This window comes from Mus musculus, chromosome 10 (genome assembly GCF_000001635.26).
Source record: "Mus musculus strain C57BL/6J chromosome 10, GRCm38.p6 C57BL/6J".
Lineage (NCBI taxonomy): Eukaryota > Metazoa > Chordata > Mammalia > Rodentia > Muridae > Mus > Mus musculus.
In genome coordinates, this window is record NC_000076.6 from 85951693 (window position 1) to 86018953 (window position 67261).

General features: G+C 43.7%; 3 protein-coding genes across 3 annotated transcripts in view; 1 reads left to right on the forward strand and 2 right to left on the reverse strand.

Moving 5' to 3' along the window:
* Rtcb (RNA 2',3'-cyclic phosphate and 5'-OH ligase) overlaps positions 1-6101 on the reverse strand; it is a 19157-nt gene extending 13056 nt beyond the window's left edge. The window contains exons 1-3 of the mRNA NM_145422.4: positions 5923-6101; positions 4027-4105; positions 1745-1812 (exon numbers count right to left, since the gene is read on the reverse strand). Of these exons, the coding sequence (NP_663397.1) occupies positions 1745-1812; positions 4027-4105; positions 5923-6015 (240 nt within the window). The 5' untranslated portion in view covers positions 6016-6101. The remainder of the gene's footprint in view (positions 1-1744; positions 1813-4026; positions 4106-5922) is intronic.
* On the forward strand, positions 3213-3594 carry Gm48175 (predicted gene, 48175). Its single transcript, XM_030245432.1, has one exon. The coding sequence runs from the start codon at positions 3268-3270 to the stop codon at positions 3454-3456; it is 189 nt and encodes a 62-aa protein (XP_030101292.1). The 5' UTR covers positions 3213-3267; the 3' UTR covers positions 3457-3594.
* Positions 6102-7998: 1897 nt separating the features above from the next.
* On the reverse strand, positions 7999-60168 carry Bpifc (BPI fold containing family C). The gene is made up of 16 exons (NM_177772.4): positions 60093-60168; positions 48824-48947; positions 44253-44373; positions 41636-41764; positions 39462-39617; positions 39291-39354; positions 37027-37087; positions 29554-29645; positions 27485-27661; positions 26009-26062; positions 24502-24672; positions 23680-23747; positions 13531-13573; positions 11302-11365; positions 10301-10377; positions 7999-8849 (listed from the first exon to the last, which is right to left on the reverse strand). Exons 2-16 carry the CDS (start codon positions 48945-48947, stop codon positions 8727-8729), a joined length of 1524 nt encoding a protein of 507 aa, NP_808440.2. The 5' UTR covers positions 60093-60168; the 3' UTR covers positions 7999-8726.
* Between the last annotated feature and the right edge of the window lie 7093 nt (positions 60169-67261).

Consider the following 67261-nt stretch of genomic DNA (forward strand, 5'->3'; position numbering starts at 1 on the left):
TCCTTGAGTTCTATGTTGTCTACATGCATAGCAAAATCTAGATTCACTTTGTCAGTCATGGGCAAAAAGCCCTGTAGATGATTCTGTTTTCCTCAATACTCTTTTGAGGAGTAAAACCCTTCTCTCCACCCTCTGCTTCTGTCAATCCAGAAAATGTGACCATTAATCCTGGGTATTTTGGTACATGTCTGGGGCAGTTGTGGAGAGCAGTGGGTCCTGTTTGCATAACTGTTCTGAGGAAGATGTCTGATCTACAGAGACTTAAAATGAGGAAGCTATGTCTGATCAACAGAGACTTAGAAAATAGGGAAGTTTGATCAATAGAGACTTGAAAATGGTTATTAGAAAGGTGGTATCAAGAACTGAAAGGTGCATATCAGAAGAGGTTTCTTGGTATAAAGAGCACGTCTTTATCTGCAATTAAAAAAGTATCACGACAGAGGGCTGCTATTTGATGATGGGACTTATACCCACACACGTTTAATTGTCTCTTGCCTTGCATAACTGTGTAACCGCATTTGCTACGAGCTGGGTATGTGCTCATGTCTACAGGACATGCTTGGCTAGACATTTATTTTTGGCTTGCTGTAATTGTGCTTTGTAGTGCAAAATAAGGTTGGGGGTGATTGGCCAGTGGGAGGGGAGGAGGAGGAGGAACGGAAACTATTGGAAGCCTTTTGTAATAACAGAGCTTTTATAATGCTGTTATGATTTCTTTAATAAACTAACCAATGATGTCACTGCTCAGGCAAGCAGGACTGTAATTATATAAATAAAGATGGCTTGAACTATTCAGGGCCACTTGTTTGAAAGTCAACAGGTGGTCAGTATCTTTATTTTTACTGACATCCTACCCCACCTCAGGACCTGGACCTTGCCGCTGGAGCTGATCCCCAGCAAGTCTGAGTCTCTTTTGAAGGGCCATTCATCTACAGACTCCTATTCACAAAGCTGAATACACAAGGACATCTTTTCATGAAGTCTGACTACCCACAGAAAAGGCTCTGAGTAGCACGCTATAGGAGAATCACACATTAAGTAAAGGTGCTGCTACCTACTCAAACTGTCTCAAGACACTGGCAAACTGTGGTTTTGCAAGGGCTTAGCTATAGACCACGAGGGATTTCATAAATGAAATGTATTTGATAAAATTAATACAGCATATTTCATACATCTGTGGCAGAGTGAAGGATTGGCATGCCAAACAGAAAAGAGGTGAAATAAGGTGAGGTCAACAAGCCGCATCTTTTATCAGCAGCCCCCCCCCCCCCCAGCATTTTAAGTAGCATTAAGAAGCCTCATGAAAGTCTGGCAGATGGACCCATTCTCAACTCTCTCCTCTGAGTGTGAAGTCTGAAGCTACGGTAGTAGAGGCCCATTTACAACATCTACTTCCACACTATTTACTGTCTTGTCAGTGCTCCAGCAGTGCTAGATAGCTAGGTAGGTGTCCTTTCTTTCTCTTCATCTCCTCCCCAGTTGTACAGAGTCACAGTAGAACCTAGAAAGGTGTACTGGGGAGGGACTAATGCCCACAATGGCAAGATTTAAATCTTGCCATAAAGGTTCACAAATGCTTAGATTCTAGAGACTAAGATGCCTTCCGGATTCAGTTCTTAGCTCCAAGGTTACTGCTATGGTTAAAGGTCATAGTCTAAATGACACCAGTGTCTGTCAGGTGGAGCCCTTCATTCTTTCAATAAACTTTAGACAATATAAACGATTAAGGTTGACTCTGACTCACATGAACTATTCCAGGCAGGGCTGCCACATTGCCAATCTGCTTCATGGCTGGCAGAAAGCCACCAACACCTGGGGGGAAAACCTCAGTCTTAGAAACATGACACATTTGATTTTCAACAGTAGTTGCATACATGACAAGTCAGTAGCTATGGTTACTGAGTGGGGAAGGATGGTGGAAGTGGGGAGAGACCTTCATGACAAAGCCCAGTCACAGGAAGCACAGGACACTTGGCCATGCCTGCCAGCACTCTGTGTGCCAGGAAGCTGGCTGCAAATGGAGTAGGGACAGGAAACATTAACTCTTAACCTTTATGCTGCCAGGATAAAACGTACTCTTTCAGGCTGGAGAGATGGCTCAGCGGTTAAGAGCACTGACTGCTCTTCCGAAGGTGCTGAGTTCAATCCCCAGCCACCACATGGTGGCTCATAACTATGTGTAATGAGATCTGATGCCCTCTGATGGTGTGTCTGAAGACAGCTACAGTGTACTCACATACATAAAATAAATAAATCTTTAAAAAAAAGTACTCTTTCAGTAACTCACACTAGCTATTAAGAATATTAACAGTGGAGACAGACTGCTCAATGGTTAGGTGTACCGGCTGCTTTTACAAAGGATCCAGGTTCAAGTCTCAGCATCCACATGGCAGCTCACAGCCATCTCTAGCCATCGCTAACTCCAGTCTCAGGGGATCAAGACTGTTCCAAAGCAGAACTACACCAAACCAGCAGTGGTGTTAATCTAAGTGACAAAGAAGGGCAAAGGGAAGAGCTAGGGAACCCGAGCAATGGCAGATGGAGGACGGGTCCAGCTTGCCCAACGACCTGCAGTTCCTTTTAAAAAAAATAATGGGTGTGTGCATGTCTGTAGTCTTCCCTAGGATCTACTCACTGTATGTGTGCAGGGAGGGCAGAGACAGCTTTGTGGAGCCAGCTCTATCCTCCTGTCTTTACTTGTGTTCTAGGAACTGCAGCCATGTCTTGAGGCTTTTCCTTTAAGCCCTCTCTCTAGCCGTCCACCTTATTTTTTGAGACAGGGTCTCTTACTGAATCTGGGCCTCAATTATTGATTAAATCAACTGAGCAGCAAGCTCTGGAGATCTGCCTTGTCTCCCTCCCCACCCAGGGCTGAGATCACAGAGGGATCCTTGAACCTGGCTTTTACCCAGGTGCCAGGGCTCCCACCTCAGCTCTTCATGTTTACACAGCCGGCACTTTACTCACTGGGCCACAGCCAAAGCCTTCAGCAGTGCCATTTAACACAAGTGAACTTAGTCAAGCAAGGAAGAAAGGATTTATTTTGCTAATCTAAAAAAAAAAAAAAAAAAAGAAAAGGGCTAAAAGATTCTATCCCACTGCCAGTTTAGAGTATCACTTTAGGGCATTACACCTTTATCTCTAAGCCGCCCTGCAGCCATGTGAATTAATGCTCACTAAAGCTAGTAACCAGCTAAGACTACTGGTTTTGCTTTTTGCCCAGTAGCTGTGGAACCTGGTGTGGCCTATAGCCTTGCTCTTACTGAGATGCTTCAAGGGCTTGTTAAGACTGTGTGGGTCCCCATGAAACCCTCCTGTACCCAGGTTTACCAGGAAATCTGGGTAGAAATGGGGTCAGTGACCTTCATCCCTTATTCAATCAGGAGTGCTGATAAAAGAAGTAAAGTGCTGGAAGGCTCCAGTCCTGCAGCTGCCCTGGGCCATCACTACTTCTGATTCCACTCAAGATGAACGGTGCTAACCCAGCTAAACCTAAGCAGGCTGTGTTAGATGGGAACATGGAACATTGCTGTAGACTTACCTAAGAACCCTTTACAGTGTGGCATTAATAAATGTATCTGAGAAGTGCCCCACCCCCCCAAAAAAGAAAAAAGTACTGGTTTGAATAATTAGGCACTTTGAGATTTGAATTCTGGCTCTGTCACTATGAAGCTGTGACCAAGGACAAGCTAAAAGTCACTTACACTCACTGCATTTTGGAATTCTACAAGAGACAGACAATATCTCCCTTTTTAGTTATTTCAAACATGACATGAACAATCAGTATAGAGATCTAATGACACGCAGTGAGTGCAGGATGGACAGCAGTGTGTGCTATTAGAGTGTGCAGTTATCTGAGAACAAGCCCTGAGCTCCAAACCTTTACACAGCAGTGTGCCCCAACATGTGATCACAAATATATAGGTGCTTTGATTCAAGTCTAGATCACTCCTTAAAAATGTCTCACACTGGTTGAGTTCCTCTTGATTCAGGGAACAGGGAAAGCTCTACCTCTAGTGTACTTACCACCACCTCGACAGGCGTTCCTTAATTCCTCAAACATTAGTTTTTCCAGAGCATCATTCACATAAAACACTCCTTCAACCTGATACAAAAGAAAAGCAAAATGCGTTGTCTGAACCCAAGTTTCTCAAGTACACGCCCAGTGGGCAGAACGTATACACTGCACATAGCGCTTCATTCTGCATGAACGTCTATACCACACATAGCGCTTCATTCTGCATGAACGTCTATACCACACATAGCGCTTCATTCTGCATGAACGTCTATACCACACATAGCGCTTCATTCTGCATGAACGTCTATACCACACATAGCGCTTCATTCTGCATGAACGTCTATACCACACATAGCGCTTCATTCTGCATGAACGTCTATACCACACAAAGTGCTTCATTCTGCATGAACGTCTATACCACACATAGCGCTTCATTCTGCATGAACGTCTATACCACACATAGCGCTTCATTCTGCATAAACGTCTATACCACACATAGCGCTTCATTCTGCATGAACGTCTATACCACACATAGCGCTTCATTCTGCATGAACGTCTATACCACACATAGCGCTTCATTCTGCATGAACGTCTATACCACACATAGCGCTTCATTCTGCATGAACGTCTATACCACACATAGTGCTTCATTCTGCATGAACGTCTATACCACACAAAGTGCTTCATTCTGCATGAAGCTGCCACGTTGCGTCTTTTAAGAGGAAAACTTCCAGTCACAATCTAAAAGGATCTTAGAGCATTTTAGATCTGGGTTTAAACTGGAAATGTCCAACCCGTAAAATCTAATCAACGATCTTCAAAACGGAAAAACTGCTCACAAATTTCTGAGGCGATATGTCTATCATGATTTTGCTATTATATAACTTACGCATTATAAAAAGCATCATATATATATATATATATAATATGTATGTGTGTATAATATATATGTATATAATATATGCGTATATATATTATACACACACACACACACACGGATATAATGTACAATTTTCATGTGTCACTTAATAAATTAGCAAGACTCTACCAACCAGCCTTCCCTTCTTCCACACAACAAAGGAAAATACTGTTTCACTGCTGTGGACTTTTTCTCCCTAGTATACCTTGCAAAGTGGTGCAAGGCTTCTCTGTGTAACCAGTCCTGAATGGATCTTCCATTTCCCAGCCTCCAGGGATTATAGGCCCGAGCCACCAAGCGAAGCCTATCAGAAACTTTTTACTAAGACAAAGGACTGCAAATCTTTATTGCATTCTCATGGCATTTATGAGACGGTGTCACTTAACACATGTGCCAAAACCTCACAAGTGTTTTCTTCCTCAACGTTTATCGGAACTTTCGAGTACACACGGCGGTGGCGACAGCAGGCCCAGGGTTTCAGATCCTGGTCTCTGGCTCCCAAGCCTTCAGCTGAAACACATCATTCAGGCTGAGAGAAGTGGACTCGATACGAATTCAGGGTTGTCTTCCTAGATGGGTACAGATAAGTTACCCACCAACTCGGGGGTCCTCCGCCAAGAGCATATTAAAAGCTCGAATCATGCCGATTGTCGTTACGTTAAAACCCAGTTAAGTTTGGAGAATGCCATCTGTAAACGTTAACTAAATATCAGGACTCAAGAGAAACAGAGTTCCTGGCTGGCGGTGCCAACTTGGGAAAGTCCACAGAAATCTCGGAAGACCAGGAACACCGTGTCTGATGGTGCGTGGGGAAAACACGCGTGAGCCCCCACGCTGCGTCCGTCTGTCCTCGTGTGTGTGGACCTGGCGCGTGCAGTCTGCAGAGGAGGGAGACCTGGAACCCCGCAGCCCTGCGCTGGGCGGAGGCCGCCGGTTCGCGGCGGAGTCGCGGCCTGCAGCTCCCAAGGCCGCTGCCCCAACTCACCTGCATGTTGGGCACAAAGCCCTTCTTGATCCTCCAGCAGTTTTTATTGATCTTGTCCAAGAACTGTAGCTCATCGTTGTAGTTACGACTCATGGTGGCGGCGAGGCCAGCGATAGCTCCTGGCTACGCTTAGAAAGAGAAACCACCCCGCAGTCCACCCGCTCCACGCAGCGCCGCCTCTCAGGGCGCAGGCGCGACCAGCTCCGCTCCAGGAGGGAAGATGGCAAGCGCCGAGGCTCAAAACTCTTCGCGCGAGTCCTGATCATCTCGTTACAATGAATTACAGCGCTAGTCTTCACTTGCACTTCCCCCCCCTCTTTCTTTCTCTCCCTCTTTCTTTCTTTCTCTCTCTCTCTCTTCCTTCCTTTCTTCCTTTCTTTCTTTCTTTCTTTCTTTCTTTCTTCTTTCTTCCTTCCTTCCTTTCCTTCCTTTCTTTCCTTCTTCCTTTCTTTTCCTCTTTCTTTCTTTCTTTCTTTCTTTCTTTCTTCCCCTCTTTCTTTCTTTCCCTCTTTCTTTCTTTCTTTCTTTCTTTCTTTCTGTCTGTCTGTCTGTCTGTCTTTCTTCCTTCCTTCCTTCCTTTTTTCTTTCTTTCTTTCCTTTTCTTTCTTTTCCTCTTTCTTTCTTTCCCTCTTTCTTTCTTTCTTTCTTTCTTTCTCCCCCTCTTTCTTTCTTCCCCTCTTTCTTTCTTTCCCTCTATCTTTCTTTCTTCCCCTCTTTCTTTCTTTCTTTCTTTCTTTCTTTCTTTCTCTCTCTTTTTCCTTTCTTCCCCCCTCCCCCTTTCTCTCTCCCTCCCTCCCTTCACCCCCCCCCCTTTTTTAAAGTAAGATCTCGATACTTAGCCTTGGTGAGCCTATGTATCCGGGTTGGCTTCGAACTCTCACAGATACCCTTGCCAATGTCTCCTGACTGCTGCTATTGAAGACATACTGCTTTAAGAATGTTTTTGAGCTGCTCCTGAAACCTCTTCACCCTGGATCAGGTCAACTGCTATATAGAACATACAGTTTGGAGTTCATGCCCCATGAACATTAGTGAAACAGCTGAGCAAGATAAAATACTAATGACGTTTGCAATGTATCAGAATGAGATTGAAGATGTACAACAAACACTCCATTACAAAATGAGCATCCAAAAGAAGCATATCACAACACTGTATCATTTATTTCTACAAATGCTTGTGAAGGAAATCTGCTCTGGCCAGCAATTCCCTACAAAGATGGATAAATCCCTCTTTCAGGGATCACTGTGTTCCATAGCTTTGTTTGGACTGTGTCCTGTGTCTGTACCTTTAAACTTAATTGACTCTTGCTCTTGGGATAAGAAAGCTGGCAGTGATTTGCAGGATAGTCCTACCCTGTGAAAAACACCACCATAGCAATCAGGAAGACTTGGGTTCAGGTTCCGCCTATGCCATTACCACCTTTGTGTGATACATTCCTCTGTTTTCACTTCTATGAAATGGGATCATAATTATTCATAGTGGCTCTGAAGGTCACAGACATGAAACTGGAGGAGTAACTAGACCAGGATGTTAAGTACTTATACAGCCCTCTTCTATCCCCCAGTAACCTAAGGAGTTAAGCAAAGGGTGTGGTTTCTGTTCATTTTTACATATCCACCCTGGCTGTCCCACTCTCCTGCTCCCCTGTCCAGTCTCACCCTGCTGATTAATGACACTAATGTCAACTGTGAACTGCCTAGGTTTAATAAGCTGCACTACCATTTCAGTCAATCTTTTTAAAAAAAGATTTATTTATTTTATTTATGTGAGTACACTGTAGCTGTCCTCAGACACACCAGAAGAGGGCCTCAGATCCCATTACAGATGGTTGTGAGCTACCGTGTGGTGGCTGGTTATTGAACTCAGGACCTCTGGAAGAGCAGTCAATGTTCTAAACTGCTGAGCCATCTCTCCAGCCCTCATTTCATCCAATCACTGAAAGGACACATCCACAAACATAAACAAATGACACAGGACAACCATAGGAAAGATTTAAGGGGCTCTCGGCTCCCTTTTAGTATTGGTGTTTGTAGAACTTCAGTCTTTGCCGAAGTTTTAAAAAAATTAAGTCTTTTCCATTTTTCTGTCATATTTTATTAAAATAAATTCAGGACAGGAGCTTTCACACATAGATTCTGACATCGTTAGAAAACAATTTTAATTAAGCACAGGACAGTAATAGTAAACATAAAACATAAAGTCCAATAAAAGTAGAAAGTCTCTAAAGAGCAGACATAGTCTTACACACACACACACACACAGATACACACAGACACACACACAGAGGCACACACACACACACACACATACATACACACACAGAGGCACACAGACACAGAGGCACACACACAGACACAGACACAAACACAGACACAGAGACACACACAGACACACAGACACACACACAGACACAGACACACACACACACAGATACACACCACACACAGAGGCACACACAGACACACATACACACACACACACACACCTACCAATGCAAATACAGACAAGTTCCTTACAACCTTACCACCTGGTCGGATCCACATGCCTTACTCTTTCCCACAAAGGCTAAACACAGGCACACAATGTGCTTACACATGCTCACATACACAGACCCCACTCCCACTACCTTGTTCCTGTTCATCATTTTAACTGTCGACCTTACTCTAGGTCTCTCAGGGCTCCAGAAGGAGACCTTTTCCACAAGGGCTTTAATATCCAGGATGCACGGTCTTCATCTTCCAGGTTTCTGGTTTCTGGGGGACTGAAGGCTGTTTACTTCCTGGGGTGTATTGTGAGCGGGCCATCAATGGGTTGGCTGTTCTCTCCATGGTCTATGTACTAGGTTCAGATCCCCCCAGCTGTTCAGATTTGGCTGTGGCTTTGAGGATGTGTCATATGCCAGGTCACTAGAAACCAGAAGGTAACCCTGAGAGGAAGGCAGAATAAAGACAATTTTAAATTAAGGCCATATCTGGGTTTGCATGAGAGAGGAAAGTTTCTTTGCCAGGCCTGAAAGCATCAAACTTTTCTCAATCCCTATGTGAGGGCCACTGATGCAAGAAGTGGCCATTCTGGATTACTGTCCCTAGATATGACATTGGTAGTGGGGAGTGAAAAAGAGGGAGTCTGGGAGCTATGAGGAAGTGTCCACTAGTGTGCAGGTGGGAGATGCTTTCTGAAAGTAGAAATATATTTCTACTTTCCCAAACTACAAAAAAACAAAACACAGAGAAGAGGCAGCAGTGCTATGTAGTTAGTTAGAATCTCCCAGAAAGTAGCCTTCAATCGGTCGCATCCTAAGGATTGTCTTCAGGGGAACGCCCTGAAGTTCCTTTGGCTGAAAGTATCAAAGAACCAATAAAGTACTTAGCTCTCATGGTTTCAATGCAAAATATTCCTCAGCCTCATGTGTTTAGAAACTTGGCCACCAGCACGTGACACTACTTTGGAAAGTTGTGGAGCCTAGGAGATGAAATCTTGCTGAAGGAAGTGGGTCAGTGGGGCATGTCTTCAGGTTTTATGGCTTGGTCTATTTCCTGTACACTGCTCCCTGACTTCTAGGAAATGGAACCAGGTATCTGATGTTTCTCTTGCCACACTTTTCCCTGCTGTGGTGGACTGTATCCTTTTGAGCTATAAGCCAAAAGCAAAACCACAAAAACAAAACAAAACAAAACAAAACAAAAAACCAACACAAACAACAACAAACCTAAAACTCCAACAAAACCAAAAAAAAAAAAAAAAAAAAAAACCTTTCTCTCCTATTCTACGTTGTATTTTGTCCGGCATTTAGTCACTGCAACAAGAGAAATGACTAATATATCACCCATTTTCCTTTCTACACAAGACACTACACTTACTTGGGTCTACTTTCTTCACTCATAAAATGAGATTCATATCTGGTGAAATAAAGCATTTTAAAACTTGCTTTCCTTATACTGAGGGGTGATTAAATGTAACCCTCAGAGTGAAGCTAGACTTAGCCTGACTCTTACATTTTTCATTGTTATTTATAAATTTTAACAGCTGGGTGTTTTGTTTATGAAATTCCATGGCTGGTAAAACTCCATGGTAAGCAGAATAAAGCACAATGAGGGAAAGGAGAAGACTTCGTGGTAAGAGAACTCACTGTCCTTACAGAGGACCTGGGTGTGGTTTCCAGCACCTACATTGTGTGCCTCATGATTGCCTGTAACTTCCGTTCCAGGAGATCTGATGTGGAACCAGTATAAGTGTGGCATAAATCCATAGACTCATGTACACACATATCCATATGAAATAAGATAAAGAAATCTTTTTAAAAAATAGGTAATAAACAAAACAGGAAGCTTTCTCTACTGTGAAAATAAATAGTGAAGAAGAGATTCCGAGTCTTACCTCAAGAACTTCAATATCCGAATTGATGAATGAGATATTGTAGGGGTTGGGAAGAGGAAATCCTTGCTGCAGTTTTGCTACAATGTAGAAAAAAAGATGTAAGGTAATTAATTTTTAAAAGTATCCGTAATTATATATATTTGGATACTGGAACAAAACAAAACACTTTCTGTTTTCTCTCATTTAAGTACTAGCCTTGCCTGACTATGTCTTTCATTTTCTACATATTCATAAAAGATATATATATATATACACATATACATATATACATACAAACGTATACATATACATATGTGTGTATATATATGTATGTGTGTGTGTGTATGTATATAATATGTGTGGAGGCCAGAGGATAACTTCAATGTCATTTTTTACTTCCATCCCTGTTGTGGTTTGAATATGCTTGGCCCAGGAAGTGGCACTATTAAGAGGTGTGGCCTTGTTGGAGGAAGTGTGTCACTGTGGGGGTGGGCTTTGAGACCATCCTCCTGGCTGCCTATGAGACAATCTCTCCTGGCTACAGCCTTATCAAGATGGAGAACTCTCAAGTCCTCCAGCACCATGCCTGCCTGGATGCTACCATGCTTCCTGCCATGATGATAAATGACTGAATCTCTGAACTTGTAAGCCAGTCCCAATAAAGTATTGTCATTTATAAGAGTTGCCTTGGTCATGGTGTCTCTTCACAATAAAGAAAACCATAACTAAGACAGAGAATAATATCTTTTCTAGTTGACCTGGAGGAGACAGAAATTTTATCTCTTTAACTCAAGCCAAGTTAATCTTTCTTGCTGGATTTGTAGATCTTGCTGCTAACAAGCATAAACTGGGAAACTTGTTCCTTCAGCTCTTAATGCTGTACACTGTAAAGTTCTGTCTCTGACCCAAATTCACAATGGCACTCTAAACATGCAGGCATCAGGGTAAACATTCCAAACAAAACCCAAAGCGTCGCCAATACCAGAGTCTCATAATTTTTTTTTTTTTAAAGTAACCCTTACTGTTGGCCAGTGGGAGGACGCCGAAGTGAAGAATGGAAGACAGGATATTCTCAAATCTCACAACCTGGAATGCAAAGAGGGACTGGATCAGTGCCAAGTTCAGGATCCCTGGGAACAGCAGGCCTCAGCTGGGGCGAGTCCCTGGAATTCAGCTGGATAGAAAGCCATGACCAGAGCTTCCCTGGAGGAACACGATGCTTTCTGGAAAGCAGTGCCACCAGGTTCCTTCCTCCCAGTAGGGACGACACTTCTGGTTCCTTCTACACTGGTGATAGCGAACAGAGAGCCAGGATAGTAGCGCATGGAGTAGTTTAGGTACAGACCAGGTAAAACTGTGGAGAGCTAAGAGGCTCCTCAGGTATTAGCCTTCCCTGTGTTTAACCAGGAGTCCCAGCCACAGGCCTCCCTTTGCACTGCATCATACCCTGAACCTAACACAGAACTAAAACACCCCCTTTATCTTCAATAAAGCCTAGTATTTGGGTATTCTAGGCAGTGTTGCTTTCTGGAAAGATCCAGGTATTAAATGTAAATTAAAGTTGAAGAGGTATCTCAGTGGTTAAGAGCACATACTGCTCTTGCAGGGAACAGGTATCCAGTTCTTACCACCCATGTCAGGTAGCTCATAGGTGTCTCTATTTCCAGCTCCGGGGGTTCTGATACTCTCTTCTGGATTTTATGGGCACAACACGCAAACATACAAAATTAAATCTTGACGAAGTCAATGGATCTAGAACAGCAACTTACTTAGTGAATACTTCTTGATTTGTTTGCTGGGATAGGGTCTCACTATAACTTAGACTTACTTGGGAGTCCTTGTATAGTTTAGGTTGGCTCCTGAACTCATGCTTAGTAGATTTAGCTAAATCAATAGATTTAGCCTTTTCCAATGCTGGGACTACAGGTGTTTGCTACCACAGCTGGATCAATAAAAAGTTTTTGGCCACCCTGAAGACAGTCTGTCTAGGCTTATCCTTTTTGTTTTATTTCTCCCCAGTTATTTTGTGATATTAGAAGCATTATTCAATCTCCTGGCGTCTCAATTCCATCAACTCTAAGATGAAGATGATAATTGTAGGATATCATGGTCATGATCATCATGATCACCACCACCATCATCATCATCACCACCACCACCACCGTTATCAGCAGCAGCATCTTACAGGGTGGTTGTCAGAACTAGACAAATTAATATCATGTAAGTGCTAACCACAAATCATTGCCATTTTTTTTCTGAAATGCCATGGTCAGCACATTGTCTTATCAACATTAAGCATTTTGCTGGGATTACAGGTGTGCATCACCACACTTGACTTTGATACTGCTTTTTCAGACTTCAGAAGCTTGCCTGATAGGTATGTCTTACGTTCCAGCTTACGGACTATACTGCCACTGATACCTAATCTCGGGACCCTCCCTTGTAGCCTTTCCTCCCCCAGCCTCAATGGTTCCACTGTTTACACCTGGATGGAGCTTGCCGCTCAATCAAGACCATGTGTCTTGAACTTGGCTAAAGTCGCTGACTTGACTAACATCCCCGGGCCTGGTCCTGTGTTACCACCACCACCTTTCTCTTGGATGTGGTGACAATTCATTCAGTCCCCTGCACTACCTCATGAGAAGCTAGCCCGTGTAAGAGCACACAGCCAGTAAGTGCTAGGCAGACTTCACTCTTGCAGCTTGGCCTCAGACTTAATCTATGAAGCTGTTGTGCTTATGATCCTTTGACGGAGACACACAATCAGTTATGATAAATGGAGAAACAATGGCCATCTCTACTTACTCCCTACCGCTTACCATGCTGCCAATGCGCTGAGTGAATCTGGCTTCAGCAGATCCTCTCTGCAATCCTGAGTGATCCCTACCTCCACCCCGGCCCCAAATGCCTATTCAGTTGTTTTTCTCTATTATTTTCACTCATGCACTATATATTGGTTCACTATTTGCAGCCCCAACTCATTGCAAAAGCATACACATACTCCAATATATTCTAAAACGAGTAAAAGTATATTGCTAAGCTCAGGGGATTAAATTATAAATAGATGAGTAACATAAAGGCCCCAGGTTCAATCCCCTGTGCTGTAAAATCAACCAAATAAATGAATAAATTCCAAAGCTAAAACTTAGAACCGTGGAGAAACCATGGACAGCAACATGCACAGGCTACAGTACAGAGGAATTCTGGTTCTCATGCCTTTCTCGGGGTACTCTGAGAGCTTGCATTCCTACCTTAGCATCTCGTTGGCTGTTCTCTGGCAAAGACAGGCGGAATCTGAAAGGAAACAGGAGGAGGTTAAAGGAAGGTAGATTCATGGGGGTGGATAGATGGTTCAGCAGTTAAGAGTTAAGAACTGTTGTTGCTCTTGCAGAGGACCAGGGTTCGATTCCCCATCACCCACATGGTGAGTCAAAGCCATTTGTAACTTTAGTTCCAGGGGATCCAAAGAAGCCGGGCGTGGTGGTGCACGCCTTTAATCCCAGCACTTGGGAGGCAGAGACAGGTGGATTTCTGAGTTCGAGGCCAGCCTGGTCTCCAGAGTGAGTTCCAGGACAGTCAAAGGCTACACAGAGAAACCCTGTCTTGAAAAAAAAAAGGTGACGCACACATTTAATCCCAGCACTTGGGAGGCAGAGGCAGGCGGATCTTTAAATTCAAGGTCAGCCTGGTCTACAGAGTGAGTTCCAGGACAGCCAGGGCTACACAGAGAAACCCTGCCTCAAAAAAGAAAAACACAAAACAAAACAACAATAACAACAAAATAAGAAGAAGCAATACAACAAAAGTAGATTTATTTTAATTTTCAAAGTTAATTTTTTTAAAGATTAAAAACAAATCACTACTGAAAACTGTGCACGTAGCCAGGCATGACAGTGAACACTTCTAAACCCAGCACTCAGGAGCCCGAAGCAGGATTAGGAATTCTGTGTCAACCTGGGCTACCTAGCAAGCTAATACTACAAAAACAAACAAAAGATCCACAGTCGGGCTTGGAAGGTCATAGAGTCTACGGTGCTTCTTTCCCCCTTGTGATGTGCTCCTTAGGAAGCAGACTAGGACCAAGCGGGAGGCTTGGATCTGTCTTGTGGGTGACACTATCCCCGCCCCCCACTGTGCTCTGCCTATGTGTGAACCGTAACACTTGACAGTCTGGAAGGCAAAGCGTCATTGCACACTCTGCAGATCTGATGGCTTTCTCTAGGTCTCTGTTTTCTGAACCAAGAAATAGGTGTGTGTGTGTGTGTGTGTGTGTGTGTGTGTGTGTGTGTGAACTGACCGAGATAACGCACGTAAAAGGTGCGGCCTGGGTACCTACTGTATTCTACTGTACTGCGCAAGTGGGACTCATTGCCACGGTGAGCAGAAATGTCAAAGGCCAGCACATAACTTCCTTGCTATTCCCTGTCAAATAGCAAGATGGCAGAGGGTCTCTCTTCCAGTTCTCCTAAAGGCTCTTCCTAAGGTACAGGCCTCACATTTTTATCCACTAGTGAGGGTCATAGGAAGATCTTGCAATTAGTGGGGGGGGGGGGAGCCCTTCATTGTGCAGGCTAGAAAACTGCAGTCAAAAATGAACAAATGGTAAATGTAGGATAAGAACTCAGGACCTACCTCTCCACCTCGAGTCAAGGCTGGCTCTGAACTCCTCAGCCTCCTGAGTGCTGGGACTGCAGCCCTGTGCAGTACACCTGCCTAGAGCCCAGTTCTCCTGATGTCCAGACATTTCCCTGTTCCTTAGCTTTCGCTGGCTCACAACTGCTCAGGTCTGAGCCTCATTTCTATTTCCACTTTCTCCTGAATCTGCCCATCTCTACCTTGATCTTCTGCAGTCCATCTTCTGTGTCACACCCAGGGTAAACTGTGGTATGGATGTGTCTGATGAAGACACTCCCCTGACCAAAACTTTTTAATGCCTGCAGTAAAGTCTAAGCCACTTGCCTGGCACCAGAGACTTCCTTCTACCTTGGCACCCATTTGCCTCCTCCATATCAACTATAGATTTTTTTGCATCTTGAATTTTATATTCATTCGCCTGGAACTATGAAATGTGATGTTGTTTTATGCACCAAACCTCATTGAACTAAGGTTTAAAAAGGTATTGGCACCAAATACATATAAAAAATGCACACAGAAAAAAACAATACATATCCACCTAAAATAGCATTATAGCCCCTGGTCACTGCAGTTTAACCCTGTCCATGGTCAGAGGCATTTTCTGTTGGTTGCATTTGGATACATGTGATGTACTTTAGGCTGGAGTTCCCAAACGTCACCTGAGAGAGAGTTCCTTCCCTGACACATTTCATGATGTTTTGGATTCTCTGCTTCACTCAGGATGTTTTCTATTTTAGGACTGGGCCCCCTTTCTTTCCTTTTGATTGGCTAACCTTTACTTTTTACAATTCATCATAATTATTATTGTTCGTATTTATTATTAATGTGTGTGTGAGTGTGAGTGTGTGTGTGAGTGTGAGTGAGTGTGAGTGTGTGTGAGTGAGTGTGTGAGTGTGTGTGTGTGTGTGTGTGTGTTTGGAGGTTGGAAGTCAGCTTTTAGGAACTGGTTCTCTCCTTCCACCATGAGTCCCAGGGATTAAACTCACGTTGTCAGGCTCTCACCGAAAGCGCCTTTACCGGCTAAACCATATTGCCAGCCTGGTCAGTTCTTTTGAATATCTTCTCTGCTACCTCTTCTGAGAATCTTTCTGTGACTGCAGTTAAAACACAGATCTTCAGGGAGGCATCGAGTGATTATCAAGTACTATCGTGCTAGTAGAAATTAGGTTTGAGATAGTTTCCACCTCACAAGAAATACTGCAAACCTTAAGTGTGGCACAGAGCAGAGATGACGTCCCTGGCACTGATCTTGGAGGATCCTCGGGGCATTTAAAAAGGCTCTGTTGAGTACGTAGGAGGGAGGTGCCTCCCCTGAGCATGCAGTCTACTCTCCTGTGGAAATCATGTTGGAACACTGTTGTAAGGCTCCTTTCTTTCTCGACCTGTCTGCGTCTGCGTGTGCGGCCGCCTTGGGAGCACCTGCTATGAGAGCGCAGGCGTGGGAAGCACATGAACTATACTCTGCCTTTTTCCTAGGGCCACCTTAACCTCCTCTGGCATGCTCACAGCTTCCTTTCCTAGGGGATTCTTGTCTCTAGCTGCAGAGACACTGTGGTAGGACAAAACTACTGCCCTGGTTCTGAAAAAGACAATCCCAACTCAGACCACTAGGTGGCGCCCGACTCCAGTCTTCGAACTATCTTCTATTTGGCCATCAGCTGCTACTTGGAGCAAACTCCAACTGCTGGGGGACATAAAGTGACTGAGAAGGAATCGAGATCAAAGGGCCCTTCCGTGAAAACAATATTCTCTTTTGGGCTAGGGGTGAGACACAGTGACAAAGCCCACTTAGTATGTTTGTGACACAGGGGTCTATCTATCCCTTGCAACACAACACACACATGCAGGTGCACAGGGAATATAGTTCACTTAAAAAGTTTTAGAGAAAGTTTATTACCTGGGTTGGAAACCAGAGTAAACTCTTAAGCATAATGTGAGGCCGTTTGTGACCTGGATCTGTATGGTGAAATCGGTGTAACAAAAGCCAAGATGTAAGGTCAAGGGCAGGGGTCCTAATGAGGTCACTCCTCCAACCGAGTCCCAGGGGAGACAAGGAAAATCAGTCCTACTATTCAATGCCCTATGTCCTCCTGTTTCTGTTTCAGTCCTGATGGGTGAGATCTAGTCTTAGTGATTCTATTTCTAAGAGTGTATGTTGAGTACATATCTCAGAGTATCTCAGCTCTAAGCATGGCTTGCTTGGCCCATTAGGAAGATGTTTCTTGAGCACCTAGCACTCGTCAGTTCAGGGGAAGGTCCTAGAGGTGACTGTGGGAACAATCCGACCCAGCTAGAGTTCTCAGGGAGCCCCACAGCCTGGTGGGAAGTTGGGGAGCATTGTTGACAAATCCCAACAATTAAAGTTTAACTACAAATTGAGGTAAATGCTCTGGCAGGAAGAAAGGAGTCCTCAAGTCACATGACAGAGGCACTTGAGCTGGCTTCATAGATGTGGGGAAAGTTCCCAAAGACAGACTTTTTGAGCTGAAACAGGATGGACAGAGTTTAAACTAGAGGGAAACTAGAAGGGAGAGGGAAGGGGGGCTGGCAGAGGTCCTTGGAGGGAACAGAGCCCCAGAGAGGGCACAGGAAAATGGGGCTGGAGAGCCAGATGAGGCTGTCCACACTAGGTGACCCCACCATGTGGAATTTGATCTTCACTCTAGAAGGCTTTGAGGATGCAAGATGATGGGCTGCAGTATGTAGAGATGACTGACAGCCAAGAGCATCCTAAGCGCTCACTGGATACAAAGTAGCCTAGACGCTGCTGTGTTTTTTTTTTTTTGTTTTTGTTTTTTTTTTGTTTTGTTTTGTTTTTGTTGTTTTTTGTTTTTTGTTTTTTTGTTTTTTTGTAGAATTCTTAAACTGTGTGAAAAGGGGGAGAAGTCAGTGTGGGCTAGGACTTACTGATGTGTTTGTGCGGTGGGAAAGACAGACAGTCTGTGTGGTGGGGAAAGACAGTCTGTATGGTGGAGAAAGAGAGTCTTGGGCCAAAACAAGTTGTCCTTTGAGGAAAGCAGTCCATGTGCACCTCTAGAATGATACTTTGCACCCACTAATCACTTGTTCCTCCCCCAGACTAGGTAGGAATCATTGTCCTTCTCTCTGTTCTCTGGGACAAGGCACAAAATAGGTGCTCAAGAAATACTTACTGAATAGATACCCTCACATGCGCCCACACACAGACACATAGACACACACACACACACACACACACACACACACACACACGAGAGAGAGAGAGAGAGAGAGAGAGAGAGAGAGAGAGAGAGAGAGAGAGAGAGAGAGAGAGATGGGTAGGGAGTACTAGCTGGAATTGGGGGTCCCTTTAAGGTTTAAGGCATTCTAAAGCAAAGTTTTAGGAAGCTGGGGAAGCTGGCTTGGGGGTTTGGGAACTAGGAGCAACAGTTGAAGAGCTTCAATGCTAGACTGTGGTGCTCTCCCGAGGCGTTGGGCTTCCCCACTCTTCTCTGACCCCTTCTTCCCCTTTTTTGCCCGGCTTCTGCTTCTGGGCTGACCTTCTAGCCGAGATCAAACAGCTTGGCTCTCTCTTTTCCTCCTTGGGCAGCAGCTGAGATTTACAGCTTGCCTGTTCTAGGGTCTTTTTTTAAAACTCCAATACAATTGCCCTGGAACTTAAAACTAAACCAAACAAAACCAAAAACAAAACACAAAAAGATCCCCACCAGCTGTAGGTTTAACCTTCAGTTACACGTTTCTTCAGGGAGAAATACTAACAGGCAATGATTCCTCACTGCCTTAACCTTAGTACCTCCTGCAGCCTGGAAATTCTCCAGAGAAGGAGCCATTTAGAGTTTCTTCCTTTACCAGAGTCCAAAGCATCCTTACAACAGAAAATGCAGACTCGGTGTACCTGGACATGTGTTCCTAGTTCAGAAGGCTCATGTTGAGAAATATTTACCTGCCCAACTTCTGAGAAAAGTTAATAATGAGCCGTGTTTGTATTTTATGACTGTGTTACTTGGGAAGAGTTGTAGGGCGTGTATGTTTATGTATGTGTGTGTGTGTGTGTGTGTGTTGATCATGATAATAGGTAGGGAATTTGGGAATATCCAGAGTTTTCATCATACAAAAATGAAAAATTGTTTTGTTTTGTTTGTTTGTTTGTTTCGTTGGTTGGTTTTGGTTTTTTGAGACAGGGTTTCTCTGTATGGCCCTGGCTGTCCCAGAACTCACTCTGTGGATCAAGCTGGCCTCAAACTAGAAATCCACCTGCCTCTGCCTCCCGAGTGCTGGGATTAAAGGCATGCGCCACCACTGTCTGGCTTTTGTTTTGTTTTAAGTGAATCAACAATAATGTACATTTGATTACGTCAAGGGGCTTTTGTGTATGCACATACCCATTCTCACATGTGTGTGCATGTGTATGTGTATATATGTACACGTGCGCTCACATGTGAAGGTTAGAGGTCAAGGGTGGGTGTCTTCCTCAATCATTCTCTTCCTTATTTTTGGAGACAGAGTCTCTCAGTGACCCTGGAGCTCCCTGAGTTGGCTATGGAGAGAGTATCGTTTAACTTGCCCTGTGACTCTACAAAGTACCTACTATGTGCTAGCAATGCCTCCTAACACAATTCTGTTTGGCTCAAAAGGCTCCATGTCAGAACAGCATGAATCTGTCTTGTGATGTGGAGAGCCTAGTCTACAGCTTGGAAGGCCGTTCTAACTTGTCGGGCCTTTGGGGGACCAGTTTCCCCATCTTAGGTGATCAAACTTGGATCCTGGAATGGGAAGAGAGAATGAGCTGACTGGCTGCACTGGCTAGGCTTTGGGTCAGGGCCTTCATACCCACCCTGCCATCTACTCATCCATCAGCCTGTGCAGAGGCAAGATGCTCTCCTTGTGTGTAAGATGCATACACGAGTGTGAGGCTTGTCCGGTGGGAAAGCCGACACTCGAGCTTGAATAGCTTGCTTCAGCTCACACATCCACTAAGTAACAGGCAGATATGCCTGACTCCAGACGCCAAGCTTCCGACTAGACATTCGCAGAGAGGTCAGGTTCATTATCAGTGTTCCTGGCTGTCCATTCCTTTCTTCCTTTTCTGTACTTGAGCATCAGTGAGAGGCCTAGTATCACCTCCATGCAGCTCACTCTGTCCCATGTCTTCCCAGTTTCGCATGACACCAGGTTCACGGGTGTCCTGCCTCGGACAACTATATTTATTTCCTAAGTCCCAGATCTACGTGCTACTTCCGACATCTTAACTCTTTCCGATGCCAAAGGCAAGATTACAATGTAATTAAACACCTGTGGCTCTGAAATAGGTTTCAAGTTCCGGTCCAGCCATTGGACAGCTCTGTGGCCTTAAGAGTAGGTTGTCTACGCTCGGTGACCATCATGTCACCTCCAGGTGCCCACTTTGCCTACAAGACACTTACTGCACATTGGTGTCAGGTCGTGAAACAGAGTGGTAGGATTTAAGTGATGTCACGTCGCATCTGCGTTGTCCTGCCTTTGGTTCCTGGCCATTCAGGCAGTGTCAGGTGTGGGCTCCCCCTCAGGATTCTTTTTCTCCTACTGGGTTGCTTCGTCCAGCCTTGATATGAGGGTTTGTGCCTAGTCTTATTGTAATTTGTTAAGCCATCTTTGCTGGATAACCCTGGGAGGCCTGCTCTTTTATTGTTTTTCAACTTATTTATTTATTTTATGTATATGAGCACACTGTCACTGTCTTCAGACACACCAGAAGAGAGAGGGCATTGGATCCCATTACAGATGGTTGTGAGCTACCATGTGGTTGCTGGGAATTAAACTAAGGACCTCTAGAAGAACAATCAATGCTCTTAACTGCTGAACCATCTCTCCAGTCCTGTTTTGTTTTGTTTTGTTTTGTTTTGTTTTGTTTTTAAGGGAACTGGAGGAGGAGTGAATCTGGGGGAGGGGGAGAGGGGACTGGGAGGAGAGGAGGGAGAGGAAACTGCAGTCAGATGTAATATATGAGAGAAGAAAAAAAAGAAAAAAAATTCAGTGAAGTAAAGCAAGCGCCATGCTGGGACCTGGCAGAATTTAAAGCTCAGCGATAAAGAGGAGTAGAGGGTGTCTCCCAGAGCCCCTGCCAGGGATGAGACAGAGGAGCCGTAGGTAGGGGCAAAATGGGAGGCTGAGTATTAGAACGCCTGTTTAACAGGTTAAGGAACTTGCCTGAGACTACACAGCTGATAAATATCAGTACTGGGACCTAAACCCAGCTAGGCATGCTCTCTAACTCACTAGAATCCCACTCCACTGGGTTGCCTTGAGTTTCTGCCTCTCACATCTACACTACCAATGCCAAGTGGCTCAGTCAGGGGTTGGTTAGAAGGCCATGGTACGCTGGGACATTTGGAGACACGGAACTGTTGCCTGGTTCTTCTCCTTTGAGGTCTGTCTCATAGATCTCCACCCATGCCCTTCCTTTCCTGATGACTCTCTGTGACATCAGCCAAACACCAAACCAGCTCAGCCTGAACTGTCCAGCTGAGAGCCCCAAAGTGGAAGAGTTGGCTGGGGAATGATGTGGAAGGCGGGGCTGCTGCTCCCACCCCTGAGGACAAGACTGCCTTTCAGCCCAGTCTGGGCAACTTTGTTAAGTCTCTGGCTCTTTGCCCAAGTAAGGCATGACCCCACAATCCTTGCCCAAAGCCAGCTCAGAGCCTGAGTTTACTTAATATAGACTCGTCTGTAAGAGCCACCTTCAGAGTCCTTCAGTTTCTACTCTGACATTATTCATAACTTTTTAAACCTTGTACATGCATGTGTGTGTGCATAGGTGTGTGTGTGTGTGTGTGTGTGTGTGTGTGTGTGTGAGAGAGAGAGAGAGAGAGAGAGAGAGATGTGCTCATCTCTGTGTGTGTCTGTGAAAGCCAGAGTTCCATATCAGATGTCTTCCTCCATCACTCTGTATTTGTTTGTTTGAGACAAGGTCCCCAACTGACCTTGGGGATCATTGTTTCAGCCAATCTGGCTGGCCAGGAAGCCCTTAGGACCTGCCCATTTCTGCCCCTCAGCACTGGTATTAAGCTGTACACCATCATAACAACATGGTGATCTTTTACACTCCTTGCATGCATTGTCCTTGGTCCCTAAGTCTGGTGAACTCCAGATGTACTATCTTTGAACCCTTCTGCAAAGTCAGTAGTACTTGGAGGGCAAGTTTGAGTAATGCCTCAAGAAGCCATATCTCTGTGTGAACCTATTCTACAGATTCTCTTTACAACTGGATTCCTCTTCTTGTAAAACAGTATTGCATAATGAATACTTTTATGAAAAACTTTAATCTCCCAATCTCATAATCTTGGATCCTGATTTTTTTTTTGAGGGGGTGATGGCTGATCTAGTTTCCTGCCTAGTTATGAAGCTTTTCATTGCACAATTGGTTACTGTATTTATGTAGTCTTGTATTATTTTTCTATTCAACATGATTTTATTGAAAGAGTTAGGGTGGTGGGCCGACTTTCTCCTGTTGGTTTCTTAGTTCTTTGTTGTTGTTGTTGCCAAAGGACATACTTTATTAGCTCCTCGACTCTAGTTCTCCTTCTCCTGTACAATTCTGGTTAGTTTCTCAGTTCTTTTCTGACTGTTTTTATTATCTCTTCTTCTTCTTCTATGAGTTTAGCCTGGGCCCGTTAACCTTACTGTGAACGTTCCCCTTAGGTAATCTGGTTTATGACTTCAGTGATCACGGACTTTGAAGATGGTATGCAGTGAGTGACCTGTATGTAGGAACTGCAATGACCCTTCAGACCTTGTCACCTCCCCTGAGACTAGCTAGGTTATGGGCCAAGATCCTGTTAAAGTCTGTATTCTACTTACAGGACCCAGCTGTTAGAGTCTGAGAGGTCCTAGATCAGTCCAATTCCACTATGCTACACATAAGCAAACTGAAACTTGAAGTGGAAGTGGTTAATAGACTCGTGCTGGTTAGTTTTCTGCCACCTTGACACGAGCTATAGTTATCTGAGAGGAAGAGACCTCAATTGAGTACATGCCTCTGTAAGATCAAACCTGTAGAGTGTGATTGATGTAGTGATTGATGTAGGAGGGCCCAGACCATTTTTGGTGGTAGCACTCCGGCTGGTGGTCCTGGGTTCTGCAAGAAAGCAGGCTGAACAAATCACGAGGAGCAAGCAAGTAAGCAGCACCCCTCCATGATCTCTGCATTAGCTCCTACTCCCTGGTTCCTGCCCAGTTTGAGTTCCTGGATAAGCTTCCTTCAAGAGAAATGTAATGTAGAATATGCAAGCCAAATAAACCCTTTCCTCCTCAAATTGCTCTTGGTTATGGTGTTTTCTCACAGCAATACTAACCCTTACTAAGGCTAGACTTGACCGTAGCCATAAGGCCAATGAGAAGGGATTTGAAACATGATACCATAATCTCTAAAGATGTATACTGCACCTAAATATTCTCATGAACCCCTTTTCTTGCAATATCTCCATTCAATATACTCTCTCTTGAGTCGCCAAGAGGAACTTTAGTCATCACCAGAATGGGCATTGATAGAATTATTTTTATAATGACCTTGTCCCTATTTTATCTTACCATTGCTTTCATGGGAAGGAAGCAGAAAAACAGAAGTGCAATCAACTTTCTTTCACTGAGTCCAACCTTTAAAGTCATCTGTTCTGTGAGAGGCAGGGTACCAAACTGACTCACAGTCCCACAAGGCTAAAGCACTTGTTTTCTCAATGGGCCCTTTGTCTTTGGAGAATGTTCTCCAATTTGTTACCAAGGTTTACAACAGTCAAACAAACTCATCTTACCTGTTCAAAGATAAGGAGCAGATCAGTTTTTGTCCCAAAATAGCCAGGCCAACACTGGTACTAGCAACCTAAAGATGAGAAAGCCCTTGTTAATGAGGTGAGTGGCTGTCCATTTAGAAAAAAAGTATAATCTCCTACAGTGGAGACATCACGATCCCAAAGTCCCCTTTTATTCAAAGGATATTGGCAAGAACTCTCTGCATCTGGGCAGTGTGTGAGTATAAATAGCATTTGAAAGGGTGAGAAGGAAGAATGAAGGGAGTTCAAGGCCAGTTTGGGCTACATGGGGGAGATTCTGTCTCAAAACCAAACAAATAAGTGGCTCTGAAAATATTGTCTTGCAGAGAATCCATTTTCAATTAATCTTTGACAGTGCTGTGGATGAAACCCAGGGCCTTGCACATGCTAGGTAAGCAGTCTATCGCTGAGCTACAGCCCCAGCGCCCTCTTTAGTTTTGCCTTTTCCAAGTGGCTCTTCTCATTCATGTGTGTAATTTTGCTTACCATCAATGTACTCCTTTGACATTTAATTGGTCAGGGACACTTGATTACAGCTTTCTAATGTAAGTGAAAGAGAACACGGGAAGTAGATATTGGTGAGATATTTTATACACAGGTCCGTGAGCTCTTCTGTCTCCATATAGAGCCACTTCCATATATGGGTTGGTGGGTCTGTTTTTAGACAGCCTCAGTATCTACTCTATCCTCACTCTTAATTTAGGAATCACATTTACTTAAAACATCAAGAGGCTGTTGGCTAATGGCTCACAGCAGAAACAGGATGGACTCCCAAAGGCTGCCCGCCTGTATTCCCAAACTCACGAAGTCCATGGAGACGATGGGCTGGATGGTAGAGTTATCCAGTTGAGTGAGCATGATGACAGCAGCAGGGAACTCCAGGCTGAAATTGTTTCGTTGTAAGTTGACCATAGGAGGCCCTGTGGCCATCATCTGCAGTATGAACGGCTGGGACAAGACATAGATCTCTGCAATCTGTCCCATAGAGGGAGAGAAACAGAGATGGAGAGTCAGGAGCTGATGAGGGGAATCCACAAACTGGGTGATTGGTGCTAAGTGAATCTTGCATCGTGTAGTTAGAATAGAAAACACCTCTTTACTAGGCTAACAATGTGCAAAACCCAACAACAGTTGGCACTTGCTGAATACTTTCTTTGTGCCAGACACAGCACCAGGAACTTTTATCATCTCTTTTCTACTCTTCATAAAACTCCAAGTGCTGGTTTACTCTTATTCTATCTATCTATCTATCTATCTATCTATCTATCTATCTATCTATCTATCTACCTATCTTTTGGTTTTTCAAAAAAGGTTTCTCTGTGTAGTCCACCCTGGAACTCACTTTGTAGACCAGACTGGACTTTAATTTACAAGAGGTCCCCCTGCCTCTGTCTCCTGAGTGCTGGGGTTGAAGGTCACTACCTCTGGGCAGTAGTGCTGTATTATAATGGAGCATGAGTTGTGGAAAGGATAAGTGCTTTTCTCATAGTTCTTGAAGAATAAATTGTAGAACTGAAGTTCAGGTCAAGATCTGTCTGCCTTGAGTGCCTTTCTCTGAAGCATCTCGGTCTTTAAGACAAATTGAAGCCTGTGGGTCCATAATGTATGATACCTGGGATGCTCTGAAGGACTAACAGTAAGGGTTGTTTACTTAAGTCATGTGTAACTCCAGTACTTGAAATGCTGAGGCAGGAGGATCAAAAACTAAAGACTAGCCTGGGTTAAATATTGAGTTCCAGATCAGCTTGGATTACATAGTGAAACCTTGACAATAAACAAACAAATAAACAAACAAACAAACAAAGTGATTTAAGGATTAAATCTTTCGTTCAAACCAGTCATTTCTATATTTAAATGGATTATTTTAAGGGTGGTGGGACTTTGTGAATTGGTTATTTTATAAATTTACAATGCTCTAGTTGTATTTTAGTGGGCTTTATGTATCAAATATTTCTGGATGTTTTATTAGAAAGAAAAAGTCTTGTAGGATGGAAAAATGGCAAAGTATGGTCATCTACACCTATGATTCCAGTATATGGGAGGCTGCAGCAGGAGAATTGCAAGTTTACCTGAGTTATGTATTAAGACACTGTCAAGAAATGAAGAAGGGGGAGCAGGAAGGGAGAGGAAGGGAAGGAAGAGAAGAGAAACAGGAAAAGGAAGAGGGAATGGAAAAGAAAAAAAAATAAAAGAAAGATGAACTGACTCATGCTTGGATCAAAAGAACGTGGAGAATCCGAGAGTCATGGAAGTGACTTCAGTAACAACAGGAGCGCCACTGCGAACTGAGGGGCACAACTGGAGTACTCACCTTGGAGAGTACGCTGCCAAATCCTTGAACATTTTGACTGAAATAGTTGGAAATCTAAAACAGAAACAAAATACTGCATCACTGCGAGATTTTATCTGGGCTGACCCATCTGGTAAAATGTAGAATCCTCACTAATGTGAACTGTGAAGAGGTGAAGCCCCAAAATGTTTAGGTAACCTTATTTTATAGTCCAACCTTAGGAAATCTGAGGCCCAGAAAAGGCAACAGACTTGCCCAAAGTCACATTCCTTTTGAGAAATCCCTTCTTCACTGGAGAACACTGTATCATAGATGCACAATCGGTATGCAAACATTCTATGGTCATTACCAGTAAATCTCAAGTTATTGTTATCATTTTCAGAGAAGTTGCTTAAGTTATTTACCTGATAAGCATTTCTTTCAAGGTTAAGGCAGCTGGTGCTGCTGTCCTTGCCACACTGAACATAAGGTTTACAGCAGTGTGTATGATTACATTGCACAGAAAATAAAGATTTAAAATGGGTATTTTGTTGTTGTTGTTGACTAGTCAGAGAAGGGTGGTGGTGTGTGTGGTGGTTTGAACAGGTTTGGCCCCATAGATTCATGTGTTTAAATGTTTGGCTCTTAGGGAGTGGCACTATTAGGAGGTGTGGCCTTGTTGGAGTAGGTGTGGCCTTGTTGGAGGAAGTGTGTCACTGTAGGGGTGGCTTTGAGGTTTCCTATGCTCAAGTTCCACCCAGTGTGGAATTTCAGTCTCCTTCTACTGCCTGGGGATGAAGATGTAGAACTCTAGGCTTCTCTAGTATCCTGTCTGCTTGCATGCCACCATGATTCCCATAGTTGATAATGGACTGAATCCCCGAAACTGTAAGCCAGCCCCAATTAAGTACTGTCCATTGTAAGAGTTGCCTTGTTCATGGTTTCTCTTCACAGCAATGAAACCCTAACTGAGACATTGTGATAAAAAGAGAGACACATGGCAAAGAAAAATCAATGAGTATCTGTAGCATTACTGTTTGATAGTATAAATCAGTTGTGATAACTAATAAGAAATCCTTATATTGGCAGAATGCAAGGAGTGATGATGGTGGTGATGGTGGTGGTGGTGGTTATGGTAGTGGTGGTGGAGATGATGATGGTGGTGACAGTAGTGTTGATGTTGATGGTGATCATGGTGGTGGTGATGATAATGATGATGATATAATTGAGAAGCAACAGTTGTAGAGTATTTACTGTGTACTGAGATTGTTCTGGAAGCCTTATATGCTTGAACCCTTTACCCTTTAGTGACCATTATGACCCTAAGAGGGTAGGACTTTTAGCCCCCTTTCTCAGATGATGAAATCAACACACAGAAGTAGGTTGGGACATACACACATGCACGAAGCACACGCGCGCGTACACACACACACACACACACACACACGCGCGCGTACACACACACACACACACGGTTAAAGATGATGACCACAACCACCATTCCAAGGCTTTACTTACCTCCCTAGTGGACAGCGTGGTACCAAGAGCCCCAGATACATAGTGAGCAAATGACGCAGATTTAAAGAAGTACTCAGAGATGCCAATGTAGAGCATGGAATCTCTGCTCTCTGGGAGATGGAAGGGAGCTGGTGTGAAGGGAGGGTCCACGAGGCTTTCCAGAGGGTAGAACGCACCCTGTGGGAAGCAGAAGGGAATCAGCTATCAGGTGAAAATACGAATGCCACAGACAAAGAGACTGGAACCTCTCAAGTCAGGATAAAGAACATTCCAGAAGCTTCCCGGTAAAGGTTGAGAACGTGACAAGGTCTTTAGGCTCCTTGGCCAAAGCTGTGCTCCAAAGCTCTGGGCTTAACAAAAAGATTTGTTTTAAATAACATGTATGTGTGTTTTGTATGTGCATGTGAGTGCAGGTGCCCTTACAGGTCAGAGGCATTGGATCTCCTGGAACTGGAGTTACAGTCAGCCGTGAGCCACTTGATGTGGGGGCTGGGGACAGAACTCAAGTCTTCCGGAAGAGCAGTGTGTACACTCAACAGCGGAGCCATTTCTCCAGCCCCAGAGCTCAGGAGACTTTGGAGCATATCTACAAATATCTGTCACTCTCAGAGATGCTCCGAGCTGGATTTTTTTCCTAGCTAAAGGGAGGTGGTGCTGTAAGCTAAGGTTCACAACTGTATATCTCATGAACTAGTCTCTGGACCTTTAAAATATGTGACTGCTGAATAACTGGGGAGCCACAGAAGTACTCAGGAGAGTCAGTGAGTCCAAATGGCTTAATGAAGCATTTTTGAGACATGTTCAATCCTGGTCTTATTAGGTCTTAGGCATTATTTAAATATAATATCTGAATAGGACTTAACTGATTTAAAAGACTGTGAATGAAGGAAATATAAACCGATTTTTATTCTAAAAAACCCGCAATATATCAGGTATAGCGGCATATGCCTTTAATGCCAGGATTTGAGAGGCAGAGACATACAGAGAGAGGTCTATGAGTTTGGGGTCAGCCTGCTCTATGCAGTGAATTTCAGGACAGCCAGAGGTAGGTACACAGGGAGACCCTGTTTCAGAAAAAAAGACTGTGACATTAATTTGGATAAGACTGACCATAAGCACAATGGTGCTTTCCCAGGACTGTAAAAACCATTTCTATATACCTATGATTCCCGTAGAGGTCTGCAGTCTTAGGGAAATCTGCTACTTTGTACAATCCATTAATTGTGCTAAATTCCTCAATATGCATGAGAATGTGGCATGTTCATATGCATTTGTGGGTGCATGTACACATGTGTGTATGTACATGCATATTCTGTGTGTGTGTTTGTATGTGTGTGTGTTTGTGTATACTAGAGGTTGGAGTTGAATTCCTAAATCACTCTCCAGCTTATTTATTTATTTATTTATTTATTTAATTTATTTTTTTGGTTTTTTGAGACAGGGTTTCTCTGTATATCCCTGGCTGTCCTGGAACTCACTTTGTAGATTAGGTTGGCCTCAAACTCAGAAATCTGCCTGCCTTTGCCTCCCGAGTGCTGGGATTAAAGGTGTGCGCCACCACGCCCAGCTCAGCTTATTTTTTTTGAGTCAGGGTCTCTCGGTGAACCCAGAGCTTGAGGATTCACCCAGCTCTGGCCAGCAAGCCCTCGGGATTGTCCCATCGCTGCCTCATGTGCCCCACCATGCCTGTCCTTTCTCACGTGGGCTTTAGGAGACCAGGCCCAAGTCCTCGTGCTGTGTAGTTAGGAGGTTCCCAACTGAGCATCTCCTCAGCACCAGGAAGTTAGTGCTAACAAATGCGGGTCATTCATCTTGCAGGCTCCTAGCCTCGAATCTCTTCCAGGAGGGAAGAAGCAAAATGTCTTCTTGCTATTTCTCACCAAGAAGATAGACATAAAAAACCAATCACCAAGAAAGGATCAGCCACGAGAGCTCACATGTGTAAACATGCGGCAGGTGCTATAGGAAATGAAATTGCTTGAAGAGCACGCATGCACTTTTCCTTCTGTACATGGTCCGTCCTCTAAATATTCACGATAGCCAGCCGGGTGCTCTGGAGCAATAGTTACCTTCAAATTAAAGTCAAGGTGGTTCTCGGTGATTTCTGGAGGACTGATCAGGGAACAATCCAGCACTGTGTAGTTGTCAATCTTGGTTAAAACTAAATGACCAAGAAAGAAAACAAAAGAAAGTTTATGTTCATGAAAAGCCTGACCTATGAATAATGGTTGCAACACCAATTCTCCCCTTTTCATAAGAAACATATTTACAGTTGAGAACTCAGGAAGAGGAGATAAGTCAAAAGAAGAAAGGTAAATGGTTCAAATGTTCTCAACTCTCGGGGAAACATTAGCAAAATTTTGGCACACGTTTTTATTAAGCATGTGTTCACAAAAACATTCATGCACACAATGCATGTGATTCTTTTTTTAATTTTTAAAACTTTATTATTATTATTATTTGTATGTGTGATGAGTATGATTATGGCAGCACACACATTACAGTGCATGTGTGGAGGTCAGAGGACAACTTTAGGGACAGATTTTCCCCCTCTATCTTTACATGGGTTTTGGGGAATTGAACTCAGGTTGTAAGGTTTGTGTGGCAAGCGTTTTTCTCACTGAGCCACTTCACCAGCCCATGCGGTTCTGTTTAAATTTTTACATTAATTAATTCATTAACTAGTTAAGTATATACATATAAATGTGTGTGGTAGTCAGAGGACAACTTGTATGAGTTGACCAGGTTGCCAGGTGTTGATAGGCACCTACTCACCAAAAAAGATCACCCACTATGATCAAGTAGGCTTCATTCCAGAAATGCAGGAATAATAATAATAATCCACCATATAAACAAACTCAATGATTAAAAAACACATGATCATCCTTTGACACAACCCAGCACTTCTTCATGATAAAAGTCATGGAGAGATCAGGGATAAAAGGGCCATACCTAAGCCTAATAAAGGCAGCTTACATTAAACCTATAGCCAACATCAAATTAAATGGAGAGAAACTCAAAGCAATTCCACTAAAATCAGGGACAAGGCAAGGCTGTCCATTCTCTCCATATCTATTCAATAAAATACTTGAAGTCTTACCCAAAGCAAGAAGAAAACTGAGGGAGATCAAGGGGGTACAAATGGAAGGAAAGATGTCAAAGTATTGCTATTTGCAGATGATATGATAGTATACTTGAGTGACCCCAAAATTTCTACCAGGGAGCCACTACAGTGGCTAAACACTTTCAACAGAGTAGCTGGATACAAGATTAACTTTAAAAAAAATCAGTAGCCCTCCTACATATAAATTACAAATGAACCAAAAAAGATAATATAAAACATCTTGAGGTAACTCTAACCAGACAAGTGAAAAACTTGTATGATAAAAACCTTATCTTTGAAGAAAGAAATAATAGAAAATATCATGAGATGTAATCATGTCCCATGCTCCTGGATCAGTAGGATTAACATAGTATAATAGCCATCCGACCAAAACCAATCTACAGATTCAAAGCTCTTATCAAAATTCCAGTACAATTCTTTATAGACCTTGAAAGGACAATTCTCGACTTCACATGGAAACAAACAACCCAGGATATCTAAAACAATCCTGAACAATAAAAGAACTTCTGGAGGTCTCACCATCCTTGCTTTTATGTTGTACTACAGAGCTACAGTAATACAAACTGCACGGTATTGGCATCATGTTGGGGGTTGGCCTTGTGTACTGTATATTTCGTTGCTGATTTCTCTACACAGAGACTTGGTTACAGTCCAGACACTAGCATCATTATAATTATCGAACCATCTCCTGTATCAATGTTGTGTAACGAATGCTCCCCAATTATCTCTTATTGGTTAATTAAGAACTGATCAGCCTATAGTTGGACAGAGGAGATTGGCAAGTTGGACTTCTGATTCCAGCCAGGGGTCCCAGGTAAAGAGAGAAGTTAGAGAAGGAACACGAAGAAAGGAGGGAGAGGGTCCAGGTGGAGACACGATGAGCAGGTTGCCAAGGGATTTGCCATGAGGTTGCAATGAGAGAGCAGACATGAAGACACATGGGGCAGAGTGAGACAGGGGGAGATGCACACTGCTAGCAACACAAGGCCTTTGGCTGGGAAATAGATAGCTTAGAGAATTAGAATAGATGAAGATCTGCCCAATCATAATGCTTAAAGCTTGCTAATAAACTTAGTAGGTCTTTCTATTAGTTATTTGGGAGTTAGAACAGAACAGATGAGAATATCATACTTAAATTACTGACTACAGCATAAAAACAAACACGTTGATCAGTGGAATTGAATTGAAAACCCAGATATAAATAGTCACACCTATGGACACCTGATTTTTGGTAAAGAAGCCAGAAATACACAAGGGAAGAAAAGAAAACATCTTCAACAAACGGCCAGAACACCATTGGTGATCAACAATTAGATCAACAATTAATAAATGGGACCTCATGAAACTGAAAAACTTCTGTAAAGCAAAGGACACTGTTAATCGGACCAAGTGGCAGCTTACAGAATGGAAAATGATTTTTTTTAATCTACTCCACATTTGAGAGAGGACTAATATCCCAGATATATAAAGAACTCAAGAAATGAGAATTACAAAAACAAATAATCTAATTTAAAAATGGGGTAGAGGTATCAGGGCATTATGGCTCATGCCTTTAACCCCAGCACTCAGGAGGCAAAGGCAGATGAATCTCTGAGTTTGAAGCCAGCCTTGTCTACAAAGTGAGTTCCAGGACAGCCAGGACTTCACCTGTCTCTTTAAAAATGTGATCTAAAAATAGAAAAATAGATCTAAAAAGAATAATTGTCAGCAAAGGAATCTCTAATGGCTGAGAAACACTGGAAGATGTTCAACGTCCATAGCTATTAGGAAAATGCAAATCAAAACTATTTTAAGATTCTGTCTTACGTCTGTCAGAATGACTAAGATTAATAACACAAGTGACAAAGACGTGGAGCAAGCAGAACAACCCTTTGTTGGTAGGAGAAAAAAAACACATACAGCCAATTTGTAAAGTAATTGTATGAAAATCAATATTGCTGTTCCTTAGAGAACTGGGAACCAATCTATGTCAAGACCCAGCTATCCCACTCTTGGCCATATACCTAAAGGATCTTCCATCCTATCACAAGGACACTTATTCAACCATGTTCATTGTGGTTTTTTCCCATAGTATCCAGAACCTAGATGTCCCTCCACAGAACAGATAATCAGAATAGAGTACACCTATTTACACAATGGAGTATTTACTCAGTTGTTAAAGATGACATCATGAAATAATGTAGGCAAATGGATGGAACTATAAAAATATCCTGAGTGAGGTAAGCCAGAAAGATAAACATGGTATGTATTTGCTTACATGGGAATATTGGCTGTTAAGTGTATAATAGCCACGCTACAGTCAGTAGACCCAGAGAGGTTAGATACACAGGAAGGGTCTAGGGTGTACACATGGGCTTCCATGGGAGGAGGAAATAGAATAGGTTTTACAAGTGAATGGGGGCATGTGGGGATGGGAACAGGGGTGTCTGGTGTGCAGCCAGAGGGGAGTAGAAGGAGAGAATGGGGGAGAGAAAGAAGAAATTGAGGGGCATATGAGGGATGACACGAAAGCTAGTGCATTAGAAACTACGACTTCTCCTAATAAGTGGGATATGGAGTCTCAAGTGGCCATCTTGTCAGGCTTCCAGTGGTGGGACTGGGCTGCATTCAGTTGAATTGTTGGCCAAGAGGGTTCCATAGAAACCCCAACCCACCCAAGCTGTTCCTAAGACAGTGACAGGATGCAGGACCCTATTGCTGAGGACAACACCTGCACAACTCATTGAACATGGAGAAATCGAGCTGTGTCTACATGGAACCTTCATGTATGTTCTAGTGTTTACAGTGCAGGAAGGAACACTGTAGGCTGCCAAAAGAAAAACCCAAACACCAACTTGGCCTCAAAGTCTTTGACCTATAATTTGTTTTGCTTACAAAATATGCTAAGGCAATTGTGGCATAGAACTTGTGGGAGTAGCCAACCAATGTCTGATTTGATTAAAGGTCAACTCATGGAGTCAGAGCCAATACCTGACATTGCTTGAGTAACTAAGAATCAGACTAGGTAGTCCAGAGACCTAGGGTAAAGCCAAACATTACTGGTCTAACAAATAGTAGCAATAAAATGACTCTCAATGATATTTAGATATACTCATAGATCAGTGCCTTATCCAGTCATCATCAGAGAGGTTCCCTTTGGCACTGGATGGATAATTGTGAGCAGGGACAAAGGTAGGCTGAGTCCCTGAGAGGAAAGATTTCACACCTGAGATGGTATCAGTGCTACACATGGGCTATGATTTGGCTTGGGAGACCAGCTCTGCTGCATACTCTGTTCTCTGTGGTCTGAAGACTCCTTCCAGGATCTAGAGGAAGGTACCCAAGGATCACCAGAATATCAGGAAAGAATACCTTCTTTCATATCATGTTTGGTTTGTGCCATAGGTGAGGATGAGAGCAGGGGGAGGGGAAGTGGATTGCCAAGTTAGTAAAAACAGTGCTATCCTAGTACATAGTATCACTATGGCTTTCAAAGTTTGTACAGTTCACTTTAACTCATGTGTATGTGAGTGCCTGCTTGTCTGTAGGTGTATCGCATGTGTGCAGGAGCCACACACAAAGGCAAGAAGGGGTTGTCAGAATTCCTGAGCTGGATTCACAGGTGGCTATGTGCTACCAGATGTGGATGCTGAGAACAGAACCTGAGATCTCTGCAAGAACAGCCAGCTCTTAGTCTCCAGCCCTAAGTACAGCTTTTTAAATGCTTTAAAAGTGCCCAATCTAATCAGATCTCATCACCCCCTTGTGAAGGGATCGGGATCGGGATTCCTTACAGTAAAGGCATTGAGGTTTAGGGAGGGAGGTACACAGGACAGTTCTTGCGTCTCGACATTCTTCCCTATCCTTCCTTCTGATCCACTCACTTCCTTTCTATCCATCCTCTGTCTTACTGCCTATTTCCTTTTATCCCTTCATTGATTCAGTATTTATTGGCCCATGCCTGGTGTTAGAGTAAAGCTCCCGGCTCCTAGAAACTCAGAGCCTGGAGAAGGAGGGGACAGACACATGACCAGGAAATTATAACCTAGTACAGGAAGAAGGTTCCTGAAGCTGACCTGATGATCTGACCACAAAGTTTTCTTCTGGGGCAGGGTGACCTCGGGTCATTCCTGAGCACTCCCTTAACCCACATTTGATCTGTTGGCTATTACTGTTGTCTGCTTGAAAGGTATGTCCAGATTAGGAACACATCTCTCTGCCACTCTGCCAGGCTAGCTGCAGTCCTTGCTTGTGTGGATCATTGCTCTACTGTATTAAATGGTTTTTCTGCTGCCCCTCACTCCTCCTTCCTGTCTGTTATTATCCGGGACACCAGAGTGACTGTCTCAAATTAAGAGTTAGACTTAACAGTGTCCCAGATGCCTTACAAGTCTAACTACCTCCTCCACCACCTGCAAACTCATTTATTTTACCCATTAATTTATTTATTCACTTTACATCCCAATTGCCGACTGCCACCTCCTAGTTCCCCTTCACATAGCCCCTCCCATTACCACCTCCCCTTCTCCTCTGAAAACGCTGTAGGTGCTCCCTGGGTACCAACCCACCCTGGCACATCAAGTCACTACAGGTCTAGGTACATCTTCAGCTGAGACTAGACAAGGGAACCCAATTAGGACAACAGGATCCATAGGTAACAAAGTCAGGGACAGCCCCTGCTTTAGTTGTTGGGGGACCTGCTTGAAGACTAAGCTGCACATCCTATGCAGGGAGGGGCTAGGTCCAGCCCTTGTATTCTTTTTGATTGGTGGTTCAGACTCTGGTAGGGCCCAAGGGTCCAGGTTAGTTGACTCTGTTGGTCTTCTTGTTGAGTCCCTATGCCCTCCGGTCCCTCAATCCTTCCCACAACTCTTTCACAATATTCCCGAGCTCCATCTAACATTTTGGCTGTGGGTCTCTGATCTGTTTCAGTCAGCTGTTGCGTGGAGCATCTCAAGGACAGTTATGCTAGGCTCCTCTCTGACAAACGCATTTCTTGAACTCCCCTCAGCCATGCCCTTCTTCTGGTTCTATCGTGGTCTCATGGTCTCTCCAATGTTCTCAGCACATTCCTGCCTCATGACCTTTGAGCATATGATCTACTCTACCTGACTGTTCTTCATGCAGGCTATGATTTGAGCATCCCTCTAAAACTCACACTTACATTTAATTACCAATATAATGGGTATTGGGAAGTGGGACTTTAAGAGGTGACTAGGCCATGAGGCAATGGTCTCTGGAATAGTCTGTGACTGGACAGTGGACTTGAGAGTAGGTTTGTTCCAAATTTGCCTTGATTTCTTTTCTGTCTTGTGTGTATTCATTTGTCCTTCTGCCATGCTGTGACTTGCCATGGAAACCCTCACCAGATGGAACTCCTTAATCTTAGACGTTTCAGCCTCCAGGACCATGAGACAAATACCTTTCTATTGTTTATAAACCCACCTAGCCTCTGGTATTCTAACACAGCCATAGAAAAAGGACCAAGACAACCCAGGTTGGGGGGAACTCACTCCCCAGTTCCTTTGGGTTTGTCCTTTTTTGTCCCCTGCTCACTTGTTGGTGCATTTCCTAAGCACATTATCTAAAACAGAGACTCCTCTTCAGCCCCCCCCCCCTTGTTTCTTCTTCTTATCACTCTTAATTTCCCCGGTACAGCTTTTACTCAATTGCTTATTGCTCTCTCCCGGTCATCCCATGAAGGTGGGTTTTCTGTCTCCTAGGCTTTGTGTATCTCAGGCACCAAGATCAGTGTTCAGGCCATTCTAAGTGCTCCGTACACCGTGGGCGAACACATGGATGGGATGCAAAGAGAGACGTATAAAGTAGCATGCAAAGAGGAGGCCTTGCTGTGGGGCATGGGAGGGAGGGTCTTTAGAAAAAGAGAAATGAAAGGGACAAGCGAAGGTAGATGGTTAGGAAGTCTGTGGACACCAGAAAAGTGCTGGTGTAGACATGGGAGCTCAGTAAAGGTCTGCTACAGGAATGAATGGAGACAGAGAGGAGGCTCTTCTCCATAGAGTGTGGGCAGAGCCAGGGTGTGAGAAGGGAGGCAGAAGGAGTACTTATGGGTGGGCCTGATACACACTGAAGGCAGCCCCAGAAGGGGTTAGAAAAGGCTAGGCAGATAACCTGCTCAAGAAGCTGGATTTAGCACCATGGCTTAGATTAGAGCCAGGGCAAGTTTCTCTCCCTAGCTCCCCTTCATATCTCCATGAACCAATCTCTGCTGCAGTAGCAAAGCTGGCTAGTGACCAAGGTGTACATGTGCTGTGACAAGGATTATCCATTATCCTATACGGAGTCCTGGAATTCTCATTTTCAGGCAGAAAAGAAAAAAATAAGAGCTGGTGACAAATGGGTTGTTGCCTAGAAAAAAGACCTCGGTAAGGTTTGAAGCTGGGCAGAGAACCATCTGGAAGTCAGTTCCAAGACTCACCCTCCAGTGCGCTGATGTTGACATTGAACTGTTCCACTTGGCTGATGGCAATGGGACAAAGCTGGACCAAAAGAAGAATGTTTGAAAACGTATGTTACCATATTGAAAACAAGCCTTCTGCTTGGGAGACATTATCCCTGTGGCCATGACAATGTTCCTTTAAGTTAGCTGATGCTCTTGGCTTCAGCCTCCACAGGTATGGGCAGTATGTCATTGGGTTCTGGCTGAGTTTCGTAGCAACTGGAACTACACCCAATTAACTCCATAAAAGAGCTTGGCTTTTCTTTTCAGACATGTTATGGCATGTGCTATGTCCACACTCTTGGCGTTACACCAGAGGAACCTGCTCCCACACAAGCTGTGTCATTCCTGTCTGAGTGCCCCTGCCTCCCATTGCACCAGCAGCTCTGAGTCCTGCCTGAGGTGGCTTCAGTTGGAACCTTCACTTTTACCTGGTCTAACTGAAGAGACCATAAGATTAGAGATCCATTTAAGACTCTATTGACCCCTCTCCCTCTCCTTTCCTTGAGATGTGGTTTCATGTAGCCCATGTTGACCTTTAGATTTGCTACATAGTCTAAGATGACCTTGAACTTACAATACTTCTGCCTTCACCTTCCAGGTGCTATGGTTACAGGTGGGCCTCACCATATCCAGTTTATGTGGTGCTAGGGATCAAATCTAGGACTTCATGCACATCAGGCAAGCTCTTTACTAACTGAGAGATGTTCCCAGTCTCGTTTTGTATTTCTGAAAGAGTGGATGCCAGTGAAATATATTCTAGAGAGAAACTATTAAGTTGGAAACACAGATGTGCCAGCTATGTGCTCACCAACGTTCATGCAGCATGGTGGTTTTTACTGAGGCTAGGCAGCCAGGCCCAGAAGTGGGAACCACGGGCAGTTACTTTCACGCTGACCTCAGCTTCCTGACTGCAACACAGATATGAATTTTAGATTTCCCTCTTCAAGTTGTGAGGATAACTGATAGAATCTAAGAATACTACCTAGCTCACACTGTATTTTGGTAACTCTGTTGCTGCCTCTTTTTGAGACAAGATATTATGGAGCTCAGTCTAGTTTCCAACTTACTATGTATCTGTAAATGGCCTTGAACTTCTGAGTCTCCTGTCTCCACTCCCAAGAGCTGGAATTACAGGTATGCTCAACCACACTGTGGAGCTGGCTGGGGACCAAACGCATGGCTTTGCATGCTATACGAGTACTCCACCAGCTGAGTCATACTCTTCACCCTTAATTCATATCCACTGGCCTGCTATAAGGGGCCAATGGACCACACTCCATTTAAAACACCATTTCCAAGTTCCTTTTCAGGGACCATATTCACTGGCAGTTGCTACCTGTCAGATGGGCATAAAAGAAGGCCATATAGCTTCAGGGCACCTTGATCAGCTACAGTCTCCTTGGGCAAGCTGCTTCATGCTTTGAGCTACATGCTGACTTCAGTCATTAATCATTAAACGCCTGCTGTCACAGGCAGAGTCAAGCACTGGGATCATGGAAGTGCCAGGCTCCCTCCCCATCTTTCTTTTCCACCTCCCTTTATCCCTGTCCTTATTCCCTCCCAAATATGAGATCCAGGGTAGGTATGGTAAGAAGAAGAAAGAGGTAAAATGGCCAGTTCCACCCTTCCCTTCCTTGAAGCCCTGACTGCTGGAATCAGGACATTTAGCATTTTAGAAGGCAACCTAACTTATTTTGCCTTTTAAATCTATTCTTAATTATTTCTTGGAAATACCTGCCACCCCAATACCCATTCCCAACCCACCAAAGTCTTACCTATATTTCAAGGCCCAGTTCCTTAAATAAACAAATTTCCCATTCTTTAAACCCCTCAGTTCAGTCTCATTGTCATGTGACCATGTATTAAATTCAAACCCTGGCTCAGGTATTGCTTTATAAGCCTGGGTTTGTTTCTTCTAGATTGAGCAATATTTTCTTCTTTCTTTTGTTCTTAGCAGCTCCTGGTCTAGCCAGGCCTGCATTAGGAACAAAATGTTTGGCCATACTATGGGCGGGAACTTGAAGAAGGAAATGTAGTTTCATTCATTTCTGTGTCTCCTGCCACAATGCATAAAAATATTAATAATGAGAAAGTATTAAATTGCCTAGAATAATATAAAGTGTCTTGGATGGTGCTTAGCATACAGTTAGCGCTTAATAAGCGTTATGATAAAAATTATTAAAGTATGATAGGCCTGCTGATACAATTTGACAGTGGTTGTCTAACTTCTGAACACTCACCATTTCATTTAAATTCTTTAGAATGGGTTTCTCCATGGGCTCAGCAAAGGAGTTATACAGGGCACTGGGGGAAAAATGAAAAAGAGAGTTTCTCAGAGACCAGCAGACTCCAGTGGCAGCCGGAAGCTCTAGTTCAGGGCTAGGCCTCTCCACTACTTTGCTGTCACTCACCTGAGACTTCCGAAAAATGAGACTCGGGCATGGCTCACTTGAACATGGCAGTCTTGGAGTTCCAGAGCTGGGTAACCAAAGTCATTACGGGTAAAGGCAACGATGCCAGTGAAATAGATTCCAGAGAGGAACAGATTGGCAGCTCCCGAGTCTCGGCTGCTCGGAGAGAAAGGGAGAGATTACCCAAGACTGACACAGCAGAAGAGGGCATCAGGTCTCATTACAGATGGTTGTGAACCTTCATGTGGCTGCTGGGATTTGAACTCAGGACCTCCAGAAGAGCAGTCAGTGCTCTTAATCGCTGAGCCATCTCTCCAGTCTGGAGATGGGTCTTCTCAGCTCTTTATGGACAAAGTCTTTGCCATGCTCATATGAGGGTCCCTAACACTTGCAACAGACTCAGAGCATTGTGTGCAGAATGAATGCTTACTGAATAAACAAGGTGGTGAGTGTGGAAATGGACAGCTGGGGGATACTGTTCATGTCATCCCCAGTGCTCTTGTGCTGTTGTAGCTAAGACAAGACGGAGAGCCATTTACATACAGTATTCATTTCAAGAGGGAACACCAGGGGTGAACACCTTACCTAGGAGGGGTGTGCATGGGTAAGGGGAACTTAGCATGTGGGGAGCCCTTGAGGCCGTGGATCAAATGTTACTCTAGACTCTGCAGGGGGTCCTATACAGAATAATCCCCTAACACGTGGCTGTGAAATCATCAAAGAAGTGAGGAAGTATGTGAATCTATGTTGTTTATGGGGGGGGCATGCTATTTATCTGGAATCTATTAGATTGGGAAAATGATATACAGGCATTCAATAAATGGTGGTAGAGTACTCCAGTGAATGTTATTTTGGGTGCCAATCAAAACAGACCAAACTTTTATACTGGGCCAAAGACTTGTCTACAGCAGTTAGTTTGTAGGTATACTTTGAGTTCAACCTCTCTCTCTCTCTCTCTCTCTCTCTCTCTCTCTCTCTCTCTCTCACACACACACACACACACACACACACACACACACACACACACGCAGGCACCTAAGAAGGTCAGAAGAAGGCACCAGAACCCCTGGAACAAGAGTTATAGGCAGTCATGAACCTTCCAATGTGAGTGCTGGGAACTGAACTCAGGATCTCTGCAAGAGCAACCAGTGCTCGTAACCACTGAGCTCTCTCTCCAACCCAACAGCTTCTTTCTTATGTTACTCTTTCCTTCCTCCCCTTCCTCCCTTTCTCTCTCCTCCTCCTCTTTATTTTTCTACTCTCTCAGACGTGGTCTCATTCTGTAATGCAGATGGTCAAGAACTTAGTATTAGCCCAAGTGGTCAGCAGTTTTCTTGCCTCAGCCTCTCAACTATTTGGATTACAGGTGTTGAGGCACCACACCTGGCTTCTACCTTTTCTCTTCTATTTGAGGGCCCAGGGATCTTTTGATTGGAGAAGAGTGCGGCTCAAGCTAACCACAACCCTCCAGCCTCGTTGTGGGACAGGAAGCTCCATCTCTACCAGTTGACCCTGACGATGGGGAAATGCACTAAACATCTGGGGTGGGTCAGTGGACTGAAAATATGGAATATATAGAAAATTTTCTCCCAGCCAGCTTCTAGTTTTTAGGAAGGTTTATTTATTTATTTATTTATTTATTTAATCTATTTATTTTGAGACAGACCCTTACTGGCCATCCTCACTTTGTAGACCAGGATGGCTTTGGGCACACAAAGATCTGCTTGGCTCTGCCTCCCTAGTCCTGGGACTAAAGGTGGCATCACCATGCCCTGAGATTTCTTAGGAAATCTTTTTTGTTTGTTTGCTTGTTTTGGTTTTGGTTTTTTCGAGACAGGGTTTCTCTGTGTAGCCCTGGCTGTCCTGGAACTCACTCTGTAGACCAGGCTGGCCTTGAACGCAGAAATCCGCCTGCCTCTGCCTCCCAAGTGCTGGGATTAAAGGTGAGTGCCACCACCGCCCGGCCTTAGGAAATCTTAAATGTTCCGTTGCTCTCCTATGAGAGGGTACCTTTCCTCCACCTCCCTTCAAAGCAGGGATTTCCTGAGCCAACTCTCACTTGATAAAGCTCTCGAGAAAGTATGGGTACAGAGAGAAAGAAGCTTACACAGAAAACAGCAGCGAATTATCCCCATTCCCCCCTCAACAGTAGTGGACATCAGTGGGATACTCACAAAAGTGGAGCCTTGACGCTCCAGTTGGTGCTGATGTTGGCAGTGCCGTGGTTGCTCAGTGCTCTGATGCCTACCCCAGGTACGAAGGCCAGTGAGGTATTTGGGAATGAGAAGGCATTGATTTTTATGCTGTAAAACAAGAGGCAGGAAAGTAAGGGCATCGCTTCTGGACATCGACAGGGTGAGAAAGGAAAGGCTGGAGCTGCTCTGAGACTGCAAATTCCTTCAGAGGAAGAGCTCCCCCAGCTCTCTAGTGGGGTGTCTGCCCACATCCTCATGCGCCCTCTTAGCAAGAAGCCCCTGAGTCTAATTGAGGGAGGAAGTAGTCACGTTTAGAACTAAATTTGTAAATAACCCAATAATCTACTTCTCATAAAAATGTTTGTGTGTGTGTGTGCGCGTGTGTTTTATGCATGCAAGAGTGTGTACATACGGAGGCCAGAGGAGGACTCAGGTGTTCTGTTCTATCACGCTCCGTCCTAGTCCCAACTTCTTGTATCTGACCTGGAGCTTACACAAGCACCAGAATCCTACCGGGATACTGTGAGGGCCAAACTGAACTACGATGTAAAGCGGTTACTGGGAGGCCGGGACGTTGGGGATCACCCAAATCACAATAATTTGTCGTTGAGCGTGTAGTTTCTATCCGCATGGATTACAGGCAAACCTTACAGGTTCCCAGGATGACCTGTTTGGCAGCTCAGGGAATCTTGCAGGAAATCAGCTCTACTCAGCTCCTGAGCTAGGGAAAGTGCTTGCCACATAGGGGCACCTGGAAGGAGAAAGGCATGAGTGGAAGACCAGAGATTTAAATAGGCTGGTGGCCAGCGAAGGCCAGGCAGTACTTGGGATACAGCTAGAGTCCAGCCTGCTTTTTATATGAATGCCTGGGATTTGAATCAGGCTCTCATGCTTTTGTATCAAGTACTCTTGCCCACTGAGGGGTCTCCCTAGTGCTTTGCATTTCCTTAAAATCAAAAACAGATGCAGCACTCCCATTGGGGTTCTACTTTTTTTTTTTAAATACAAGTTTTACCACTTCTTAAAGGGAATACCATCCTTTATTTTGATGAGGCATCTTTTTTTTTTTCCCCCCTGGGGACTGTCATAGACACTGGCAGATGTTTGACACGTGTCACCTGTAGCTCTGACTTCCATTCATTAGAACAACAAAGCATGCCTTTCTCCTTCCAGGTGCCCATAAGTGGCAAGCACTTTCCCTAGGCCAGTTGCTGAGTAGAGCTGATTTCTTGCAAGATTCCCTGAGCTGTCAAACAGGTCATCCCAGGAACCTGTAAGGCAGTGGCTTTGCCTGTAATCCATGAAGTGAGAAACTACATACTGTGATTTGGGTGAGTCCCATCTGCCCGGCCTCTTGGTAACCACTTTACATGGTAGCTGTTTGGCCCTCACAGTATCCCTGTAGGATCCTGGTGCATGTGTAAGCTCTGGTTCAGATACGAGAAGATAAGAAAGGCCTATAAAATCACTTGTAAGTGGTAGAACCAGATCCGAAACCCTCTGCAATCTGATTGCAGACTCCTCCTAATTGCTGGGTCATGCCACTACATGTTATACAGTGAGCGCTTGACCCAGAGTCAAGGACAGTACTAGTTGTACAATCTTATGCAAGGTGCTTATCTTCTTTCAGTCAATGGTTCAAAAAGAAGTGCCCCTCACAGCAAGGATGAAAAGATAACATTGAAACGACTTCTCCCATGCCTAGGTGCTGCACAGGAGAAAGGTTGCTCTGAACTGAGTCTGGGAAAAGTCTAAACATACATTTGCTAGCTGATAAATGAGGCTATTGTTTTCTTTTCTATTCATGGTCTCCTACCTGTCTTCTACCATATACCCCAGTCCCACTCAACAGAAAGTCATGGGAAAGGACTTACACATACATTCACTATAACATTCCTTGTGTCTAGAACAAAGCCCTTTGTGAGGTAGCTGCTCAATAAACACAGGTTGAACAGCTTGTTTACTGCAGGTGAGGGAATTTGCAAGGAAATTTCCTGTACCATATCTTTTGCAGCAAAGATACCTTGTGATTTTATAAAAGGTGGTCGCTGACATCAGAGAGATTATTACTGAATGTGTTAGAGCAAAAGGCAACCAAAAAAAGCATTGTGGTAAATGGCAAACTACAATGATAGATAACTACATAGGAAAGCTCTCCTCTCCCATTTGAGATTGATTTCAAGTTTGCAAACATATCCTCCCCCTCCTTTGTAATCTTATTGGATTCTTGTTACCATTAAAATGTCCATTTCCCCTTCCCCAAACATCCCTGGGCTTGTGACTAAGTTGTATAGATGAAATGTGCTTAGCTTAGAGCCCCATACAAGACCTCAAAGATGAGAAAATTAATGTGGCTGAGGTTAAATTAGCTTAAATGAACTGAGCTTCTAAGAGACGTTTCCCCTTTCAGCTACATATGCATCAGGTGGTCGACACAGTATTAGATATATTGAGCTATGAGGCAAACTTGTGAATAGAAGTCAGGACTTAGATGAAACAGAAAAAAAAAAAAAGATAACTAAGTTAGGGCTGCCATAGATTTCTCCACTGGTTTTGAGCCCCTAACGATATAAGTCAACATGCTCCACTCTCTTACTTTGAGAAGTTGTACTTTACATAGTCAATCTTCAGAAATTTAAGAGACTCAGAACCGTTCAAATCTGGGATGACGATTTCCTTTGCCAATTGCTCCAGTACCTTCATCCCAACTTGAAGACCTGTGAGGGATGCAAGAAGTGTTTGTTGATCATAAGGAAGATGGTGGTGACACAGTATCTTTAACCCTACAGACACAGCATTGAGAAAGACCAGATGTTAGAGGAGGAAGCAGCATGCCCCCTCCCCACAAAAGAGGTGTAGTCTTGGCTTCACATACGGAAACTCCAGTCTTAAGAGAGGCACAGAAGCTTGCCTGAGACCACAGGGCTACTGTGAGAAGTTTTCATTACATGTCCAATGTTGTGATGGAAACGATGAAAAATTGCCTTTAAAGGATGCTACAATAATCGCAAGGCACGTCTTGTAGATATGAGCATTGTCAATTTTTGCCTGAGAAAGTATGGGTTCTGAGGAGCTAGGAGCCAGTTCTGAGCAATTTGGCTCAGAATTTGGGTTGTGGCCAATTTCAACTTCATAGTTATCTTTCTACTTCCTTTTCAGATTCTTTGAACTCGGATGTTTTGGCAAAAGGTTCATGAGGCTCAGGGAACCACTAAAATTCCAGTAAAAGACAGTGAGCAGGATTGTGTGCTTACAGGGTTTCGTTTTCCACTTGAAAGGATTCACAGATTCTCCAAAAGACCCCCTGACTCAGAAGAGGCGACTAGTCACTGCTTCAGTTTTGTTTACTGATTTCTTTGCATGGAAGACTCACAGAACACCTTGCTCTGAGCTTGTGGGGTGAAAAGACCCAATAAAAGTAACTTCCAGGGCTGGCTGAACAACTCAGCAGGTAAAGATGTTTCCTGCCAAACCTGTTGATCTGCGTTTGACCCCCCCAGAATGCACACAGTAGAACACACTACTACAAGTTGTCTTCTGACCTTCTCATGTGCACCATGGCATATGTACCTGCCTGCATGTGTGTGTGCATGCTCACACACGCACAATAAACTATAGATGTTATTTAAAAATTAATATTCATTAACCTTGCCTTTCTCCCTTTAAGTTCATCCTGGTTGATCTATCCTCCCTGGAGAAGAGGAAGAAATAACATCCTATAAAATGCTGTGGATACAGTTGTAATATGGGGATGTAAAGACACAGTACAAAGGAGGTGAAGATAAGAACCAAAGTATTGAAGTATTGAAGAGCTTAGGCTTGAACCCAGCACTGTCGCACACTTGTGACACACACTCATCTTGTGTAACTTGGCCTCGGTGCCACTCACTTCCCTCATCTGTGACACGGAAAGCATCTATTCACACATGTGAAAGGGAGCCACTGATATTTACTAGGCATCTGGTTCTCAGTGCTTTGTACATGTGAACTCACTCATTTCCTAACGCAGCCGAGAGGTGGGCATCACTATCGTTATATTTACTTTGATAAGCAGCCTGGAGATACTACTAACCATTCAGTTTATACATGGGATAAGAGGGTGTTTTGTTTTTTGTTTTGTTTTTATGGACATAAAAGGTGAGATGTAGAGGGATGCGTTTATTCCCTAGTCGGTTCTTGATTGGGTCAATAAAAAAGGTGGAAGCCAATTACTGTGCAAAAGGAAAAAGGTGGGTCCCAGGAGGAAGAGGAGGGACTCAGGGAAGGAGGAGAATTCAGACTACGCTGTGGAACAAGGAGGAAGCTGCAGTCATGTAAGTCTTGGAGCACCTAAAGTTTGTAGCCTCCACCATGAGCAGGGGCCAAGGAGGTTGGAGAGAGCTGGCTGATAGAATCAGGGCAGAAAATTCTTTGCCTAGCCATTATTATTTAAAATAATATAACTGTTTAATGTTTTCTATTTGCAGAGCTAAGGTGGGCAGGGGGAGAAAGAGGGGAGCCGGGTGCTTGTTGGCAGCTTGGCAAGCTAGTCAGAAGGAACGGGCAAGCCCGGGGTAGGAGATAGCGTGGGCTGGTGGGAGCATGATCTTGGAGCTAAGCTGAGAGCTCAGCCTGGGCAAAGGAGCAAGTGTGGCTTTTAACAGAGCACAGAAAATTGCGTTCTGTAAAATAATAGAGGCATACTGTTGCTATGGTTGATAATAGTTTGTATGAAGGGCCTGTATGTGTCAAGACTGTCCATATTCTGTGTGGGTTCTTTCCTTCAAGTCTCAAATCAGTTCAGTGGTATAGGCATTGCCCCAACTCCACATGGAATCAGCTTAGGCTCAGCATGAGTCACTGACTTGCCCATGACCCCATAGCCAGTGAATGTTGTCAGGCAGGGCTTTGAGGCCCAAGGAACAGAACTATAAGCATATGTTGTAGGGTGAGACCTACCTGTTTGGAAATATTTCCCCATGTTTGGTTGGAGAGGTCACCAAGTTCTCCAAAGCCATTCTGACTATTGTTACTGTTTGTAGGTGTCCACCGAACTAGACAGCGAGACCTTATTGCTGAAGATACTAAATGTGTTGATCAAGACATACAGAAACCACACTGGAATTTGCCTGGAAGCTTCCTCCCTCCTGGCTAGTTCTCATAGTGCCAGAAGGTGCCTCACAGACTGCTGGGGTGAATTTCCAACAGTTTTACTCAACTGTGAACCCTGTGTGAAACAATACCAATCATGCAGGGTGAACCTATTGGAGCATTAGTGGCATGCCTGTTATGGGGTAGCCAACCACTTTCTGATTGGACTTACTAGTTGGTCCATAGGGGATAGTTTATATGTCCTACTGTAAACCTGATCAAAAGCCCATAGCAGGGAAGGACATAGGCCCTAGTGTGAAAGCTGTCTTGTTAAATGAACATGTCATGCCTATCAAATGGCCTTCTAAACAGCTATGTTTATGCACATCGATTAGTGCTACTGCCAGCCTTAGTCAGAAAAATCTTTATTTTGAAGTGGTAAGTAGTTGCTTCAGACTCACAATTAATTAAAGTAACAAGAGTAAGGGACTGTTGAATGCCCAGTCATAAGTAGGGTGTCTCTATCACCTGCTTCCAGTGTTCATGGACCATCACAAAAGAAGGAGAAGAATCTAAGAGCTAGAGGAGGAACGGGGAATAGGTGTGGAGCTCTGACTTCTGGACAGGAAGTAGCCTTCATATTCTTGAATTCATAGCAGCTATGATTAACTACATAAGCTATGCACTGATTGGACCTGTTGGCATGCTGTAATAAAAGTGGGAGGGCTCAGAGAGTTCCGCCCTCCCCTGGGGATTTTTACAGAGTTAATGGTTGATGAGTGAGGGAGACACATTCTTATCTGTGGTATTGTCACTGATAAGGTATACATGCTTCTGAGACAATGCTTGATCGACACGCACACAAGCATGCATGAATGCATGCATGCACACAGGCAGGCAGGCAGGCATGCACTCACGCATAAGGACTAGGTAGGAAAAGAAAGGGAATTAGTGACATTGAGAAGGTAGGAAGGGAGTGTAACAAAGGCGTGAATACAATCAAAATATACTACATAAATGTATGAAAATGTTACAGTGAAATATGCAATTTTATATTAATTACATATAGTTAATATAGGATAATAAAACATTTTTAAAGGTATATCCAGTGGCTAGAGATACAGACCAGTCGGTAGAGTGCTTGCTTTCCATGTATGAGGTCCTGGACTCCAATCCCAGTATTCAAAAACTAAAATAGAATAAATTATACAAAAAAGGAAAAAGAAAAATATTTCTTCAACACTCATGTGGTGAAGGTGTGGCCCTAGATCATGAGACCTTTAGCTCCATTGGAGGATTAATTCATTGATGGATTCATAACTTAATGGGTTATTGGGAAGTGGTGGAAATTTAAGGAAGTAGGTTAGAGGAAGGAAGTCATTGAGGAAATGTCCTTGGAGGAAATAGATGGTCTGTATCTGTGCCTCTCTTTCTGCTTCTCAACTGTCATGAGATAACCAACTTTGCTCTATCTGCACAATCCCTGCCAGGGCGGTGTGCCTCATCATAGGCTTAGGATTAACAACAGAATTGCTTATTAAGCAACAGGACCATGGGCTGTAACTTCTGGAATTGTGGGACAAAGCATCTCTCTCTTTCTCTCTTTTAAAAGCTGTTTCATTCAGGTATTTTGCCACAGATGGAAACCTGAGTTTGCACTTTGCCTTAGTACTCTTAGGTATGAGACTCCTGACATTGCAGAGTCTCTTTCTGTGAAATGACATCAGCTTCTTCATAGGGCTCTCGCTGGGATAGTTTCTACTCAAGGCCCATGAAGCATATTCATAGCCTGGCATGGTAGATGCTGAGAGCATTCTGACTACAGTGCCTTCTTATCTCCATGGCTCCATCCTGCATTTCCACAGGTGAACGAACTCCTTTGGTTCTCTTACCACTTACGACATAGGGACCAACTGCTCATCACCGGTCTTGCAGATGAACAAACTTTCTTTCCCAAGGCTGGGCTTGAGAAAAAGGGTAGAACTGACGCGCACATCCATGCAGGTAGACCTCAGATCTGTTAAATGCTATGACTTACAAGGTAGAAAGACCACTCTAAGACTATTACAAGATGCCTGTTTCTGACATCTGACTCACCATAGTCTAGTGCACGCTGGGTGATCCTCGCCGTGATTCCAGGGTAGACAGTCTGGGAGGAGGCAATGTAGAGACTCCATAGGAGAAAGCATGCCCAGAGGACTGGGACCTGCTTTGTCCGCATCTGCAGTGAATCAACATTTAGAGTTCCTTTAAATATTTTTACTTCCTCATCCATCAATTCCACCCACTGTTTCTAGGCTTTCTTATTTTCACTGCTAACTTCTCTAATTTTACCTATCCATCTAGGCCTTTTCCCATTTGCTGACCCACTTATGCATCCATTCAGGAGTCATGTGTAGCAAAATACATTGCAGATGTAGAGATGACCTGCCTATGACTGCTCATCTTTGTTTTCCATGAGCTAGGGGTGAGCTGGATGTGTGTATGATCACACACACACACAAACACATACACACACACACTTAGAACATGATGCAATAAAATAGCTTCAATAGGGCGATACCCTGAGAAGGATCCTGGGCCCCCAGGTTGAGATGCAGATCAAATACATTTTAGAACATGTAGGTCAGTCATATAACCTTATGGCAATGAAGCAAACTTTCATCTGGTTAAAGCCCATTGGTAGCTCCCCTTTATCTACAGGACTTGATCTAAGCACAGCAGTCAAGCTCTCATGTAGGCCAGGTATGGTGGTGCACACTGTAATCTCAGCTTTTAGGAGGCTAAAGCAGGAAGGTCAGGAGTTTGAGGCCGGCCTTGGCTCTTTAGCAAGTTCTTAAGAGTCTGTCTCAAAACCAAAGAACAGAATAAACCAAAAAGATTTCCTTTCATTGTCTCTGCATTTCTGAGCTGCTCTTCTACTCTTCTAAGCGGTGGTACTCCAAATGGGCCAATCAGAACCATCTGCTTGCTATTCATTGCTTTACTGGTCCTTGAGCCTTCTGTCCAACTCTCCTGCTGTGAAAACATACACACACACACACACACACACACACACACACACACACACATATTCTCCATTCCAGTTCCTGCACTCTGGTCACCCATCCATGGTCTACTTTGTGAAATCATTCTCCTGGGTCACCTTCAGTTTCCTCTGTGACAATATCTTTTACTGTGCCATTTCATGCACGCATTCATTACATACCTCTCTCAGACTTGTAAAATGAATTAGTCTTAGTCAGGATTTTATTGCTGTGATAAAACCCTATGACCAGCTCTCTGTTCTTCCAGACCTAATCCGCAAGTTCATCCCTATTGATGCAACAGAGCATCACCTGTAGCCTCCCCCTCTCCCTGTCCATACCTCCTGTGGATCCCACAGACTATTGCCCCCTTCATCCCCAGCCTCTCTTCTCCTCCCTCATTCCTGTTTTCCAGATCCCAACTCAGGCAGACACTCTGCTCAACCACAGGCCACTTGAGATCAAAGTGATACAAATTGGAAAGGAAGAAGCCAAAGTATCATTATTTGCAGGTGGTATGGTAGTATACTTAAGTGAGCCTAAAAATTTAACCAGGGAACTCCTACAGCTGATTAACACTTTCAAGCAAAGTAGCTGGATACAAGATTAATTTAAAAAAAAAGTAGTTCTTCTATATATAAACAGCAAACAGACTGAGACAGAAATTAGGGAAATAACAGCCTTCATATTAGCCTCAAATAGTATAAAATATCTTGGAGTAACTCTATTCATGCAAATGAAAGACTTGTATGATAAAAACCTGAAGTCTTTGAAGAAAGACATTAAAGAAGACCTCAGAAGATGGAAAGATTTCCCATGCTCATGGATTAGTAGGATTAACAGAGCACAATGGCTGTTCTATCACAAACAATCTACAGAGTCAAAGCAGTTCCCATCAAAATTCCAACATAATTCTTTAAAGGCCTTGAGAGGATAATTCTCGACTTCATATGGAAAATAAAAAAAAAAAAAACCCAGAGTAGCTAAAATGATCCTGAACCATAAAAGAACTGCTAGAGGTCTCACCATCCCTGATCAAGTTGTACTACAGAGCAGCAGTAGTAAAAACTACAAGGTATTAGTATAAAAAAGACACATTGGTCAATAAAATCAAATTGAAGACCCAGACAAATCCATACACCTATGGACACCTCTTTTTTTTTTTTTAATAAATATGCTAAAGTACACACTGGAAAAAAAACAACAGCATCTTCAGCAAACAGTGCTGGTCAAGCTGTATGTCTGCTGCAGAAGGATGAAAACAGACCCATATTTATCAGCCTGCACAAACTCAAGTCCAAGTGGATCAAAGGCCTCAACATAAAACCAGATACGCTGAACCTGCTAGGAAAGAACTGGGGAACTGGGAGACAGCTTCGGATGCATTGGCACAGCAGACAACTTCCTGAACAGAACAGCAATAACCTGGACACTAAGATCAACAATTAATAAGCTTCTGTAAGGTAAAGGACACCGTCAAAAGGACAAAGCAACATCCTACAGAGTGGGAAAGGATCTTCACTAACCCCACATACAACAGGAATATCCAAAGTATATTTTTAAAAAAACTCAAGAAACTAGACATCAATGAACTAAATAAGCCAATTTAAGAGTGGTGTACTGCTTTAAACCTAGAATTCCTAACAGAGAAATAACTAATGGCTGAGAAGCATTTAAGGAAATGTTCAACGTCCTTAGCCATCAGGGAAATACAGATTAAAATTGCTTTGAGATTAAAATCTTACATACACCTGTCAAAATGGCTAACACCTATAACACAAGTGACATACTGGCGAGGATGTGGAGCAAGGGGAACGCCTCCTCCACATTGGTAAGAGTGCAAACCTGTACAACCACTATGGAAATCAATATGGTGGTTTCTCAGACCCAGCTTTACCACTCCTAGGCATATCCCCAAAAGATGACCCATTATACTACAGGGACACTTGCTTAGACATGTTCATCGCAGCTTTATTCATAATAGCCAGAAACTGGAAACAATCTAGATTTTCCTCAATGCAATAATGGATAAAGAAATCGTGGTATATTCACACAATGGAGTATTTATTACTTAGCTGTTAAAAATGACATCATGAAATTTTCTGGCAAAGGGATGGGGGAACTAGAAATGGTTCTTCCTGAGTGAGGTAATCAAGACCCAGAAAGCCACATATGGTATGTATTCACTTATCAGTGGACATTAGCTGCTAGGTAAATGATAATCAAACTACAATCCACAGACTCAGAGAGGTTAGTTAAGAGGAGGCTCTCAAGGGAAAGGGAAAGGGAAATAGAGTAGATTTTATGTGTGGATGTGGGGACAGGAGCAGGAAATGTCAGGTTAGGGAAGGGATGGAGGAAGACAGTATAAGGACAGAAGGTGAGAATTGGGGGACATTTGGGGAGCGGTGTGAAAACCAAGTGCAGTGTAAACTTCCTGGAATCTCCATGAAGGTGATTCTAATAAGGACTCCTAGTAACGGAGGATGCAGGGTCTGAACTGGCCATCTTTTGTAGCCAGACAAGGCTTCCAGTGGTGGGACTGGCTTGCATTTGGTTGAGCTGTTGACTGAGTGAGTCCTGTGGAGATCCCCCAAATAACCCAGGCTGATGCCAGGACAGAGGGTCTCTCTCTGAAAATTGACAGCAGGGTCACATTGCAGAGGAATACTCCATACAGCTCATTGAACATAGTGTGGGAAGGTACCCTGCGGGCCCCAGCCCAGCCACAAAACCTTCAACCTACAATCTGTCATGCCTGCAAGCTGTGTTGGGGGAAATTGTGATACAGAATTTGCAGAATGGACCAACTAACATCTCATTTAATTTGAGACCCACACCACGAAAGGGAGCTCATGACTGACAGTGCTTGGGTAACCAAGAGAGTCTGGATAGCCAAGAAACATAGGATAGAACCAAACACGGCTGGCAAAACCAAAACCAAACCAAACCAATGAAATGATTCCTGATGATATTCTGCTATATTCATGGACTGGTGCCTTGTGCAGTTGTTATCAGAGAGGCTTTCTCCTGTGGCAGATGGGAGCAGGTGCAGAGATCCACAACAGGTTTTATGCGGAGAGAAGGTCTAAATTGGAGGTCTCCACCTGGCCCCTCCCCTCAGAGCTCAGGGAAGTCCACGGAAGAGGAGGAGAAAAGACTGTAGGAGTCAGGGATTGGAGGACACCAGGAGAACACGGCCCACAGACTCAACTAAACAGGGCTCCTATGAGCTCACAGAGACTGAAGAGGAAAGCACAGGGCCTGCATGGGTGTGCACCAGGCCCTCTACATATATGTTCTGGTTGTTAGCTGGGTTAGAAGGCAGATAGACCTCTTCCTAGTGTCTGGTTCAAGCCAATGTCACGTCACAAGTAAGTCTTTGATAACCTCCTTTCTAGTCTCCCTGCTTCAGTATTTGTTGCTTTCTGGGTAGTCAGTGGGGATGTGGAGGTAGGACCACATCAGCCCCTCTGGCTGGCTCTGTTACAGCACAGCTCCATCTCAGTGTAAATTTCACTAGAATCAAGGCTTTCTCAGCCTCTGCTCCCTCACTGACCTCTTCCTGATGCACACTGGGGAATACCTGCCTGTCCAGTTCACTAGGTCTTTCTTGAACACCCTGAATAGCCTGTCTCTAGTCTACACTGCCTCACACAGCCTTCCTTAGATGAACTCATGCCCAGGGCTTTCACCCTCTCTAGGATGTTCAGCACCACCTCAGAGAGCCTTTCCTGTCTACTCTATGCAAAGCAAGACCCTCCACTGAGACTCTGATAATTCCTATGCTCTTTCCCAGAATTAATTTTTCTTCAAAGCATGTATATCATCTACTACACTGCCTCTTGAAAAAAAATTCCACCTAGAATCCTTTTTGCCCAAGAAATTTTAATTCTATTCTGGCTATATAGACTTATAAAATACCTATACAAAGCCAATATTTACTGATTATAAATCAAGAACAGAGGGAGGCTGAGGTCAGAGGTGAAAGGTTGAGTTTTTGCCTGAGGTTCAATCCGTAGGGACACAAAACAGCCTTTAGTATATATAATTTTACTGTTTATTAATGACAAAAGGAAATTTGCATACCATTGAGAGGAATAAGTGTATTTATTTTTATATAAAGAATTAAATTATTATATATTTGATGCTGTTGGACATAGAACACCTTCAATAATTTTTCAGCCTGGATCAATATTTTGATTTAAAAACCATCACTGCAGAGACAGTTACTTGGCATAAGTACAGTATGTAAAGTATATTTAGGGCCATTACAGAGTTGTTGGAAATATGCGTAATCCAAAATTCACTTAATTTTTTTTTATGAGACTTAAATCAGCAACAAAAATAACAGTTTCAAAAATCACACATTCTAAAATAATAATGTAAAAAACAAACATTCTAATGCAACAAAATCCAAAGGTATATGAATTTGATACATACTGAGTAATGATTCTAGAAAAGTCTTAAAAGCCTGCTTTTTAATGGCCTACAAGATGGCTTAGCATGTAAAGGGGCTTGACACCAAGTCTGATAGCCTGGGTTCTGTCTCTGGGACCCACATGGTAGAAGGAGAGAATTAACCTCTACAAGTTTTCTTCTGAGTTCCACACATGTGATGTCACTTGTGTGCCCCCCCGTTCCAAAACACACCACACAGCACACACACACACACACACACACACACACACAAATGCAATTAAAAGTTTTTGTTTTCTGTAAATAGACCATTGTGTTTCTATGAGAGGATGAAACTTTGTGTGCACAGTAAGAACACAGAAGTTCATACTGCAAGATAGTCTTTAGTGTGAGCTGAGGTATTTCAGCAGCCAGTGTTGGTGCTGTATAGTGTGGCAGCCTGTGCAGTGAGCATGTCATCTGTACAGAGCAATAGCTGCAGTGACATCACACAGGGGACCACTGGCATACATCCCCAGAAACACTTTAGGTTCATTATGAGTTTTTGAATTAATTTTTGGTGATTGTGTATTTAGATACCTTTTCCTGTTATATTTTTTTCTTCAATTCCATCAGTTACGAGACTTCATATGGAGCTGTGATTCTTAGACAAAGAAGTTATAACCTAATCATTATTTAAATATTCATTATTGGGGTTTCCTCCTTTCTGGACATTTTTTGGTGTTGCAAGGAATGACTTCATTGTGTCAGCACTTGGGACAGCAACTGTCACACGGTAGGCAATGGGCAAACACTGAATGGTGGATTGACTGGACAATGAGTCATTGTCTCCTCGAGGCTATGAATTGAATCATATATGCCTTTGTTCTGAGAGTTAGTATGAGGTGCTCAAGGCTCTGAATTGTGATCGCATCTTTATTTCTCTGTCCTTACTTCACTAAGGGAACGTTTTGTTTCTGTAGCTCCAGAGCCTAGTACAATGCCTGGCTCAGAGTAGTCATGCAGAAGTATCTTGATGAGACAAACATACTCTCCAAGGAAAAGAAACACATTGTATTCAGTGTTATGTCACCCATGTTTGGAATGTATAAGTAAGCAATTGTTTGCTTGTTCAATTAATACTGCGCCATGGATTAATGCCAACCTATTTTTCTTGTTGGTTTAAATGACAGATGCCAATAGCAACAGTGGTGTAGACTTATTTCAATGGCATCCAAGTGGTTAATACTGGCACAAGCCTTACTTCTTGTTTGGGATGTTAACAGTTTGGATGAGCTGTCATTGCTGAATTCACAAAGGCAAAGTCACATGAATTTAAAACAAGCCAAGGAAGGTGGTCAAAAGAGAGACATTTCTGAGAGTTCTGTGCTTGGACAGAAGGAGGGGTGCAACCAGATAAGCATTAGAAGAGACTGAGACCTTGGGAGCAGCCCTGGTGAAGAGAAACAGGTCATTGTAAGGGGGCAAGGCGGGGCTTGGTTAATACACCTGAGAAGTTTGATCCGTAGAGTTTGTAGCTGTAGAGGTGAGATTGTGGAGATGGAGATGGAGATGAGGATGCAGATGAGTAGATTGCCTATAAAGTTGCTTTTAAAGGACAGAACAGTGTGCTTAGGGTAGAAGGGGCAAGCAGGCCATTGTTCCTCTTTCTTGGACCTTTGGGTGAAATGGTAAAAGGTGCTCCCTTGTTAGAGCACAGTGGTGCCAGTGGAGAGAGCATGTTAGCAAATCAGCACACTGATGTGTGAGCTTCAGGGGAGTCAGGGCTACCTCACTTAAACTTTGAACTACTAGTTTTCTCTAGTGCATAGACCACCAAACTCACACAGTGGGTGATTAGTATTTTACTGGAGGGCCATGAGCATTAGAAAATGACTTGATTCGCCTGTGACAGTCTATTTTTATCTTTATAGTCTATTTTAGGTGCAGGCCTACCCAGATCTGCTTGCATCTCTCACCTGGCCCCCCAGGAGCCTCCTCTATGCTTGTGATATCCAACCAAAGTGACCCCACAAACCCCTAAATAAGTGAACAATGCCCAAATAATAAATATTACTGCTCATAGACAGGTGGTGGTAGCACATGCCTTTAATCCCAGGACTTGGGAGGCAGAGACAGGCAAACCTCTGAGTTAGAAGCCAGCCTGGTCTACAGAATAAGTTCCAGGATAGCCAAAGGTACACAGAGAAAGCAGTCTCATAAACAAACAGACAAATAAACAAATGAACAAGACAAACCAAACCAAACCAAACCAAACCAAACCACTGCTCACGGTTTTCTTTATCTAGGCTGCAGAAACCTTATGCCCCATGGAAGTCCAGTTTATTATTTTTATTTGTTTGGGTATGTGTATGTGGTGTGCACAAATGTGAGTACACAATGTCACACATGTGAGTGTCTGTGTGTCTCTGTATGTGTGTGTAGGTCAGAGAACAAGTTATTGGAGTTGGTTCTCCTTCCACCATGTACATTCTGGGGATTGAACTCAAGTCCTTAGGTTTGGTGGCAAGTGCCTGTATCCACTGAGCCATATCACCAGCCCCTACCTGGTCTTCCCATAGCTTATGGGGAATCTGAACTCTGGTCCTCACACTTGCAGTGCTTTATCCACTGGAGCCATCTTCACAGCCCCCTGAAGCTGTGTGTCAAGCATTCTTTCCAAAGGCCTTTCTGAATTCCTGGAGCTCATGTCATTTCTTTCTGAACTATAGGTGAGAAAGTCTATTTATTTATTTATGTGTATGTGTTTATTTATTTATTTTTTTTTTGAAAATCATCAGCTTCATCTACCAGAATGCAAGCCCACAGTTTGGAGGCTCCAAATCTAGGACACAGTGGGTGATTGATCAGTGTGGTAAAATGAATTTATGAGTGAATAAAGGAAGCAATAGCTCTTATCTTATACTGGATTGTGCTACAGTTCATGGCAGGGATGACTAGCACAGCATTATAAACTAGTAGAGTACAGGAACCCATCAGATGTTGGGTACAGTCTTGCAGCAGAGTCCAGGAAGTTGGGTCTGGGTCATGGGGAGGATAGGGCATTTTGGAGGACTGTTCAGAGCAGTTGGGGACACTGTGGGGCACAGAGTAATGGCTCCTTACTAGTAGACTCAGGCATTTTGGTATTTTACACTGGTATGGCCTTGTGAATCTAGTGTGATGTTTCAGCCCTGCACAGCTGGTTTTGATTCTGCAGAGCGATCTCTAGGAGGAGCCTGTGAAGCAGAGCTGAGAGAGGGAAGAGATGCCATGAGGATGAAGGGGAGACCCAGCTGATGGAGACTCACTCAGTAGGAGAGGCACCATGAGGAGGAAAGGGAGACCTAGCTGATGGAGACACACTCAGTAGGAAAGACAGGCTCCTGGCCAAGCAAGGAGCTATCTGATGGTTGGAAGAAATGTAAGGAAGGATAAACAGGTGTGAAGGTTTCGTATCTTGGGAAGCGAGTACAGGGTAAGTTGTAACAGTATCCTGTACTCAGGATGGAGGCAGGTCCTGTGACTTCCTGATCTTCTAAGCCTTTCTTATCCTATAATTGTCCTGGAGAGAGGGCAGTCAAGAGCTCCTGGAGAACTGGAAACATGGACTATTGGGTAAAATGCTTGCTGTGCAAACATGAGGACCTGAGCTTGGATCCTCAGCACCCACATAAAAGCCAAATGTGGCTGGGTACGTTTGTAACCCCAGCACTTAGTGGGAGATAGATGTTGGGCATGGAGTAGAGACAGGAGGATCAAGGTCTAGCTGAGATGTGAGCTCCATCAGTGAGAGATTCTGCCCAAACAATTAAGTGAAGAGAGATAGGAAATACCCAACCTATTGCCTCTACAACGTATACACACAAAGGTGAAAACACACTCACATTTAAAACACACACACACACACACACACACACACACACACACACACACACACACATGCATACACACAGGAGGGATTCTGGAGTGCAGATTGGGCCCAGAGGGATGGGCTAGTGGCAGTGAGAGGAACATCCCAGGCCCTTAGATTAGTGGCTATTTACCAATTGCTACAGAGTATTTCCACATTTTATCAAATGGGGAGGCCATGCTGCTGGTGACCACATTAGCATGACTAGAGGCAAAGGTTGGAAGTGGAAATGTCCCTCTGAAGTGGGCACTAGAGGGATTTTTGTCAAAGAGCAAATTATTTTTCATAGCAGAGAGAAGCAACGAGAAAAGCCTGAACCAACTCAACTGTTTGAAACTGAGGGAATAAGACCTCAGTAAGATCCTAACTACATGAGAGGGTCTAGAAAAGGGGACAAAAGAGGCACACAGAAATGGAGACTCCTTTAGTTCCACAGACACCTGAGAATCATATCTTCTGCTTCTCGTTCCTAATTCTAGAATTATTGACTTTTTTTCCCCATCAAATGAGTTGGTAGATGCCAGGTTTTCATTTTCATCTAGAGATTTTTTTTTTATAGGTAAGAATTCCTGGGGGACATCTTCAATGTGGAGAAATCCAACCAGCACCAGGAAATTTTCAAGCATTTCTGAGCACCCCTCTTTTATATTTTCTTGGGCACAAATGGAGTTTAAAGTTCCCCTTCAGAGGTGGAAAAAAACCAACCCCAATACAAAAAAAAAAAAAAAACAAAAAAACAAAAAAACAAAAAAACAAAAAAGAAACAAACCTATTTTCTCTTCTTGGTTAAAGGCAAGTGCCTGAATCAGTGTACTTTGATGTCAACCCAGGAACTCAAATCCTGTGTAGAAAAACATATTTTTCCTCCAGACGTCTTATGAGAGAATGAAATTACTGAAGTAGAAAGGGCCGGATTGTCCATAACGTTCAGTTGAATTGTTTGCCTAGGATCATGATTTATGGGCAGAGGATAGCAACCCTGTCAGACGAGCCGATGACTCGGGAAAGGTTAAGTAATTTGTCTGACAAGTAAGGGCAGGGTGAGCTGCCCGCTCTAGGAAAGCATCCAGGACAGCTCACAAGCCCTCCCAGCTAGTTCCCTATTTTGTTGCCTCTCAGGAACTGTGTTCTTTCTAAGATCCAAAGCCTCCACAGCAACATTTCCTTGCCAATGCACAGAGAGAAAAACACCCCTAGATTAAATGGTCTGGCTGTCCCAAACACCAGGAATAATAAAACACCAGAACTGTGTACAACATTCTGGAGACTCACAGCTCAGCTTCCCACTGCTATTAATGACAAGATGGATCTGGAAACCCCGATTAGAGAAGCAAGGAGTGAGCCAGCATTCTAAACAGAGGCACCCATTGAAAACTTGAGTTCAGAGGGTTTGAAGATGTCTCCACCAGGGTATTCCAGTGTATTGGAATATGGGCAGAATTGGGAGATCTTTCAAGGGACTCTATCTTCACATCTGTGGTATAGCAAGATTTCCAAGGCCAGAGAGCCCTGAAATTTCTTACAAAGTTGTTCCTTTCCAAACATGGAGTTTAGCACTGACAAGTTCAACCGTTCAGACAAGTGGGAGGGCAATTTTGTGGTGACAGGATCTAGGTCACCGGTGTGGTTTGAGACACAGCTCCAGAGCAGAGGGATCACAATGGCTGCTTAGTCCTGACCACAATGACTGAGGCACAAGAGGATAGATTCCTCTTTCAAATGGAGGCTCAAACAAGCAATCAAAAGCCCAAATTCCATGTCAGTATGAACCAATTCAAGGTGGATGTATAGTCTAGACTGACTCTTCTCTCTTCTTCTGGCCCCCCAGTTTTCACTAAACCTCCTCCCTAGGAGGGTTCCAGGTGAACCAGGATGACAAACGAACCCAGCACAGAAAATCCCTAGGCAGTAAGAATTCAGAATGCGTGACAGCTGACTACTAAGTGTCAAATCTGGAATGTCTGCATCAAAGGTCCCCATCCCAAGGCCCTGGGCCAGTAGAGACCTGAAGTTTGTTTGGGATTCTTACCTCAAGCCCAGGATGAGTCCAAAGCTGGAGAGTACCTTCAATTCCCTTCACCTTTGAAGCAGGAGTGTTCTCTGCTGTGCTCCTTAAGCGCAGAAGCCGAAACATCAAGATAATTAAGTCTGAGTCATCTCAGCCATGAACTTTTTTTTTTTCAGATGACTCTTTCAAAATGTGATACATAATTGCCTCACTACAATTACTCAATGGCATGAATGAATACTATAGTCTCTCCTGAGATGAACAGACAAGGCTACCTATGCAATCATTACTGTCATAACACATGTGTGTTAACATGCCAAATACACACACAACATACTTATGAAAGCATTTAGCTATTTTGCCAAAGTGACTAAGAAAAGACTTCAGATCTGTCCTTTTTATTTTTCCAAGACAGGGCTTCTCTGTTTTAGCTCTGGGTGTTCTAGAACTTTCTCTGTAGACCAGGCTTGCCTCAAACTCACAGAGATCTGCCTGCCTCTGCCTCCCGAGTGCTGGGATTAAAGTCATGTGCCACCGCTTGGCCTGATCTACTTTTTAAGAAGGTGATAATTCCTTTTTAAAATTAGTTTATTTTTATTTTTTATATACATTGGTGCCTGAATGTATATCTGTATGAAGGTGTCAAATCCCTTGGGACAGGAGCTACAGACAGGTGTGAGCTGCCATGTAGGTGCTGGGAAATGAACCTGGCATTCCCTGGAAGAGCAGCCAGTGTCCTTAACCACTGAGCCACCTCTCCAGGCCTCAGAGGCCTTAATTCTTATTGAATTAATTCAGGATGCAGCTAAGTAATAGAGTGATTACGTCGCATGTCTCAGGCCCTGGGTTTCATCCCCAGCACCATGGGAAAAATGGAAATATTGAGTTAAAAGATGAGGAGGAGGAGGAGGAGGAAGAGGAAAGGAAGAAGAGGAGGAGGAGGAAGAAGAGGAGGAAAAGGAAGAGAATGAAGAGCAGCAGCAGCAACAGCAGCAATAGCAGCAGCAGCTCTGGGACAGTATAGCTCCACCAGGGTGCCTGCAGTGGCTGGCCCCACCACTGCATAGGATATTTTTTTGGACTTGAGGTAGATCAAGGGATTCAGTGTAAGAGCATGTGGCTGATAACCAGGCTGGCATAGTTAGCATCGTTGTCATTCAAGACAGGACCACAGATGGCATCTCTATGCGGTTGCTCCTCTTCAGAATGCTATGACTTCCTGCCCCAGCATTTCTTTGACACAAGCTGGAGGTGCTGACCAGCTCCTCTATATCCATGGTTTACACGATTCAGCCAATGCATTTACATTTTTTCTTTCTTGTAATGGGTCTCTCTGTGTAGCTTAGGCTGGCCTCAAATTCACAATCCTTTACCAAGTGTGAAGACTACAGTAGTGTGCCCCCACACTTAGCTGGTTAGTGCATTCTGAATGACCAGGGATTGGATTGCATGATACGTCATATTTTATGTACATTAGAAGTTGTCTTGGGTATGATAGAATTACTGTATAATTTTTCAATATGAAAGCAAGAGCAGCTTGGGCCAAATCAGGATATTTATTTTCTCTAGAGAGGGCAGCAGACATGTTCATTTTACATATCCCTACTACTGACTCGGTTGCAATTTTGTCATAAAAAATACCCTGAGTGGCTCTGAGGGAGAGAAAAGTTTGGGGGTAGGCACTGGGAGGAGAGAAGGGAAGAGAAACTGCAGATGGGATGTAATAATGAGATAATAATAATAATAAACCTTGAGTTCTATTCATCTCCTTAACTTGATTTTTTAAATTTTGAGCAAAATGAGGTTCTACATGAACAGGCTCTGTACATCAACAGGAAACCCTGATAACACGAGAATACACCATTAAAGCCATACAGTTTTAATGGCCTTGTCAATGGCAACATGGATGGGCCTGGAGACAGTCACCGTAGATAAACCTACTTATTCAGTCAGCAAACACTTATCAAGGGCTTACTGTGGGTGAAGGTCTCATTAGCAGAACAGACAAGAGGAACATTGGCCACCACGCAACGCATCTTCCAGCAGACAGAAACAAAGTGAGTATGGACAACCAGAGCAAAATTGCACAGATTGGGACACGTACTGTTCTGTGGTTTGGATGCTCAGTGTCCCCTCCAAGGCCCAGGTATTAATGGCTGATTTGTCACTGTGGCATTGTGAGGAAATGGTGGAATCTGAGTGTGGGATCTCATAGGAGGTCCTTAGGTTATTGGAGGCATGCTGTTGGAGGGGACTGTGGGTCCTTTAACCTTTTTTTTTAATGCTCTCTTATTCTCTTGATCCTAGGCAAGCAATTTTCTTCCACCCCAAATTCCCGCCTTGTCTCAGGCTCAAGTCAACGGTGCCAAACTGTCACAGACTGGAACCTTAAAAACTGTGAGTCAAAGAAACCTCTATTATTTATAACTTAATTGTCTCAGGTAATTTCTTATAGTGATGGAAAGCTGAGTAACATATGTGAAGGAAATAAGGGAGTGTAGCTGGTGAGGTAGCCTTTTAATTGGTAGAGTGATGTACTTGCAGGAAGCCAGCTCACTTTGTCAGGATGGTCCAGGCTGATCTCTCTGAGGAGGTAATGTGTGGCTTGAGCTCTGGCTATTAGAAGTCACTGAAGGGAAACAGTGGAGGCGGACTGAGAAAAGTGAGCCAGGGGAGTGGTGTGAGGATGGACACAGGGATAGGTGTTGTCATGGAGACGAGGGGTGGGCGAGTGTGTGTGTGTGTGTGTAGCTTGAGTTCAGGGACGAGGTCTCTGGAAGCATGGATTTTGAGTCATTACCCAGAAGTGAAAGACATCATCTGGGCATGGGTTCCTATGATGCATGCTGGGAGATAATGCCAGGTGGCACACAGACAAGCATATCAAATTATCCTGTGGCCCTTTTTGGTGAATTAGAAAAAAATGCAGAATTTGGAAGATGGATGATATCATATATCATATCGAAAAATTCATAAAATAGCTCTAAACATTTATGCTTTCTTTAGCATCTTCCCAGGATGGCACCAATAGTTCCTTTCTTATTCCAACTCTCCTCCTTGAAAATTATGCTAATTTGGTCTTCATGATTACAGTCATCCCTCCATGACTACAGGGTATTGGCTCCAAATCCCATGCAGGTTCCCAAATCTGTGCATCTCTGGCTGTCCTGGAACTCACTCTGTAGATCAGGCTGACCTCGAACTCAACGACCCACCTGCATCTGCCTCCCAAGGGCTGGGATTAAAGGTGTGCCCACCACTGCCCTTGCATGTCGCTTTATATATTCTCTCTAAAAAACATGACATTCCTCTTTTTGAGCAACTTCAAAAACATTTCAAGAAATGGACCATTTATAGGAAAAACTGTATAGCTTACATGAAAGGTAGAATAGCTTTTTAAGAGGGACACAAAGAATTGGAGCTTAAAAAAATGAAAGGTAGGCAGGAAAGATGATTTCGGCAGGTAAAGGTTCTTGCCTGGAGACCCAAGTTCAATCCCGGGGACGCAGGCATAGGCAGAAGCACAGACTGGGCTCCACAGCCTGGCCCTTTGCTCATCACAGACACGTCATGTGCTCTCACATCATAGGTGACAAGCTTAACATAGGCTAAGGAAGGGCAAGATTTGTTTTATTGCTTTTGGAAAGGACATTTGAAATTTGCTAAGCTAGTTTTCTCCTCTGTTCAAGGAATCATTTTAAGGCAAAGTTTCCAAGTTTTTCAAGAAAACAACAAAAGCCAACACTGTCCCACCCAATTACTTTGGTTTTTGGTTTTCTACATTTAACTGGGGGAAAAAAAAAAAAACCTGCCGGTAATTCCTGCTTATCCAGGCTATTCATGATTGTAATCTAAAACACAAGATTACTTATTTCATTTATTAATGACTGACAGGGACTTGGCCTTTTCAGATCAAGGAGTAATTTTTAATTAAAGCTCCAGATGAAAAATAATAATTAACTAGGCAGAATAATTATTCGTTAAAGAAAAAATGCCAAGATCCACTTGAAAGGAATAAAGCATCCCCAGTTCCTGGTTTCTAGAATGTGTAGCGTGTAGAAGTTGATACTCTGAGCAAAGCCACCATTTTTTATCAGATCAGCTGTGCATACTTACAGGAGCAAATCTGTTGACTATTCCTCAGAGAAGAGAGTTGGAGGACCTTGAGTTGAGATTCCAGCTGTTCATGTGGGTCATTTATATGTAGCTCTGTTCTGCTTGCCTTTGACCTTAGGTTCTCAGGAGGTGTGGAACATACAGGTTGGGTAAGAGTAATTGCGGGAACTCCATTATGCAGCTCTGGGAAGCCATAATCCATGCTGGCTTTCCAGTTGGCTGATTTGGGGTTTCCCATGCTCCCGCCAGTAACTCCTCACTTCTGCTCTGTGAGGAAGTCTCCCAAACTCACTGTTTCCAATGTGAGCTTTGGTTTGTCCCTGAGACTGCCTGAGGCTCAGTGGACATGGTTTGTGTCTCCTTATGGTAGGAATTATATTTCCATGTAGAAGGAGACACTGCAATTTTTTTTTCTTTTCTTTGACTTGAAGATAAATTACACTGCATTGATGGGAAGGGATGGTATTATATGTATGTGGGGTAAGGAAGAGCCAGAGGGGCAGTTTGGAGGCAAAAGTCAAGCTTCACTCCTTGTCTCCCCAGCACTTATGCTAATGAAGTCTGATTAAAAAGGAACCCCCAAAGGAGACATAAAGGGTATTCGAAATGAGACCTAATATTTATCATGTATTTGTTTTGCTTTGGGTGCTTTTCATATATGAACTCCCTAACCCCCGCCAAAACCATGCAAGGAACAAATACTATCTCCATGCTACAGATGAAGACATTGAGGTCAAGGCTGAAATGAAGCTTGGCATCAGGGCTGACATTCAGGATGTGGGTGCTATGCGTCTAGGCATCTCTTAGGCTATTGCTTTAGGAAGGTTGCTGAAGGGCAACCCACAGTTCAGGGTATGTGGAAGGCCAGGTAGAGAGAAGAATGCTGTTACCTGGTAACCCATCTGGTTTCCTCACTAGCTAATTGAATTTGTGTGAGCAATACAGATTTGTGTTTTAAATTACTTCTGGAGGAAGCTGCCTGGAATTTGCTTGGCTCTTAAGAGAGATAAGTGACTCTGCAGTCCGGTAGGATGACCTTGCCCGTTGGCATCATCTCCATCTCTCTTCCATGCTTTGTTTTGGAGGTTGCAAATGTTCGAAATAGCATAACTGAAGAGTTTTGGTGGAAAAGGTACAGACTTTACCTGTAAGGAATGGAGTGTGTAAGTCTAAAGGCAATGGCATCTATAGACCCACTGTGTAGTCTAGTCCATGCATAGGGTATGGGTTAATATTTTTTGGTGCTAGGGCAGGAAACATTCAAAATTAACCCACAGCACTTCATGGTTGTAGAAAGTAAGAAAATGCTTAGAAAATGGAACTGAATAAAACAAATGAAGGAAAAATCCAGAGATGGAAAATGGATACAAGAGCCAATGGAAGACTCTTCCAGTGGGTAACACTGGGCAGCAGCGGCAGTAATGAAGAATTAGTATTAGACTATGATGCCAACTGTCAAGTAAGTATTTATAAGCTCATGCTAACCTAAGTGATTGAATGAAGAAATAGACAAATGCCCTATGTAGACTAAGACAGAACAAATTTATTTATTGAATGAAAGAAAGAAATAAAAAGGAAAAGGAAAAATGACTACTTTTCACTATGGAGGAGGAACTTTATTGCAGATATATGGGAGAGACAGGGACATAGCCAGAGTAGACAGTGATCACGCTGACCTGTGCCATGTGGAAGGGGCAGGGGAAGGGAGAGGAGGCACAGGGGAACCAGAAGCAGCAGCCAGGAGGCCCAAACATACAAAGAGGGTGGGTAACCAAAATGGTTGGATTATATAGGGAAGAGCAGCCCAGCCCCTGGGCTGGAGAGTTCATGTAGGAGGTGGGAAACCATGAGGGCCCTGTGACAGGGAGGGGCTAATGGGTGCTGGGAGAACCTGGTGGCCAGTGTCTGCTTTTTATTTATTTATGAATGAGACAAGAGCTCTCCTTGGCTGGCCTGGAATGTAGATCAGGCTGGCCTTGAAGCCATAGAGATGGCTCAGCCTCTGCTTCCCGAGTGCTGTGGTTAAAGGCAGGCACCACTATGCCTGGCTATTACTTATATCAGGTCTCACGTAACCTAAATTGGTTTGGGCTTGGTAAGCAGCCAGGGGTGAGCTTGAACTCCTGAGTCTCCCACCTCTCCCAAGTGCTGGGACTAAGGCATGCGCCATTATATTTAGCTTGCGCGGTGTTGCTGATGAAGCGCAGGGCTTTGTGAATGTGTGGCAAGCACTTTACTGTCATCAGAGGGACAGCAAAGAAATCACACAAATGTCTGCTCCGTTATGAAGAGGAAGGCTTTTTATTGTAAGAGAGAAAGGAGATCCACAGGCATTTGCAAGAGTCAGAAGCAGAGAGAAGAAAGAAGACCAGATGGGGCATGGCTAGAGCTAGGGTAGTGGAGCATGGGAAAACCATTCTAGTTATAAGGAGGATGAGTAGCCCAAGGAAGGGAAACTATGAACTGGAACAGCCTATGATTTTAGAGTGCTGAAAGGGGCCAGGATGCTAGTATGGGCTTTTCAATGCATAACAATATGTGTGAATAGGGACTGAACTGGCCAGAAGGCCTGTATGGGCATTGATATACAAATACAGGTATATGTCAGTTGGTCCCTTTTGCCAGAGTGAAGGGCAGGTTAATGGAAATGACTCCTTTTTAGCAGACCCATTTCACAAATTTCTGAGGAATGCTGAAGGAGTCGGCCAGCAAATCCTACTGTCCAGCATCATCTGAGCCAAGATGGTCCTTGTGGACCAAGTTAGTAGGCCTGCTCTTTTGGGATGTGGGATGCGTGGGGTTTTCCTTGAGACCTAATATTTACCCATTGAACTATATTCCCAACCTAAGCCCAAACAATCTATACAGATACCCCACCTACAATGAGTTGGACAGATTCCCTATTTTAAAGTTTAAAAACATTTAATGTCTGTAGGTGTTTTTCCTGCATGTCTGTGGATCACGTGGCTTGCCTGGTGTCCAGAGAGGCCAGAAGAAAGCACTGGATCCTCGAGAACTGGAGTTACAGATGGCTGTGAGCAGCATTGTGGGTGCTGACAATTAAATCCACAGCA

Bases quoted from the DNA above. Each gene is read 5' to 3' on its own strand.
- Bpifc (NM_177772.4), bottom strand. From the start codon at position 48,947: ATGCGGACAAAGCAGGTCCCAGTCCTCTGGGCATGCTTTCTCCTATGG. The intron at 37,088-39,290 runs GTGAGTGTTCAG...CTTTTGGTCCAG, and splicing joins TAAAGAATTTAAATGAAATG to CTTTGTCCCATTGCCATCAG. The intron at 24,673-26,008 runs GTGAGTACTCCA...TCTATGGGACAG, and splicing joins TTGGCAGCGTACTCTCCAAG to ATTGCAGAGATCTATGTCTT.
- Gm48175 (XM_030245432.1), top strand. From the start codon at position 3,268: ATGCTTCAAGGGCTTGTTAAGACTGTGTGGGTCCCCATGAAACCCTCC.